The sequence below is a fragment of the Gossypium arboreum genome, chromosome 12, assembly GCF_025698485.1.
Source record: "Gossypium arboreum isolate Shixiya-1 chromosome 12, ASM2569848v2, whole genome shotgun sequence".
Lineage (NCBI taxonomy): Eukaryota > Viridiplantae > Streptophyta > Magnoliopsida > Malvales > Malvaceae > Gossypium > Gossypium arboreum.
The window spans coordinates 100,628,826-100,700,914 of NC_069081.1; the positions used below are offsets into that span (position 1 = coordinate 100,628,826).

A 72,089-nucleotide genomic window follows, 5' to 3' on the forward strand; every position below is an offset into this window, starting at 1 on the left:
AAGGTGTAAAAGTGGATGGGATGATTAAATAGCTTAAGTGTCTAATGAGAGAGGATTTAAAAGGAAATTAGACCCAAAATTTATTTGGGATGGATGGCAAGGGCATGAAATCAGCAGGAAAATTGATAAATGAAGGGCAAAATTGAAATATTACAAAATTAACTAAATAAAACTAGGACTAAATAGGAAATATCTAGATTTCTCTTCATTTCTCTTCAATTCCAGCAGCTAAAAACACCATAGGAGGGTTCTCTAAGCTGGTATTCCATAATTTTTGCACCAAGTGAGTTAATCCTTGCCTTTTTCTTGTAATTTTTGTGTTTCTAAGACTTTTACAACTAGGTCATACTATTAAATTCATTAGTTTTTGATTTCATGGATGAAATTGAAAGTCACCATGGTTGAGTGCTGTAAGTTTATGATGAAATAGAATGAAATTAAAGCTTTAATTTGTTTATGAGATGATTTTATTAGGTAAGTTCAATAGAAATTGATTTTTTTGACCTAATTGTGAAAATGTTTGGAATTAAAGTCTATTGCTGAATTTTTTATTCCTAAAGGTTGTAAACTAGTTTAAGGTGATAGAATAAAGTGTAAATTGAGAAAAATCAGGTCAATTGAGAGGCTAATTGAGTAGGGATGAAATTGTTATTTATTAAAAGTTTAAGGGAAAAATGGTAATAAACAGCTTGCACTAAAACAATATTGAACAGCAGCAGTAGACTAATTTTGAAAAATCACTATAAATTGTAGAAATCGAATTAGAAGATGAACAGAATATGAAATTAAATCTTATTAAGTCTAGTTTCTCATAGAAGAAACAGTGTAAGCAATGGATCTGTAAATCATGAGATATAATGAATTTTGTGAGACAAGGTCAGAATGAATTCAAGTTCCCCTGTTCTGACTTTGAAAAATCATAAAAAATTGAATAAAAATAGTTATGGGTTTAAATTTATATTTATAGAATATTTAATGAGTCTATTTTCAATAGAAACAAATAGAAACATCATAAAAATTCTGTATGAAGAGATAATTAATTTTTAGTGAAGAAGGTCAAAACTATCAGACAGCAGAACAGGGGTGACTTTAAAGAATAAACTGTACTTATTGGATAAACCAAAAATTCTGAAAATTTTATGATAAGCATATATATAAGTCTAGTTTTAGGGAAAATTAATAGATCTTAATTTGAAGTTCCGTAGCTCGAGTTATAAATAATTTAGTGACTATGACTCAAATAGATAGCTTTGAATAAACTATAAATAATAATAATGAAATTATAGAAATTGTTGCATATGAACACGAAATGTATTAAATTGATAATTAAATTTATTTATTTAGATCCAGAAGATTCAAATATGAAGCTAGATCGAGGAAAGGAAAAAGTTCAGGATTAGTAGATTTTTGTACACAAACAAGTAACAAGGTAAGTTCATGTAACTTGAATTATATTCTTAAATGCTTGAAATGTATGTTATTGATGTGAATATGATTTGAATGTTCATTGTATGAAAATTGATGAAACATTGATATATTTGATAAAAATGGGAAGAAATCTCTGTTGGATGGAAGGAAAATTCGATGGATCTCTGAGAAGGAATTGACGGTAAAAAGGATCTAGCCAGGACGGGTGATCCTATCCTAATATAGCCCTCCCGAAGAATATGTGTAAAATGGATTTAGCCTGGACGGGTAATCCGAAATAAGGTCTGAATTTATCCTGGACTTGTAATTTAGATCCAAGCTAATTAGAGTAATTGTCATTGGAGGGGATTTAGCCTGGACTGGTAATCCTGCTGTAAGATGAGGTTTGCGGGAGTGTGCTCTTTGTAATGGAAATGTGTGCACATGAATATGAATTGACGAACCCGAAAATGTACACTAAAAGTGTACCTCTGAAAATCCATCGAAATTTCGAGAAATTCAACGGGATAAATATGGGAAAATAACAAAGAAATGGAAATCATGTTATTGATGAGCTCAACAATCATAGTATATATTATTGGTACATGGAAATTATTGTACTAACTTGAATGTTGAGTTTGTGCATGTTAGGGTAATAATACATTGAATGGATATATGAATGTTTATTGTATTGTATTGAAAATATTAGGAAGTATAATTCTTGTTACATGAGCTTACTAAGCACAAAGTGCTTACCCTGTTTTATTTTCCCCTGTTTTGTAATGTTAAGAGCTCGGAGATCGAATTTGGTCGGAGACACATCACACTATCAACCTCAGGATTTCAGTATATAAAGAAACTTTATTTTGGAAATCAATGGCATGTATAAGCTAATAAAGTAAATGTTAACGTGAAATGAATGTAAAGTTATCCATTAGTATGGTTAACAAACTTGGTTTTGGGTATGTGATGACGTTATCTTATAAATATGCATGAATTTATCTTGAAAATATGTTGAATTGGTTTGGTTGATTTGGATTGGTCTCGATTTAATATTGCAGGGAAGGTTAGATATTTATAAAGGGACTATATTGAATATAAAAAAAAATTGTAAAATCCAGTAATACCTCGTACCCTATTCCGGCAATGAATACGGGTAGGGGGTATTACATTGTAGGTCTATATTAGGGACTTAAAGATGAAATTTGAGAAATTTTAAATTGAAATACAGATTTATAACTCAGTTTTATTTGTTTATTAGTGTGTAATTTCGGTAAACCCTGTTCCAGCGTCGGATACTGGCGTAGGGTGTTACATCCCGTGAGATGAAAATTATATGGTCGATATCTTAGCTACCTTAGCTTCCATGATTAAAGTGAACAAATAAGAGGGTGTAAAACCTATCTAGATGAGCAGTTATGAGGCTCTGACCCATTGTTACAACATTGAGGAAGAAGAAAGAGATTATCACCCTTGGTACCAGGACATATTGCGATATATAAAGAATCGTAAATACCCTAAGTAAGCAATCCAGAATGATAAAAGGACTCTAAGAAGGCTGGCCAATGAGTACGTCCTAGATGGGGAGATTCTATATAAAAGAAGAGAGGACTAAGTGTTACTAAGGTGTGTAGATACTGTTAAGACCATGAAGATCCTAGAAGAAGTCAATAAAGGTGTTTGCGGAACACATGCTAATGGTTTTACAATGACCAAACAAATCATTAGATTTGGATATTATAAGTCCACCATGGAAGGGGATTGATCAATTATGCCAAGAGATGTCATAAGTGCCAAATTTATGGAGACAAAATTCATGTGCCTCCCTCACCTCTTCACGTTATGACTTCTTCATGGCCTTTCTCTATGTGGGGCATGGATGTCATTGAGCCGATCTCGTCAAAAACCTCCAATGGGCATCGATTCATCTTTATGGTCATCGATTACTTCACCAAATAGGTAGAAGCCGCTTTTTATGCCAATGTCACAAAGTCGACAGTTAGCAAACTCTTGAAGAAAGAGATCATATGTTAATATGAAATGCCAGAAAGGATCATATCTCACAATGCATTAAATTTGAACAACAGCACGATAGCGGAGGTCTGTAGTCAATTCAAGATCAAACATCACAACTCGTCACCATATCGCCCAAAAATGATTAGTACAGTAGAGGCAGTCAATAAAAACATTAAGAAGATCATGCGGAAAATGACAGAGACTTATAAGATTGGCATAAGAAGTTACCATTTACTTTTTGTGCTTATCGAACGTCTGTCAGAACCTCCATTGTGGCAACACCTTTCATTGGTTTATGGAATAGAAGCAGTCTTTCCCATTTAAGTCAAGATTCTTTTTCTTCGAGTTTTATCATAGTTAAAGTTAGATGAAGCAGAATGGATCCAATCTCGATATGATCAGTTGAACTTGATCGAAGAGAAGAGGCTAAAAGCTATTTGTCATGGTCAGATGTACCAAAAATGAATGATGCGAGCTTATAACAAAAAAGTTCATCCTAAAGAATTTCATGAGAGGGACCTAGAGTTGAAAAAATCTTTCTCATATAAAAAGACTTCAAAGGAAAATGGATGCCGAATTGAGAAGAACCTTATGTAGTAAAGAAAGCCTTTATTGGAGGAGTATTGATTCTCATTGAGATGGATGGTAAAAACGTGCCCAATCTCGTGAATTCAGATTCAGTCAAGAGATACTTCACCTAAAAAAAGAGAAAAAAATAAAAATTGAGGAAAGACCAATACGAAAACCCGTAAAGAATGTCTTAAGACCAAAGGAGTTTTGAGTTGAAAACACAAAAAGGGCGACTCAAATTTCGACCAAAGAATGGGCATGTAATAGTTGTTTCAACTCAATGGTAACAAGGAGGAGAAACTTTACATCTTGAGGCATCGATAGAGTACTCCAAGTCTCCCAAACACATATCAGGCTTAGATTGATCCTCAGCAATTTTGCTCGGAGAAGCTCATACTATGATATCTAGGGCATTTGGCTTTATTTTTACCCACTTTATGTTTTATTAATGTTTACCACTTTGATTAATCTTTTCATTAAGGGTTTTTCTCCCAATAAATTTCAGTCTTATTCATTTTTTATGGCCTTGTTCAAGCATTTTTGCATTGAAATAACGGTTAGTGGACTAACAATGTTAAAGTATAAAAGGATTTATGTATATCGCTCTGAAATTTTCTAATAGTACAGGGATATGAAATAGGACCACTAGTTAAGACTAACCAAATTTGAAAGTTGGAAAGATCTTGGAACAAATAGTCCAGATTGTGATTACCTCTTCGAGTTTCTTGTCAAAGATACTAGACCTAAACAAGAAGACATGGTAATACGTCAATAATAGAACCTTGACAAACAATAAGCAATGTCAACCTAAGCACTGAAAAGGGGACCATTTTCAAAAATGACATTCTGCATTTATACAAATATCATTCAAATATATCTAGTTAGGAGCATTTGATTCATTCTGATTATAACATCCTAATCACTTGGCATAAAATATAGGCCTATGAAATGGATTCTGCAGATCCTGTTCCCCTAGAGAGTGGTGTAATAATCAGTGAAGCTACAATTCCTATACTTCTGAAGTTGCAGTGGGTCAGAATAAAACTACAATGGCGAATTTTATATCCCTGAAGTTGCAGTGGACTAGATTGAAGCTACAATTCTTATACCCTAAAGTTGCAGTAGGTCAGAATAAAACTACAACATTGAATCCTATATCCCTGAAGTTACAGTGGATCGGATTGAAGCTACAATTCCTATACCCCTAAAGTTCTAGTGGGTCGGAATGAAACTATAATGGCGAATCTTACCTCCCTGAAGTTGCAATAGAGCAAGATAAAGTTATGATTCCTATACCTCTGAAGTTGCAGTAGGTCGAAATAAAACACCAATAACGAATCCTATATCCCTGAAGTTGCAGTGGATCGAATTGAAGCTACAATTCCTATACCCCTGAAGTTGTATTGGGTCAGATTAAATCTACCATAGTGTATCTTATCTCTCTAAAGTTGCAGTGGAGCAGATTGAAGCTACAAATTTTATACCCTAAAGTTACAGTGGGTCGGATTGAAGTTACCATAGCAAATCTTATCTCTCTGAAGTTGTAGTAGAGTAGATGAAGCTATAAATCCTATACCCTTGAAGTTGTAATGGGTCGGATTAAAAATTTACATTAGCGAATCTTATCTCTCTGAAGTTATAATGAAGCGAAATGAAACTACAAATCATATACCCTTGAAGTTGCAGCGGGTCAGATTGAATCTACCATAATAAATCTTATCTCCCTAAATATGAAATGGAACAAGATGAAGCTATAAATCCTATACCCTTGAAGTTGCAGTGGGTCGGATTGAATCTACCATAACGAATCTTATCTCTCTGAAGTTGCAGTAGAGCAAGATGAAGCTACAAATCTTATACCCCTAAAGTTGCAGTGGGTCAGATTGAATATACCATAACGAATCTTATCTCTCTGAAGATGCAGTGGAGTAAGATGAAGCTACAAATCCTATATCCCTGAAATTACAGTGGAATGGATTGAAACTACAATAGCAAATCTTTTCTTCTTGAAGTTGCATTTGAACAAGATGAAACTGTAACACTAAAATCTTACCTTCCTAAAGTTGTAGCAAAGCGGATACAGTGAAGTAGAGTAACCAATGGACTGAAAGAGTGGGCTACTTGAAAAAGAAAAGCACCAGAGAAGTCGAGATTCAATAAGACCGGACAAAATTGGTCATCCTTTAAAGTCTTTGCTCCCTTTCTCGTTACACGATAATGAGCAAAAAGGGGAAGTCGTAGAAGCCCAATTTTACCCAGCCCAAACAAATAAAACAAAAACAAAAACAAAAACAAAAAAAACAAATAAAAGTCTATTAACAGTCCAAATTACAAGCCCAATGACCAATACCATTTGCAAACCCTAAAATCTAAAAAAACCTAAGCCCAAAGCCCACTATCCTAAACACATCAGAAACCCTAGTTTCCCCTTAGCCCTTCCAACAGTCGCCTCTGCCATGTTAGCAAACATGCCTCCTCTACCTCATTTCACCAAAATGGTAATGCGTGGCTCCTCAACGCCGTTGACCGCCCCAAGTACCTATAGAAAAGAGAAAGAAAACAAAAGAAGAAATAGAAAATCAGAGAATAGGAAAAGAAAAGCAAAAAAAAAAATGATATTTTGTAATATATTTTGATTATAAAAATCAAAACCATGTAACGTAACAAAAAAAGATGAAGAAAAAAATCGAATACAAAAAAAAACTAAGTTGTTATCTATTTTTCTTTTCACTTTTTATTTCGAAAAATATAATAAAATAAAATAATATTTTAAATCTTACCCGTTCATCGCCACTGGGAGGCCCTCTTCCGCTCTGTCAGGTCTCCGAACCCCTTAAGGTTCATCAACGGCCACATCGGAAAAGAGAGATAGAAAGGTCTTTCGGCTTCCAGTCGAATTTTGATTGAGTTTTCAAAGGATCTATCACCAGATCCACAACCTACGCAAGAAAAGCGGCTCGGGGGAATTTTTCGATTTTTCGGTCACCGAAGGCTGCGATCGCCGTTCCCGATGACAGGTGGCCATGGCGGAGACTCGCTGGCCCCGTGACTGGAAAGGAGAGATCTTGAAAGAAAAAAAAAAAAAGAGAGAGGAAGAATGTTTTTTTTTAACAGGTTTTAAAATGATTTTTTTAAATATTTTTTAACTTATATAGGATTAATGAAACTACGTCGTTTTGGCCTGGCTTCAAAAGCCCCAAAACGACGTTGTTTTAACGCTGACCAAAGATCTAACCCAAATAACCCTAGAATCCAAGTGTTTTTTGAAGGGTTGGGAAATTTTCTTCCTAGACCCTTTCGCTTTTTTTTTCTTTTTTAATTTCATCCTATACTCTTTTTTATTTATTTCATTTTTACCTTTTTATTTTATTTTCTTACATTTTGGTCCTTTGACCCACTGTTGACCTAAGGGAATGACATGGGGTTGGGAAAATTACCTATTTGGCCCTTTGTATCTTTCGCATGTTTTAATTTAACCCTTTATTTGTTTTTTTTGTTTTGTTTTTTTTTTTTAATTTATACTTTGAATTTCATTTAGGTTTCAATTTAGTCATTTGCCTACTTATTTTTTTTTTATTTTCATGTTTATTTTATTATTAAATATGATATTATGATTATATTTATTATTATTTACATTGATCAATGTTATTATTATTATCATTATAGTTATATTATTAATATTGTACTATCATTACCATTGCTACTATTATTTTATTATTTTATTATTTATTTATAATATTATCTTATTTGTACTTATGTAACAATTCCATTTTTGCTAAGTATTCTATCACGTTTGCACATAATCATACAATGCCCAAATAAATTAATTGCACATCACATTAAATATTATATTCATTTTTACCCGACGCATAGGAAATAATTAAAACCAAGACGATGTTCTTTAATTAGGGAATTCGAGAAATCGTGCCCTAACTTACAAGGTACGACTTTCTCCTTGAACCAAGATAATCGAACATCCTTTTAAAATAAAAACACATAAGAGTTAAGTAATAATTGAATAATGAGCAATCTTATTTTCAAGGATTCGAGATGTCGTGCCCTAACTTACGGGACATGACCTTTTCGTTTTGGTTACCTCGAGATAAGAAGGCCTTTTACATAAGTTTTAATTCAGTTAGCAATATATTAATTAAATAATATCATGTAAAAAGGGATTGCATTTTAAATTATCTTCAGATTCTCAATATTCAACGTCAAGACATTAAGTAATCAACTAAGTACCAATTTTGGGCATTATGAGGGTGTTAATCCTTCCTCATACGTAACCGACTCCCAAACTCATTTCCTAGATTTTGTAGATCGAAAATCATCGTTTCAGTAAGCCAACATTTTATTAAAATGGCTAAGTTTTGAGATGATCCAATCACACCTAATTAAAAAGGATTTGTGACGACTCCATTTTCATTTTAAAATAAAAAAGTCAATATCCAAAAAAAAGGGTTTTGACAAGCAATATTACATTTTTAATTCCTATTAACCAAATCATATAGAATGGATATTCAGATCAATCCACCATCATACCAAATACGCATCAAGTGTTAATCGGGCATAAATGAACCGATGGCATAAATGAACCGATCACACCAACCACACCAGAATATGCCCGTACTCCTAGGGTATTAAAGAACTATCACAATATGTAATGCACAATGCTAAATCTCCCACCTATCAAAACGGACCTTATGACATGCCAACTATACTCGTGACTCTATTCGGCAACGTTAATAGAGCAAATATCATCATTATTAATTTTATAATATCATCAAGCATATGTATATTCATTCAACCAATAGATCACAAATCACTCAATCAAGTATAAATGTACCTGTCGAACACATTCTTTTTTATAGTTAACAATTCCTGAACATATATTGGTTCAAACATATATATTTAGTTATTTTATGAACTCAAGTTATTAGAACATAAACTAGAGTATCTATCCGTTGACGACTTTGGATTTCCTTTTGTCTGAGGATGATCATGCATTGTCTTTAGCTACAAAATTAAACCCGAATAGAGAAAATTCATTAATTAGACAATCCAACATATTATAAACATGAATGCATTTTATTTGATTTAGTCCCTATACATCCTAATATCTGAAATGCTCGTTTCCCACCATTTACCCGGTCGAATTTAAATTTAACTTAATAAATATAGTACAAAGACCTCCTACAACCATTATTCATTTTTAACCCTGAATTTATATCCTTACAATTTAGTCCTTAATTACATATAGTTTAACTATATAATCTAAGTTGAATTTAACATTTTTTTACTATAATTTTAACGTAATCTATTACAGTCTTAACTAGTTGCAACATGCATGAATTAAATCTCTAAATCTTAAATTTTCTCAAGCTTTCCATCAATGGAAAAACTAAATAAAACTTATCAACACATTAATCTAATGCTTGGTTTTTCATATCTAACATTGTTTAACAAGGATTCAACAAAAATCACAATGAAAACTTAGCAATTTTCCTTTAGCAAGCCACGCCGATGGTAAAGGCTCGAGAGGAAAATTCTTTTCTTTTATTTCTCTTGTTTGGTTAACTTAAGCGGTCAAGGAAGAAGAGAATTAACTCTCTTTCATTCCGCTTCACTCACTTTTATACTTGGATTAATGGTAGGTCTAATTTTAACTAATTAGCATATAACCATAATAAAATTTAAATTATATTACTAATGATAGTTGACATAATCATATCAGTCCTCTATCTTAATTTTATTTTGATATAATTATTCTACAGCCCTAGTTTTCTTATAAATAACTATATATTAGGTATACAACAAATCATATAAATAACTAGTTTTGTTGCCCATTTGGATCTCCTTGGTTCTACTATTAGTAGCTTTATCAGTGGGATTATTGATTGTAATTGTTATTAATTCCTTTACAAAAGTTGATAGAGTTTAATTTGTTCCACAATTTTAACATTATGAGGAAACCATTCCCACTCAAGAAAATTTGCATTTTTGTCTTTAACAAATCCTTCATACGTATCTTTATGAATTGTATCATATATGCCTGAATAGTAATTTTATCAGCCTTAAAGTAGTAGAAATTATTGCAAAAGCCAATAAAATAATGATGCTAAAAATATACTTTGTTTTGCATAAATTGTTTTATTTTCAAAATTGCATATAATTTTACTCAATTTTGATAAAATAATAACTAAAACACTCAAATTAAATAATACATATCTATTGTTCTTGGTGAAACATGACAACTATAATGAAAACTATTAAATGAGGACTATGAAAACCAAAATGTTTTTAACCCTTAGATCGAGTCATAGTTTTATGATTTAATTTGAAATAAAAATCAAAGCATCCAACCTTTACTCTCTTTTTTTAATTTCACAGTGTTGTTATAGGTATTAATTCTCAACATTATTAATCAATTGGCATGCACTACAACCAAAATATGAGTAAAATATTTATCAAATCCAGAGTGTTTAATGGCAATACTAACCAACCCACATATATTTTGGTATTAATAATATTGAGAATATGAGTTGAAATTGGAGTATGCAAAATGAGTGAGTATGTGAATGTGATGCCAATCCTCAAGGACAAGATTTACATCCAACATAGCATCCAATGCGCCATCCCCTTCAATAATCAGATTTTCAGTATCTCCAATCAATCTTGAATTTTTTGAGTTTCCTAAGTTCAAGCACTTTTGACTTTTCAAATCAAATAAAATTTGAACATTTGCATTCAAAATTTTGAAACCAATACCACAAGCACTATTCTTTTTTATTTTCACAATATAAAATTCCGAATCAAAATTTGTTAGAAAAAGAAAGTGAAGGTGTCAGATATAATGCCGCAAGAAATGTGGTACAAAATACCCCCAAAATGCTGAAAATAGAGGAATAGTGAGGCAGAAGGCAGACAGCTACAAGCGAAAAATGACAGGCAAACAACTGCAAAAGTATTACCAACAGTGGCATCAGTCATGTAAAAGCCATCTGTCACCCTTTCCAACCCAACTCTTCACTTTATCCATCGGTTTTCCCTCTTCATTTCTCGTCCAAATTCAATCAAATACTAACTTATTTGTATTGGTTTGGAGCTCTTTTGGATTACTTTTTCCAAGTGTGGTTCGATCAAAATTAACAAATTCCTCAAAAGAGTCAATATTATTCTCCGGTTAAGTTAAGAGTTTTTCTTTTGACTATAAAAGGTTCGAGAGTCTAAAGATGTCGCTTGAAATGGGAGTTTATAAAGTAACTGCACCTAGTAAGAATGAACGTGCATGGGTATAATCACTTACAAAAGAAAATGAGAACAAACAGTACTATGCCTCTTCTCTATTGATCTATATCCTATAGGTTGGAGATTGAAACTCTACCATAGGTAAATGATCACCATTTCCTTTGATAGATGACTCTGTGCCACGCACTATTCTTCCTCATAAGGTATTTTCGTTATGTAAACTTGTGCTTCAAGTAATCTTTTTAAATATTTAAGTTTTTATAGAGTCGAGAGATAAAATAACAATTTTAATTGGAGACAATGTTAACTTGCTAAACAAGTATATTGTGACTCTACTAGTAATTGATGTCTCCTAAGTTGAGAGTTTAAATCCTACCATAGATAAATAACCATTATTTGAAGACCTTGAGACAATACCATCTGTTAGGATATTTTCGGATAAGAATACCTTTCCTCAACAAAGATGAAAACAAATTACATTAGAATAAAAATATTTTAGAATACCTTTCTTTATAATGCTAACTAAAATCACTAACCGAGACCAAGGCCTATAGCCATTGCTTAGAATGATAAAAAATTCGGTGCTTTTAGCCATGTATTTGGACAATTGAAATAAAGTGTAATTATTTAGTGCCCTCTTATAATTATTAAAAAAAAAATTCAACTTTAACTATAGCTCTTATACTTATTGATGTGTGTAAATTTAGTCTTTCTATTTTCATTTGTTCAAGAATATCTTTTACTGTTTGAATTGTTTATTTTCAGTACTTTCATTAAATATTTTCATCAACTCTATTAAAATTGGGTATTCAATTCGCCTTAACTCTTTTCTTAAATTATAAAACATATAAAAAAAAACAAAACTTACCCTTAATTGTTACTAGAGATTTTAATATGCAATTCTAATTCAACAACAACAAATAGGTGTGTATTTTCATCAAAAATCATAAGAAATTTAGCGTTGATGAATCTAAATGTTAGCAAATAATGTTATGAGGGGCCTCTCTTTCAAAATAAATTTGAACTAACTTCATTAATGTCTTGGATAACATTGATTTTGACAATAGGCATTCTATTTATCATAAACCTTTAAAATTCATTTATATGGTATGAAGTACTCCAAGACCCAAAGAGGCAAGTGTTTAGCTAGTTTGCTGTTTATATAATATGTATATTCAAAAAAAAGAGGTTGGTTACATCATCATTTACTAAATATACAAAGTATTTGGTGTTGAATGAGAATTGTAGGTTAAATTCTTTAGTAGTGATTAATAGGAACTTTTTATTCTTTTTCTATATTTAGTTTGTTGACACCTTTGTATATGTTTTAACATTATTAATTTTTTTATAGTTAAAGCAAAAAAAAAAAAAAAGGGGGTCAATTTGACAAAAATTGTAAAGGTTGAGGGGCTAAATTTGTGATTATACCTAATATTTTTAGCAAAGTTGACGGGAAAGAAGTTAAAGGGTGGACTGAAAATGAGCAATTTAAAAAGTGGGACGGATTTTGAGCAAATAAAAATAAAGGGACTTAATCCGCACAAAACAACAAATACAAGGATTATTCTTGGAATTTAACCTAAGATATTCTAACATCGACTAATGAAGTATAATTATTTCTTTAAAAAATTAAAAAATAAAACTAAAATGGATTATAACTAACTAGATTTTGTCAACCACAATATGGATGAAATAAAAAATAAAAAAAATAAACCATATACTTCAATTATATTATACAAAAACTAACCAAAAATTGTATTATAAGTAAAATAGTAAAGTGTTTATAAGTGAACTTTCCTTGGGTTTAAACCATAAACATTATATTATTAATTAATCATTTACTTAAAAGAGTTTTAAGTATTTTTATTAATTTTTTAATACATAATTTCATGATTAAATTAATATTGAGTTACTCGTGATATTAACTCAATAAATCACATTATAAAAATATAGATATAAATTATTCCTCAAATTTTAACCTCTTTATAGAACTTGTTGCACATATTCAACCTTTCGATTATACTTCAATCAAAGCCATTAATTATAATAATTATTCAGATATATTAAATATATATAATTATAAATAATGTTGTACTCATTTAAATGAATTCATTAAGACTCTTTAATTACAATGATTAGTTAAATATTTCAAATATATATAAATATAAATAATTACAACTAGTTCAATTATCACTTAGGGCTTCTCAAAAAAATTCAATTTCAGATTTTATAACTAAAAAATTATAAATGAAAATATAAATATTAAATAACTTATTAATAAAGAAAATAAAATAAAAACTTAACTTAAATGCCAAACAAAATCCCATAAAATATTAAAATCTATTAACTTTATAATTGAAAACTGCACAATCCTACTCGAAAGTGTTTTTGTTTTTTTTTTTTCCAAAACCAATGGTGTGACTAATTCACTTGTCACGAGTGTTCTCCAAAGTTGACCGTAAAATGTGTTTCATCACACCTTATAGTTACTCGAAATTAAAGTAAACGTCCGAAGTATAATTTTCAAAAATATTTTATTAACATATTAAATATTGATGTGATAATGAACTGAAGTTAAAGAAATTGAACCCTACAATATAATTTTCGAAAATATTTTATTAACATATTAAATGTTGGTGTAGCAATTGACGTGACAATGTAAAAAAATTACTACCATGACATTTGACATTTTATGTGAAACATACTAAATAAAAAGTTTAGGATAAATTACAATAGTAGTCTAACTCTTTTTTTTATCATTGAAAAGCTAAAAATGTCACCTAATTATTACTAATTTTTCTATTGCCCAACCATTCAGTTTTATCTTTTGGTTATTAGTTGAATAATGGTGACAATTTTTGCAATTTGAAATTAGCATAATAGTAACTATAATCCTTAATATTTATATATTATATCAATTTATTAATTTTAAAAATTTAACACTCAATATTTATGTAATTTTAATTCTATATTTTTATCATTTTTCTTTAATAAGAATTTCAATTTTAAAATATTCCATTTTTATATATTTTTAATTAAATTTAATTGATAAATTTATTTTTTAACTTTTAAATGAAAAGATTGTAAAGAAAAACTTAATTACACACTGCATATTAAAGGTTATATATTTCGATATAATGTATAAATATTAAAAATTAAAAATATTATTATATTAATTTTAAAAATATCATAGTTAATCAATTGGTGACAAAATTTATAAATAGTTGGATAATTATTATAGTAATTTACCAAAATTTTAATTAATTTTTAAAAATTATTTAGGATTTAATTGATTTTTTAAAATTATAAAAAATTGTTTATAAATGAATCAATTTTAAATTATTTTAAAGGGGAAAAAAACTGTTCACCATTTGTAATTTGATTAGACTGCATTCTGAACTAATCGAATCCAGTGATTTTAGGAGGAAATGGAGGGGCAGAGAAGAGGTGGTGGTGAGAGCAGTAAATGGATGTGATTGTGGTCGGCCCCAGCTAACCTGAAAGAGAGAGAGTGCACCTTAGGCTAGCGGTGGGTTCGGGACTTTGGGCACCTATATGAGAGGCTCGGTGATCAACATCAACACCATTGGGCATTGGTTGGTGCAGCTATTTCTAACACCAAAAACAGCTGTGAAGCGTGAATGAGGGCTGCCTTGGTTGCATCAAAAACGAATATTATATTCTATTTCATTCAAATTTTCCATGACTCTTGTCCATGCAAAGTAGTACTACTAGTAGTAAGTCACAAAAAATATATATAATTTCTGTTCAGGGTGTCACTGTTCAGGCCATAAGAGCAATGATTCTTTCTTTGATCATGAACCAACATCGCCGTCGTTTGGCCTTTGGCTGACGCTGTTACTGTGAACTTCCCCCTCCTACTGGTCAACTGGAGCACACTAGTTGAAGTGATTGATGATGGCATTATTTTCTCCACCGTACGAACTTGCACCACCTCCATCCTCAAGCGATGTATCATTATGACACTCATCGACGCTATCGCTATGTTCATCGTAATCATCTTGTTTTTCATTGGGTTTTGGCGAGGGACCACCGATGGACTTCTGCTTTTCACCAACTACAGGAAGTGGAAGTGGCTCAGTCAGTTGTTTCCCGTCTCGAGGCGGCTCAAAAACTACTGGAAGATAGTGATCCATTTCGCATGGGAACTTTGAGTTTCTAAAATGTTCTTTCAACGCCTGCAATCCCTATTTTAATCATTTCATAAACAAATTAGACCCATATAAATGATGAATGAATGAACCTAATGATTTTTGGTCCAACATGAGGCAAATATTATATTAAAAACCTGAACTCTGGCATAAGTGACTTCACAGATTTTTCTTGAGTTGAAAACTTCCCAATGTTGATGGTGGAAGGCCTTGTAAAATCTCCAAGTTGCTTGCGGGGATGTCATGTTCACAAATCCATATCCCACATTACACTTGTTGCTGGATTTTTTAAATTCAAAGAAAAATGTGCAAACAATGAATCTTACATACAATAATCTTGATTTCAATACACTATCAACGGATTTATATATAGGATCTATGTACAAACTCAAGGAAAAAAGGGGGGCAGAAAAGAAAATTACTTGAAATCAATGGGGAGGTAGACGAAATCGTAAGAAGATAAAGGCTGATCATCGCCGGCGTCGACAATTTGCTCGTTGCAGTGAATACAGTGATTGTCAAGCATGTTCAACAACAACTGCTGACTGCAAAATGCCATATTCAAAGGCACATAAAAATATGAAATAACAAAAAGAAATGCAATCGTGTTATTTTCTATTTAAGTAACAGTTGGTAAAAAAGACAAACCTATATTTATTGGGTATGTTCTTAATCATGACGGTAGTCCTTGAATCTTTACAGTTCGATTCCGCCATAGCATCTTCGCTTATTAAGAAACGAGGATCAAATTTCCTCCCTTGTTTGCCTTTCCATGGCCTTCCCCTACATTGCTGCTGCTTAACCCCGTTGCTAATCCTCTGTGGGGACTGGTTGTTTTGGTTCTTCGCAACCTTGTTTGCAGCTGCTCCACCACCAACGACCGCCGTTGCAACTGAACTCTTCTTGCTTTCCTTAATCTCATTAGGGCTTCCCTTGCGAGAATCAGACAGGTTCTCGGTAGGGGATTGGCTTCGAGAAAGAAAAGAACGAGGAGGTATGTTGGCAGAATATCTACCGGAACCGGAGAATCTACAAGTTAACGACGGTGAAGAAGAAGGGTGATTATATTTACTGGCAGTGAATGAAATATTGGGAGTGCAAGGTTTGAAAGGCTTAACATGGTTGGCAATATTAGCATTGAAGAACTTGCTGTTATACCCTCCGGGTCGACTGAATTCAATGACAACTTGCTTCCCATTGATTTCTTTTCCATTCATTTCTCGTAAGGCTTTAGCCGCATCTCTTACATCATAAAACTCCAAGAACTTTTGGTGCTTCTTCAACGGCGTTTCTCTCAGTTCCTTCACGGGACCTATCAACAAATTTATAAAACAAGGCAGCCTAAGTACCAACCAATCAAACCCTTTTTGACTGTGTTTTTCATATAGGAAAGGCGAAACACTTAACTTACCATAAGCTTGGAAAATTTCTTTGAGTTTAGAAGTGGAAACACCGGGGTCCAGATTGAAAACTACAAGAGTTCCTTGATTATTCCCGTCAGGCAAAGCATTAGTGGCCGGAATAATAAAGTGGGCCCAAACAGCTCTCCTCGATATCAGTCCAGGCTCAGGAGTATAGGCGTTGGTCTCCCCTGGTTCGGACCCGGCTGCACCACCCCTGGCTTCTTGTTGCATGTGCTGCTCTCGTATTTCATTCAACGCTCGCTCCGCATGTCTCACATCATAGAAATGAACCGTCACGATTCCTTCTCCCACCCTTTCCATCTGGACCCCGCGTATTTCCCCGAACACTTCCAGTTCTTCCCTCACTTTACACTCGCTCACATCGCATGGAACGGACGTCAACACTAAAGCCCTCGTCGCCGTCGCAGCAGGGGGCGGAAGAGAAAGCGGCGGTTCGGGTAAAACCATCGTGGAATCTGTAACGTACGCTGCTGGCAAAGGTGCAGGTACAGGTACCGCCACATGGAACTGTGCTACGCCACCACCAGAAAACGACAACGTTAAGGGTGCAGCGTAGGGGTAGTAAAGTTGGGACGGTCTGAAGAGAGGAATTTGGGGTTGGAATAGTGTGTTTTGGGCGGGCCAAAATTCTTGTGCAGACGGGTCTAGGTAATTTCCAGTGAACCGTACCGGCCCGGTTTCCGCCATGGCTGTCTCAGAGCTGAGAAACAGTACCCAAAAAAGAAAAGCTAAAAAGGACAAACCTTTGCTTTGCTTTGCTTTAAAAGAAAAAACTGAAAATTTATCTACGAGGAACTGTGTTTATTGAGTTAAAAACCCAAGTAATCAAATTTTTCGTTTGTTTGTTTGTTGTTTTCCATCTCCCAAAAGTGTTCCACAGACAGAGTTGAGAAACTTGAAAGTCGCTAGTATAAATGTAGAAGAAAAGGAGTGACTTTGGTGTTTTGGCCCTTTTCCTTGGTTTTACAATACATGCATTTATACATGGTTTCCAAGACAAAGGCTGCTACAAACGCCAATTGCCAATTACCACCTCATTGAAGACATGAATTTACCAGTAAAGCCATTTGGTTTTGGGATAATATATAATTTAACCCTTGAACTTCTCTATTTGTACCTAGTTGGTCTTTAAATTTTTTTAGACCTAATTGATCCCTAAACTTCTATTCTATCAATCAAGTTGAACCCTCCACACCAACACCGTTAGTTTGTGCTTATGTGACATTTATAACAAATGTGGCCATGACACGTGGTAGCCTCACACCAACACTGTTAGTTTGTGTTTATGTGACATTTCTAATAAATTGAGTGATGCCACATGACAGCCTTTTAGAGTGCCACGTGACAAATATAATTTATATATTTATATTATAGTTTTTAATTTATGTTTGTCATGTGTTATATGGAGAGATTGCCATGTGGCACTATTAGATTGGCTAATAATATCAAGTCAACATAACTAGCAATGTTAATGCAAAGGTACTGATTTAATTGATGGAATACAAGTTAATGGACCAACTATTCAAAAAAATTTATAAACCAATTTGTATTAAATACAAATGGACAAGTGCAGGGCCAAATTATACATTAACTCTATTGTTTTGTTTTTTATTTGGGATGATGATTGATGAAGAATCGAACGTACACGTGGCAATAGGACAAATATTTGTGGGGTTGTCATTGCCAAATTGCCAAAACCCCCACGGACATGCTACTCTTCATGTTAGTTTTCTGACGAGTAAATTTTTATAAATTTATCTACATCTTGTGTTTATCAATTCTAATAGATTTACATTGAATTATTCTAATTTTAAATATACTTAGTTGGCATCGACTCGATTAAGTAACGAAAAATAAAAATAACGTAAGAAATTAAGAAATTAAATACAAATTTAATGTAAAAAAATTTCTCCAAAGAGGATAAAAAATCACAGGCAAAGATAATTTTATTATAATAGAAAAAGAAAGAAGAGTATAAAAGACGGAAATAAAAACTAAACCCCAAACTCGAAAACAAAGAACTCTCAAAACGTAAATACAAAATTCTCCAAAAGTGTTATGAGATCTAATCTTTTAATAAGTGTATTTTCTAATGTTGTAAAAGAGTCTATTTATAGGTTAAATAAATTATGCTAATAAATGTTAAATATATTATACTAATAAATACTAAATCTTCTAGAAATAAAATATATTTTGTTTAACTTGACTTGCAAGCAATTTCTTATTTAACAGTAATTTAGGTCACAAACTCTAACAATCTCTACCTTGACACGAATTATCACAACATCATCTTTGTTGAAGCCCGCCACGGGCCTATCTTGAATTATATAAGGAATTAACTAAGTCAAATTTGTGCATTCGACTTGTGCACTACCAAATCAAAACTAACCCGAGTCTGATTTTCACGAACACAATGCCCTATCCTTTCAAAACATGCATAAAAAAGAGAACATCTTTTCAACGAAACAGTCATACTTTTTTCCCTCCTATGACCAAGTTGTCTCCATTCCAAACGAATTGACTCCGACTCCATAACGGACAAGGGATGTTCGGTTTCACCAGTCACTATAGAATCTTCCATAATATAAAGATTGCCGGTCATTTTACCTTTTAACAAAACAAGAGCTCTACGATACACCTTAATGCCGCTCGACTCGATGTTGATTCTACAACCTTTTGAGTCTAAAATACTCAAGGAGATGAGATTCTTTTGTAAATCAAATACACACCTGACATTTGAGAATGTCCTAATCGTCTCATCGTGCATTTTAATTTTAATAGTACCAATATCACTTACCTTACTGAATGAATAGTTTCTCATATGCACAACTCTACCTTCAACCGAATTGTACGTGGAGAACCATTCTCTATTGGGACACATATGGAAAAAAATCTCAGATCTAAAATCCATTCGGAGCTCACTCATTGGCACTAATAAGAAATCATCACCTCTTTCGTCGGCCAAATTAGCACCAGCTACATCTTTCTCATTACTCTAAGTAGTCCTTTTATTTCGGAGTTTATAACTATAACAATTCGTTTTCAGTGAAATCGGAACAGTAGTTTCAGGACCACAAATCCGAGGTAGAAAGAAAATTTATTTTAATATTATTTTATGGTCTACAGTATGATAGAAATATTGTATGAAGATTTCGTTAAGAAATTTTACCACTTACATGTTTAATCTGATAAAAATGACTAAATTGCATAAAGTGCAAAAATTAAATTCTAATAGCTAAAGGTATTAAATAGTTATGGAATTTTAAATTAGAGGTCCTTATATAGTAAATAGACCATTTAGAGTAGTTAGTGGATAAGAATGATTATTCATCATTGGAAATTTAATAAATTATTAAGGTTAATTTTGAAAAATAAATGATAAATGGTGATAAATAAATAAAATAATCTAATATCATCATCTTTTACCAAATAAAAGAAGAAAAAATGGAAACCTTAGTCATGGAAGCTTGAAATTAGCAAGCTTATTTTTACTCATTTAGGTATATATTTTTATCCCGTTTTTAATAATTTTTATGATTCCAAGATCTAATAGCTTAATCTAACTATCTCGAGGAATAATTTGCAAAACCGTTAAAGCATTAGGATTTTTCCATGGATGAGTATGCTTGAATTTTGAAGTTTTATGATAGAAAATGAAAGGTTGTTGTTAGATAAACAACTTTTGTAAAGAGAATTTTGATGAAATTATCAATTAGGGACTAAATTGAAAAGATGATAAATTTATAGTAAAATTTGAATTTTTGAAATATATGGGTTGTTATTAATATGTATAAAAAACGGCTAGGCTTGAATAAGAATTAAATTGTATAAATTTCATTTTCCAAGTCTAGGGACTAAATTGTAATTAACTAAAAGTATAGGGGCAAAATAGTAATTTTACAAAAAATGTGGGTTGGATTAAATTGAATATGAATTATATTAAATTGAGTTAAATTCATTCTAATAGATCTGGATAGACCTAATACAAAATTAGATCGTGGCAAAGAAAAAGTATCGAACTAGTAGCCTCTGTATTTACGAAAACTTAACGAGATAAGTTCGTGTAACTAAATTGTATATTTATATGTTTTAAAATTGAATGTTGTTGTGTGTGATTTGTACAAATTTTCATGTGTAATTATGATCACATATCCGATAATTATCGAATCTCGTTTGAACATTAGAAATTAGAAAGATACAAATGACATGTTATTAGGGTTCCCGATATGGTTGTGATCCTGCATGTGTCGCGGACACACCACAGCTCTCATGAGCTTTCCGATACTTGGGTCTCATAAGCTTCTCAATATTTGGCTCGCAAGCGCTTCCCGATATATAGCTCGTATGAGCTTCCCTTTACTTAGCTCACATGAGCTTCCCGTTATATGGCTCGAAAAAGCTTCTCGTTTACACGCTTGTATAAGCATACAAGTACATGAATTAACGGGTTACAAATTTGTGCACTTTATATGTATTACTCGTGTATCCAACGATATTTTAAATGGTTCAACAGACAAAGTTCTGATATGAAACAATATGAGTTCAAATTGAACAATTACGGGTATATACTTGAATTACATGGAAATGATATTACATGATATATTGAAATATGAGATGGATGATACATATATGTGAATCTTACCCAGTGATTATGTACATCCATGTTTATTGGTTATGGAAAGTGTTACATGGCTAACATATTGAGCATATGTGTTTAGGTTTTTTGCCAAATTATTTTGGTTATATTAGCATGCTTACCTTAAATATGATTAAATGGTAAGCTAATTTCCTTGTTATACGAGCTTACTTATCTTAAATGCTTACTCTGTGTTATTTTTCATGTTTTATAGTAATTCGGAAGCTCATTTTGGTTGGAAGCTGGTCGGAGCAATTTCACACTATCCATCAGCCTTTTCGGCATAATTAGTAAATTAATTTTGGTTATAATGGCATGTATAGGTTAATTTGGCCAATGATGGCATATAAATGTTTTGTTGGAACTAGCCATTTGAATGGCTTGTGATGGATAAATTTTGATGTGTATGTAAGTGGCCTTATCATGTTTGATGTGTGTTTGAAATGGTTGAATGATGGAAATTTTATAAGTATATTGATGGTTGGGTTAAATAGGTATATTTGGTAAATTATGCATATATGTATTTGGTCATATAGGTGAAATCGGTTATTTGATTTATATAAGTTATGTTGTCATTTAAAGAGCCTGAGGGCATATTGTTGGTATATAATAGTATTACATGTTTAAGTATTGATTCTGGCTTGATTTGAATGCCTTGTTTATGGCTTGTTGATGTCCAAAATGAAGATTTAGGTTGATGACAAACTGGCTGAGAAATATAGCTAGGAAAATGACCTATTTTTGTCCACAAGGGCGTGTGTTTTAGTCGTGTGTGACACACGACCAGGTGACACGGTTGTGTATCCCCTGCATATTTATTTGCACAAAACAAAATGCTCACACGGCTTAACACACTGGCGTGTTGCTTGGCCGTGTGACCCAAGTCAGAGAGTTCACAAGTTTGGACACGGGCTGGGACACAGTCATGTGAGCCACACGGGCGTGTGTCCCCTATACCTTTGAAAATTTTAATGTTTTCTAAAAAATTTTTACTACCCGATTTAGTCCCGGCTTATTTTTAAAATGTATTTTGGGCCTCGAAGGCTCGTATAAAGGACATTATATTTGTTTTTGATTGGTTTTCGATATGAATATTATTTTATATGAAATATCTGTTTATTTGATTTGTAAACTCCGGTAATGCTCTATAATCCTGTTCCGACAAGAGATACGGGTTAGGGGTGTTACAATAACAATCTACTTTGACGTGACCTAACTTCTTACAATAGCGACACTTTTTGTTTCACTTCTTTGATGTTACCAAATCGGAAGCTTGCTTATCTGCATTGTTATTCGAACCAAACTCATTGCCAAGTTTGTCTTTACTCAATAAATGACATTTCACATCCTCGAACTGGAGTTTGTTTCTACCATAAATCAATTTCTCCTTGAAATACTTGTATGAAGAGGGTAAAGAGCACAATAATAGCATAGTCTGATCTTCATCGTCAATCTTAACCTCAACATTCTTTAAATCATTCAAAAGAGTAATAAATAGACGTTGTTTTAACACTAAATGATTAGTAAAAAACTTAGTCGTATAAAGAGTTTCTAACCTTTTCCACAAGACGGATAAGGTTTTCTCCATTAATACCTCCTACAATACCCTATTTGTGAGGCACATTTGGATTGCAGATAGGGCCTTTTTATCAAGCTCTTTTCATTCTGTTTGATCTAAATTCTCAGGCTTTTTCTCGGTAATGACCTTTTTCAGGCCGGTCTGAACTAAAATTGTCATCATCCAAACTTGCCACAAATTAAAATTTGTGACACCATTGAACTTCTTGATGTCAAACCTTATTGCTACCATCTCTAAACGGGCTAGTCTACAAAATTGAACTTACTTCGATACCACTTGTTGAGGATCAACCTAATTAATCAATAAACAAGTAAAAATAGCAGAAAAAATTAAGAAATTAAACACAAATTTAGCTGGAAAACCCCTTCCAAATAGGATAAAAAACCACAAGCGAATATAATTTTACTATAATGGTAAAAGAACAAATAGTATAAAAGATGGAGATAAAAACTAAACCCCGAAACCCGAAAACAAAGAACCCTCAAAACGTAAACACAAAATTCTCCAAAAATGTTATAAGTTTTTATCTTTTAATGGGTGTATTTTCTAAGGTTGTAAAAGAGTCTATTTATAGGCTAAATTCTTAGGTCAAAAAAATTATGCTAATAAATGCTAAATATATTATATCAATAAATACTAAATCTTCTAGAAATAAAATATATTTTATTTAACTTAACTTGCAAGCAATTTCTTATTCAACAGGAATTTGAGTCACACAACTCTAACAATACTTTTTGTAATTTCAAATGCTTTGATATTTGTTGATACAAGTGGTCAAGAAAGAAATAAAGAGGAAGATGTGGTAGAGTAAGGAAAATCGATTTACTTAAACAAACGGAAAGTTGAAAAAAAGGAGGTAAGTAACAATGAGGACGAATGAGGTTGAATGGTGTAAGAACGTAAGGTTTTTGATAGGCTAGAGGTTCGATCCTTTCTCGTCATTCTAAAATATATTTATAGAGAATGAAGTCTTGTACTTAGTGAGGCCACATCATTGAAAAACACGAGACATAGTGATTATGTGGCCAACCAAGTGGCAAGGCTGTTGTACATGTGTTGTCGCGTAGTGCGATGTGACTCTGACATAGTACGAAGTTGTTACGCCTAGTAGTACATTGGTGGTCTCCCTACGGAGATGAATGTGTTCTTGCTAATTGCGGGTGGCATGAAGGATGAGGCATTTGGGTGGCTGAGTGGGTTTAGGGTTCAGGGTAAAAAATTACTAAAATTATGTATCAATGACATGGAAGAAATTGTTAAAATGTCATTAAATAATTGGAAATGAATTATAAATGATATGGTGGAAAAGGTCCATGAAATAATTTCTCATAATTAAATGGTTTTTATTTTTATTTTAAATAATTTAGTAGATTAAGATGTTATTAATTTAACGCAGATAATAAAAACTTAGTTTAAAAAAGTTAGCCAAATTTGGATTTGAAAATGATAGATGGTACACATGTAGCTCATAAAAAATATAAAAGTGGTTTATAAGTACTTGGCCAAATAAGACATCATATCTATAAACTTTATATAAAAGGATTTGGACTTTTCTTTTGTTGGCACATGGCCCATTTTGCCCTTTTACATTATACAAAAGTGGTTAAATTTTGATTTTGATTTTTATTTAAGATTTAATTTTATACTTTAATTTTTAACATAATTTGATGATATTTTTTATAATATTATTAATTAATTTAATATTTAATATTATTAACTTTTTATAAAAGTATTATGTAATTATATTTAATTTGAATGCATTAAAAATTTTAGAGGTTAAAATGTGGCTTCATATTTCTTTTGAGTTTGCATTACTTTTAGGGGTGTTTGGTAAACAGAATTTTGGGCCATTTAGTTGATTTGAGCAAAAATGAAAGATTAGGTAGTCAAACTCTCTAATTTGTGTTGGGTGAATGGAGGTTTGCAAGTACTTGTTAAGCTAAAACCTCCAAAATAAAAAACAGAATGATGGATAACTTTTTTCACAATCGATTGTGAATGAAATATGTGGAATATCATATCCGATCATACTTGTTTAAAATTACTCCTTTGCCACATGTATATATTTCTTGAATATTTATGTACTCTTATTTTATTCTTAATTTATTGATGTAAAATGATTTTTATACAACTTTATGTTAATTGAAATATGCTACTTGACAAATTTATTCAGAGTGTGATGTAATTATCACTAATTTACATACTAAGAACATGACATAATTATCACTAAGAAATTTGTAAATAATGAACTTAAGGATTTTGTTTATTTAAAATTTTAAAATATTCACTAATTAATTTCCATAATAGATGTTTTAATTCCTTGGTAATAGTGTTTTATTTCAATAATTTCACTTAATAAAGACTAATTATAAACAGAAAAATACTTAACAATAAAATGTGTCATGCCCTTATTTATCATTTTACACATATTAGCTTTCAACTATCAACTAAGTTTTACCAAACACTTTTAAATAAAATAATTAATAGAATCAAGTGGTCAAACCAGCCGCTGCAATCAACAATATCAACAGAGCCTTTTTCCTTTTTACATTAAGAAAATGGTCAAGCTTCAATTTTTGCCCATATATTATGTTGAAACTTGAGATTTAATCTATATGCTTTGATTTTTTTATATTATTTGTTTACTCTACATGTTTAATGTCATTAGTTAGTTTAAATAGTTAATTATTTAAATGAAAATGTTGATGCCAATTTTTCAGCTAATTTTTAGAAATATGTTGTAAAAAAAACTTATTTGAGAAAGTAGGTTTTTTTTTTTTTGAAATTTATCAATCTACGTTGTTTTTTGAGGGAGAAAGGAAAATACATCCTACAGGGTGCGCTTTCAACCACATTAGCTGAAAACGCGTCTTACAAGATGCATTTTCACTAAAAATTGATAACTTGGCTTTTTTGGTCATGTAGTTAAGTGTTAATGTTTTTAGCATTGAGTTCCGGGTTCGATTCCTCTCCTACTTACATTTGTATTTTTTGTTTCATGTTGTTGAAAGCTTTTTTTTTTTTAATTAACTTTTTCTACCCATTAGCTCTTACGGTTAGATGGCGAAATAATTATGATCTCATCCTTAAGACTTAAGTTCAATTCCTCCTATAAATATTTTAATATGTATTTTTATTTCATGTTATTTCAAGTTTTTAATTAATATTTATAATTAATAAATATATTATTTTGAATATTTTTATTTTTAATTAGTAATTTTTTATTTATAAAATCAAATAATAAATACATAATTGTTTTTTAAAAACATCAACTAATTCTTTCGATATATTTTTCTTTATATATAATATTTATATGCCAAATATTTATTTTCTCCACCTATATTGTGGAGGTATGGCGATTTCTAATATTATAAAATAAAATAATTATTTCAAATATCATTGTTTTTCATCTAAAATATATAATATGTCAATTTACTACACTCATGATATGAATTGAAAACTAAATATTACACATATAAAAATCATATTTACTAAAAAATGATATTTTTAATATTTATTTGATTTTATAAATAAAAGAGTTATTAATTAAAATATAAATTAAAAATAAATATTTATTAATTATAAACATTAATTAAAAATAAAAAACTTAAAACAACATGAAATAAAAAATACATATTAAAATGCTTATAAGAGGAATCAATCAAACTTATGACTTAAATATGAAACCATAATTATTGAACCATCTAACTAAAAGAGTTAATGTATCAAAATATTAATTAAAAACAAAAAAAGAGAATATAAAACAACATGAAATATAAATGTGAGTAGGAGAAAAATCAAACCTAGAACTTAAGGCTAAGGCACTAACCCGTGACCATCTAACTAAAAGAGTAAGTTTGTCAATTTTCAGTGAAAATGCGTATTGTAGAATGCGTTTTTAGCTAATGTGGTTGAAAGTGTATCCTATATGATATGTTTTCTTTTATTTTAAAAAAAAACAGCATAAATGGTAAACTTTTTATTTTAAAAAAACAGCCTATTTTCTCAAATAAGTTTTTTTCAACACATACATATAAATTAACCTAATTTTTCTTAAGAACACTACTTCAATGAAAAATATATTTTATTATGACGATTTTGGATGAGTGTTTTAAGAAAAAATTTCACCAATATTTTCAACATCATTTTTATTATATGACTTATAAGGAAATATATTTTTAAATTTTAAAATATTACACCGATAAATTTAATAAAATAATTTCTAACTATCTAAATTTTTAATTTAAAAATAAAAACATATTTTTAATTCTTTAGTAATTTATTTTATACAGTTTTATATTGAAATTAAATCTGTTGACTTGATTTCAAAGTGGGACAGAGGGTATGTTCCCTGATGCAGGCACAGGAGTTGATGGGCCACTCCACTCGGTATACGGGATATATAATGATAAAAAGAGTGTGAAAGGGATGTTTCTTTCATTCTTTGATGATCTTTTCCATGGCTAGAGAACCCCAACCTTTTTCCTTTCCTAAATGGAGATTGTGATATATAATATATAATCACACCAGAACAACCATTCTGTCTGCACACTAGCCTTTTTACTACTTTATTTTGTGTAGGAGAAAGGCTACTAACAAGATTTTATACGTAGAGAATGATTAAGTTAAAAGTAAAAATAATGCTGCAAATCTTATATATTATTACTGAATCAATAATCTTGTTTCCAAACCAAAAAAAAAAAAAAGTTTTCATTAAAATAACTTTTTCTAAATTTGTAGGTAGATGGCATCCTTATTTTTTACTAATAATATACTGTCAATATATCAAATTTATCTAAAGGTTTTAATATTTTCTATCAAGAGAATATCGTTTATATGCTCGATAAAAGTTCTAATCACTATTCTAATTAAATATAAGTATATTATATACATTGATAAGAATATTAAGCATTGAAATACAACTTACATTGATAAAAATTTGAATAAAAAACTAAATCTATTAAAATTGAAATAAAAGGTAAACAAATATTAGGCTATATATTTATATAGATGGTAAAAGTAAGCACATTGTTTTTTATTTGATAAAAAATAAAAATGAAAAATAAAAGAAATTAATAAATTTGAAAAAGAAAAGTTTTTTTAATTTACATATTTAATTTATAATATCACTTACCATAGTTAAATTTATGCATTATTTAGTTAATATTGATGAAAAATCTTATCATCCTTTTGGATAGATCGTCGTCCAATACATGATCTAATTACTCACATAGTTTGGAAAGCAGGGTATAAGAATAGGGTTTGCATGTATTTTTTTTTAAATTAATGCATAGATGAGGGAATTGGAATATATTAGAGGTAGGTAGGGCAGACAAAGGGGACCATTAGAGTTTAGATCATCCTTAGATGCTCCCCCTTTCTCCTTGTTACCAGGAATCTTGCCTTCCCCTTCTTCTGCTTCTTTTAATTTAAGCTGCTGGCCCCTCTTCCAACCCACCATGCTACATTCTTGTTTGCTGCTTAGAGATGATGGAGTGAGATGGGATGGGAACTATTCAAATATATATTTGTAAGTAATCTATCAGAGGATATATTTCGTTATATGTATAAAAAAAAAAAAAAGTAAATTAATAATTTTAGAAGTCGAAATGGGGATAGGACAGGAAATCATTTACCTAAATGATCCCATTGCGTCATTTTAAAATATACTCGCCATTCAAATAAATGATCTGTACATAGAGGCAGGAAAAGGTGGTAATTAATGGCATTGGCAAATGGAGAGGTGGCCTCGCAACTACAACTTTGGTAGGCGTGTGCACAATAAGGAGGTTGTTTTGTCGTGGTACTGGGTCACCGTGGCGACTCGAACAATGAGTCCTCCACTTTCCATAAATTATTTATTTATATTCTAAGCTTTTAAAAAAGTGATGAAGAATATTGTTGGATAATAAAATTATGAAAAAGGACCTCAACTTTAGATTATTAAAATGGGCTTCACTTCTCCCAAGATTTTACAGTATGGGACAGACATGGAGACAGAGGCGATTGTTAATGATCAGTGGCATAAATACATGGTTCAACCACATAACTCGTTTTTCGATTTAATGGAATCTGCCCTAACTGCTCCTCTCTCTCTCCCTCTCTCTTTTTAATTAAAATATCTTTCATCTTGAATTTACATTAACTTTTTTAAAAAAAATTCTTGATTATTTCTTTTAACTTAAATCATCATTACGTTCATTGTTACTGTATCAATCATTCACATTATTTGACTGCCCGATTTCTTTACTTTATTATTGTAACATCCAATACTTCATATTATATTTATACTAATAATAATCTTCAGACACGAACTCAAAAAAAATAAAGACATGGTCCCTATTCCTTTCTCAAATACAATCTCAACATTCCTAAATCATTATTTTTAATGCTCTCTATATCATCTATAATGTGAATCACTACTATTTTAGCAACTTTTTGCATTCTTACGGTGTGAATGACCATCATTTTACTATTCAGATATTTGATATAACTTAATTTTTATAATAATTGGCATTTTTTTTTGCAAGAAATGAATTTATTACTTAAACGGCCCAAAACATCTCTAAAGAACAAGTTAAGAAAATGAATTTTACAACTAATAGGTGACTAGTATTATCAAAACTAATATTACAACCAATATGAATACGAAAGCAACAATTATAAATATAAAAGCCACCTATATGATCAAGACGATTATTATTAGTATGGCTATGATCAGAGGCAATATTATCAACAACCTATATGATCAAGGGTATTTCAAGCAAAAAGAGTTTCCGATATCCCATTGCCTAACATTATAGTTTCCAAGGAGTTCACTTTATAAACTTCTCTTTAAATAGGGGTGAATTGTTATACCCATGCTATTAAAGAAAGAATATCATCATGACATCACCAATGACAACTATCACATTAGATCCAATTTCATTAGTGTTTCTAACTTCCAAGCTCAGGCGACAATCTAAATTTCTTTTCAATGGGCCGAAATTGAATTATGAACTTTTGAGAGGTAAAATATGATTTTGTCATATATTACTTTATGATTTCATCATTTTTAAAGGGTTACGTAGAATTTTTTATTTTTGCGGAGTAAAATATAATTTTATTGTATATTAACTTATAATTTCATCATTTATGAGGAGACAAAATTACAATTTTTCTACTTTGGGGGGCTAATACCCTTACCTGCTTCTCTTTGATTTGCCTTTAGCTAGGCTCACTAATCTCGAAGGAGATCAAATTTGATCTATATTCTAAGATGAGTCTAAATTGAATTCTACCGAAAAAATAATTATGAGATGAAAGACTCACTCATAACACCACCTTCATCTAATCCATCTTCTAAAAGAAGAATAAAAGACACATCATCTATACACTACTTAAATACGATTTCAACATTCTTAAGATTACTATTCTTAATGACTCTACACCATTTATCACATGAACCTCCTCCATTTTAACAACTCCCATCTTCTAAAAGAAGAATAAAAGACACATCATCTACACACTACTTAAATACGATTTCAACATTCTTAAGATTACTATTCTTAATGACTCTACACCATTTATCACATGAACCTCCTCCATTTTAACAACTCTACATGCTTCCTCCAATGTATTTTATAGAAGTTAATTGTTATAACACTTTTTATAAGCAGATCATATATATATATATATCTCAAAGACTTGGTTGGATTCTTTTAGAGCAATTTTAAAAGTGCATTTGTTTTAACTTTTTAGCAAATAGAAAAAAAAAACCCATCCTTTTGTGAGTTCAATACCTTCCAAGTTATTATTTGCAAAATCAAGCTTTAGTTGAGAAAATAGAACTCCTCTCATTAAATTGGACTAACATTGATAGAGCATGTTGATTATTATTAGGGAATGTAATATTGTATAAACGTGACAAGAGAGTTCGGCTTTGGATCAACGATCTATTCCAGTGTTATATGCACATATATGTATACATTTATGACTGGTATTTTGCAGGTAGGACGTTAGCTTTATGGTAATGCAGCTTTATGTCTTTTCCTATCTGAAAATTAAACACATGGGCTCCATTAGCCACTTAACTTACATTCCTAAGTATGACTGCAGTACAGCCAATGTCAATGAAAAGCCAAGTCCATTTCTTTTCCTTATAAAATAGTCTGAATAGGTAGGTTATAAATACTTAAATAGGAATCTAAGCTTATTGAATGTCATTTTACAACAAATTAGTGCGCTCGAGAGTCCCTAATGATTAAATAAATCAAAATTAAGAGTCGTCACTATAATTGGATAACCAGCACTGAAAACTAAACCATGACTAGTGAAAGCAGCAGGCATGAGATGAGTATGGAAGGCGGGTTCCTGCTTCAATTAGAGAGTGTGAAAGAAATGAAATGAAATGAAAAATAAACCCTACAAGTTTGAGGATTCCACAACATTGAAGACTGCCATTCAAACCCAAAATTTAAGATCATCATGTGCCGAGTTAATGGTATTCACCTCATTTTCTGTCAGTGTTCTGAAACTACACAGTACACATTAAACGTACACACAGATATGACTCCAGTTTGAATACCAAATTTCGCAGAAAGATTTACAAAAATTAACTCTTTATGTCAGTATGAACACCAAATAGTAGGACCCTGTTCGTTTCTCTCTTACCCTGTTTCTCGTATTCTACCTCCCCGCCAAGATTAACATGAAGCTCTTACGAATTAGAACACAAAATCAACTCTTTATTGCATAGTTCAGCATACCAAAGTATGATTTGTACCTCTGTGCTAATCCGAACATGCCCAGTGTCCCACCAGTGTGAAGTATCACCACATTGGAATCATCTTCATGTGCACGGGTAATTCTTGTGGCCATTTCCCAAGCTGCTAAAGTATATACAGGATCCAATGGAATACCAGTTTGCTGTGCAACTTGTTGGCAAGCTTCTATTTCTCCTTCCAAAACATTGCCAAATCTATTACAAAGAGCAAAAACGAAATCTAAATTGATTTAGTCTGAGAATAAGAAGCTATTTCGAGAATTAAAACTATGATACAGATGGTTATCGTTTATCGTTTGACATTTCTTTTATTAACTTCATGAGTTCTTATAGCATTAATTAGTTTCACAGATGCTCCAGCATTACCTCAGTCACTGGTGCTAATTTGACTGAACATTGCAATTTGTAGGTTTAATTTTAATTCATTGCCTCTTAAAGATGCGTGTAAAGATCTCGGTTTTCATTGCTTCTCCCTTCATTCACCCAAGTGAAATGATTCAGAAGAAAACTTATAACTACACCCTCAAATGTAAATCAAAACAATAAATTGCATCATTGAAATTTAAATCATAAAGAATGGAGTAAATGAAAACCTGCAATTCTCTCATGTTGACACATTATACTTCATAAGAAAGCCTAGTTCAAGTCTACTTTTGGTTGGTCAATATCCTTCTCAACCTTAGATTTCTTTGGGAACACATCAAGCACGCTTACCTTTCTCTGCCATATATTTAAAGGTCTCATTTCTTATATTATATAAATAAATATTCTCAGTAAAGATTGTGTCCATCATAGGTGATGCCCCTCGTGCATCAAAGAAGTTGGGAATTAGCTTATGCAGAAGTTAAACTGTAAGCAATGAAAAAGAAAACAAAAGTAGCAGTACTTTACTTTCTTGGATGGCAACGGTCTACCCAGTGCACAATTCCATCATTAGCTCCATTTAGTTTGTGACAATCAAGAAGAAAACGAAATTGCCTCTTGAATTCAGCAATTAATCGTCTCTCTTGTTGTCTGTAAGTGTCCATTGTGTCAGCCAACATTACTGCTGTAATCTTCCATGGAAGCCTGGGAAATTGCAAGTGCAACAGTATCAATGAGTATTTAGTGAAATGCACTTCAATTTAAGAAATTCATTCATAAGAAAATTATGTAATTATTTGAGAATATTAGACTTAACCAGAAAGATATATGATAAAAACAGTACACACCCTAGATACATGGCAGCAAGGCCTAAACCAACAGCAGTTGTTCCAGTACCAGAATCCACAACAAAATTGAAAGCCCTTTTTTTTCCAAGTAAATGGTCCTGAGATAAGTAGTCAACCAGCCGAAACATACCTATATGAAAGAAACCAATTAATTGAAGCTCCCTAGAAATCAAAGAATAACAACTTAAAACCTGAAATTGATAAATTAGTGGCATATAGAGGGATTAAGAATTTACAAACTCTAGAATATCAATAAAGAAAGAAATGGGGACAGATTGTAGACAAAACCCTAAGGTTTTTAAAGACTATGCTCTTTCACAGAAGCCATGATGAGAAAGCCGTGAGACCGAGGCAGTTGAAGTATTCTCTAGTGGATGGCCCTGGCCATTTGTCATGAGTTACCATTATCAACCAGATCAAAGTCTAGAATAATAAAGGCAATTATTTTCACCTGCACATCACTTTCGAGCTGAATAATCTACATAAATTATTTATGCATACAAAGCAAGCAATTTATTGTTAACGCAAGAATTATATCATAAGGTTTTCTTGGAACCTGTCATTGTGATGACAGGCAATGTTGGATGTTAACAAAGAACACGATTATATTTGTGAAAAGTATTCAAGATTTTATCCAAATAGAGAATCTACAATTTTCTTTTACCTAGTAATGCAACAGCATCTTTAGCACCTTCATTGACTATCGCAACCTTCCTTGAGTAGTTCTCGGTGCCTCTAGGAGCATCCCTTTGCACAAACTTTGAACACTCAAATGTCTGGGATGCTAGAGAAGAATCAATAATATCATTGCAATATACGACGCTACCTGTATGGCCTGCAACCATACTAGCATGTGTCTGTAGCATTTCTTCCCTGTGGGCATAAAAAGATCTTGGAACATATGTTACATTTCCGTATATTGTTGAAATCAAGTTATAGCCAGTCAGAATTTGTGGCTGCTCTCCTCGTAGAAGCAAGTGTGACTTCAGTCCTCTCTCTGCACAAGAAACAGCTGGAAAACACACAAATGACTAATATGAAGCAAGGCTTTATGTGACTGGTATATAACAAAGCTTGTTAGAATTCTGGGAAAGAAAGTTTAAGAGGAATTTACACTTGTAACTGAAACAAGAAAATACCTACCAACAGCTGCTGCATGCGCGCTTTGACAACCACCACATGTAACCTAGAAAAGTTCTCAATATGAAATTATCTAGTCTCCAGTGTTTGCAAGATTGAAAAGGCTCTCGACCGATTCACTTAAAGAAAAAGACAGAAAGCAGGGAGGACGGGTGCATCTAGGAGACAGTGCAACAATATCTGTCTATACTCTAGAGGTTGTATGTGTGGTAAGATATTTCCTGTCCTGAGAACAAAATGTTGACCATAACTGTTTATTCCATAATTTTTCTTTTCCAAAATTACAACCTATTTCTATTCAAGCCACCCATGTAAACATTGTGAATAAATGGTAACAATTAATCCTTAGTCTAGTAAGCCCTTAAATAACATTGGTCAGCATCACATATGCATATAAAGTCTTACATAAAGAATGATATCAGACCTGCCATCTGTCCTACCAGATTTGGATAGAGATATAAGGGAGTTCATAGAAGAGAATGAAGCGAAAAATTAACATGTGGAACCAGATGGATAATGCATATTCATGTAAAAGATAGGTAAATCTAATCCACTTGCCATCTTAAATGTGATGGATGCACAATCTTACCACATCAGTCACACCATGATCTTCAATGAGAGGAAGCAGTCCGTCCAGTTTTCTTGCTTTATTGCCATTGACAAAGGGGTGCAATAAATCATCCCTTACAATATAGAAAGATAAGCCTTGATTTTCATAAAGCATCATGTTGCCAAGACGAGGCTGATTATTTTTTAAGAAAGAAACATTGCTAAACAATCCCCCTCCTTTTTGCCCTTGTTTTGAAGAAAGTGTAATTTGATGAATATTGGTATCAGGACTGAGCAATGTCCACCTTCTGCAAAGCAATTTTGACATGAACTCTTCACCACTTGGTTTGGTGTTAGGGAGTGCCTGGAGTTGGGAAAACACTGCTCAACTGTTAGTATGAATCCCAAAAAACTACAATAATAAGATGGACAATAGTATCAATAAGCCATACAAGTGCATATTGATCTTTAGGTATCATAAATGGCTACTAGCAATAGCTTGGTAGCACCAATGGCTGCAGCAGCAAAAGGACAATGCAAGGAGAAAGCAAGCAAGGAATTTTACTTTCAAGGGAGAGACAAAAGGGGAATCAGAAAGAAATGGTGAAATAAAGCATTGAAATAACTTATTAACTACTTCAACCATGATTGATATGATACCAAGTTGCCACCACATGTAAAGGCCAAACTACAGAGCATATTCTTGAATCTAACACCATAAAATTGCAAAACCAGATATCACTTAATTCCTCAATTCTTATATGCTGCCTCTAACATTTACCAAACCTACATATCTACATTTCTCTTTAAATCTAATTAACAGATGACAGATTTTAACAATTCTAGAGAGCAACATTGACAATGACATTATTTACTTCCAAGAAGTTGAAGGCAACATGTTCTCCTGCCAATAGAGGTCCATGAAAACCATAATCTGAAGGAAAATTAAAACATTTCTAAATTGTTTAGACTTTAAAGTTCTCACTATTTAACTCTTTGCTTTCTTGCCAAAGTGAATGCAAACTAAGACATCAGTCACCACTCAAATCCCAACGAATTTTATATCAATCCGCTGACCCCAACACAGAAACTTAAAGCAATTAAGAAAATCATAAAATTCCAGGCAGATAATAAGAAGAGAACCTGAGCTGAAGGGAACCCATTTTTGTTGATAGCTGTTAAAGCAGTTTTAGCGGGACAACAATGAAGTTTCATTTCACTCAGCTCCCTGAATTAGCTCAGACCCGGCCGGGACGCTTGTTTTTGTTGTCTTTGTGTTCGCGTTTTTCACCCTTTGTTAGGACCCAAAAGGGTGGGAGAGAGAGAGTATTGGCATGCCAATTGTCCACTTTTTAATCAATAACTGGTATATATTTCGAGTAACTAAAGCAGTAATAAAAATATTAAAACATTTTATTTATTAAATATTTATTAATAGTTTAATAGTATAATATTTCTATCTTTATTTTATCAAAAGATAAAAATATTATCTTAAGCGTTACATGTTGAGATAGTTAAATGATATATAAAATAATTATTCATTCAAAAATAATATTAAGTATTAAAATAACTAACTAATATAAATAATAAAGTGTAAATTTTGCTTAATTATAAAATATACAATTTCAAAATAATAAAAATTAATTTTCATTAAAAAATATTAATTATAAATATAATTATGATGAATCATAAATCTTATTTTGAAACTTTTATATTTACAAAAATATATATATTGCATTAGAATAAGTACTCATTCATAAAATTTATTGTTTAGAACTCGTTTGACATAGTTCAAATCATTTTTGAATAGTTATGTTATTGATTTCCATATTTAAAAAAAAAACTAATATTTTCTTTTTTCAAGCTTAGCAATTAAAATGAATAAAGATTTTGTAGTCAAATTTTTTATTCTATTATAATTTAGATTGATTGCATTATATAATTAAACAATCTTCACTAGGATTGACACTCAACAAATTTGCCTCTCTAATTTTGCTTACAAGTTAAGTATGTGAGAAAGTAAATGAAGATAGTGGAAAACAAACTTTTCTTGATTTCTTAAAGTGATTATCATATGTGCATTCCTCCCCTCTGGTAATGGGTCAACTCTATTTGCGTTTACTTTGTGGGAAATGCCATCCTTTTCAACCATGGAAAAAGATAGGAGAGTTAGTGAGCCGAGCTATGCCAACAGCCAAAAGCTGGCTTTCTAAAAATTATTACCGACGGGTTAGTTAATCCGATATATTTGGGAGTGAGAAATTGACTCATTCCGATAGCCTTGAGTGATAAGCCTTGAGAAATGGATTCAACTGGACTCTTTCAAGTAACATGCTGAAAATTGAAGTGGAAATTGGTGCAGAATCACTTGTTACCAATGGTATGACACAAAAGGGAAGCAAGTTGTCCCTTAGAACTTGTTTCTAATATTGGTTACTTTTGCATCTCTTCCAAATTTTTTATATTAATAGGTAAAACGTTACGTGTAACAACCTTCCTCGCAATTTGAAAAGAAGTTTGATCTCAAGAGTCCAAATTGAGTCGTAACTCCCGGGATAAAATCAAAATGAAAGTGAAAATATTTCCTAGCGCTAGTAAAAATTTTACTAAGCCAAAGCTTAAGAGGAAAATAAAGAAAGGAAAGTGGTTGTTGCTTTGTCTTTTTATGATTTCATTTGATTACTAAGAAAAGTATAGATGAAGAGAGAAAAAGGAAAAGAGGGAATTTGTTGATAAAATGATGAGAAATATTTTTATGGAAGGGAAGGGAGGTTTGCAATGGGTAATGTTATTGGATTATCTTTGGATATCGCCAACCACTGCTATTCGATACCATTGAAACGTCACTGCTTTCAGTTGGGATCCAAGTTTGTTGTTGTTGATATCGAGTCAATACCATCCTCCTTGGCAACAGTGGAGTTCGCTTCTCCTTATCTGCGCTTCTTCAAGCGCACTTCATGACCATGATCCTTTGTCCTCAATTTTCTCTTGGGTCTCGCTCGCAGATCCACCGCCACCGCCACCGCCACCGCCACCGCCACTACAACCAAAACCGATTTCCTACCTTCCGTTTCTCTTCTCGATGGATCCCACTTCTCGCCCCGCTGTCGTCATCGACAACGGCACTGGGTACTGTTTATCTTCTCGTTTTTGTAACTGAATATTACTCTAAACTACGTGCTCACTATCTCATTTTTTGTTATTATTCAACTGGTTCTCTTTTTTTAATTTGTTTGCAGATATACTAAGATGGGATTTGCGGGTAATGTAGAGCCGTGTTTTATTCAACAAACAGTAGTAGCAGTTAACGAATCTCTTCTAAATCAATCTAGAGCTTCTTCCAAATCTAATTGGTTAGCTCAGTATTCAGCTGGGGTAATGGCAGATCTTGATTTCTTCATTGGAGATGAAGCACTCACGCGATCACGATCAAGTAATAACTATAACATTACCCATCCCATTAAGCATGGTCAAGTGGATAATTGGGATGCTATGGAACGATATTGGCAACAATGTATTTTTAATTATTTACGGTGTGATCCCGAGGATCATTACTTCTTGCTGACTGAGAGTCCACTTACTGCTCCTGAGAATCGAGAATATATGGGTGAAATCATGTTTGAGACGTTTAATGTTCCAGGGCTTTATATTGCTGTGAATTCTGTCCTTGCTTTAGCTGCTGGGTACACGACATCTAAGGTTTGTGACTGGTTTCCTGTAGTGTTCTGTTTTCTGGTATAATATATCTTCATGTTAGTTGTTCACTAGTAAGTTGGATGAATCAATTAGGGTCCTTGATTGTACATGATTTTCAGTATCTTTTATATTTATAAACTACACCTTTTAAGGTTGAATCTTGAGTGTGAAAGTTGGTTCTAGGATGGTTAGGTATTCATCAGACTACTAGCAATTGATTTAAATCCATTTAGTGATTGAGAAAGAATTGTCATATAGATTATATCACTGATCCTTAAGAAAGGCTGAAATTTTTGCTTAATCTATTGTCTTAAATTCTTCATTAAAAATAAAATTGTATGCTTAGAACTATAATTATTATGTTTTATAAGAAACTGTGCAAATTTGAGGAAAATTCACGACCACGATCGCATCCGAGACATCTGCAATTGCAGTAAACATGTAGCGATCGCGATAACTGTTAATCTCTGGTGCCTGCCTTATTATGTTTCCATACGTTTAAATTTGTTTATTTGTTTATTTATTTAATTATTAGAGAGAACTATGATGGAGGCATATAGCTGTTGCTAATCTTGTGGGTGTAAGCTGTGGGTAATGTTGAATACTTCATGCTTGTAGTGTTTAAAGAACCGCTCTAGCTTCTATTTAGCTTCAGACCTTTTGGGGTGTTGTTTTTCTTGCTAACCGTCATCATCCTTATATATTGATCATTTTCATTTAGTTTGACCTACAGTTTTCTGTAGTGTGAGATGACAGGGGTGGTAGTGGATGTTGGAGATGGGGCTACGCATATTGTTCCTGTTGCAGATGGTTATGTTATTGGGAGCAGCATTAAATCAATACCAATAGCAGGAAAAGATGTTACTCTCTTTATACAACAACTGATGCGGGTATTTTTGTTTTTTTCCCATGACTTATGATCTGAAATCATTGATTGCTATTTATTCAATTGTCAAGTACTTAAGGTTATTATCATGTCTTGATGAGAAAAAACATACACTCCTTGGCATTACTCAGCCTTGTCCATGGTTGGATTTATTGGTGTTCTCAAGTTCTTCACCTAGGCACACCTATGCTATGCGCCTTAGCGCTAGGCAACAAAAGCACCTCAACCCTTTCAGGCGAGGCACATTTGATCAGGCACATTTCTGGTGCTCTTAACTGCATTCTTTTTTGTAACACTATGGTTGGATTTATCGGTGTTCTCAAGTTTTGCACCTAGGCATGCCTATGCCTTGCGCCTTAGCGCTAGGCAACAAAAGCACCTCAACCCTTTCAGGCGAGGCGCATTTGATCAGGCACACTTCTGGTGCTCTTAACTGCGTTATTTTTTATAAGGTGATATGCATACAAAATGCTTGCCTGATTGAATTTGGAGTTTTCTATCTTTGTTTACTAGTAAGAAAGGGGATGATATTGAACTCTCTACTTCTCAATATTTGAGTATTCAACATTCGTGAGAGCAGAAGGAAATCATGCATATTCCACAAAAAGTTTGCTTTTTGTACAAAATATCGCCTTATTTCACTTAAGCGAGTGCTTCTCACTCTTTTTTTGCCTCTCACATGAGGCAATATAAGGATTCTAGCACCTAGAGTACGCCCTTGACAACATTGGGTTTTATATGCTTATGCACTTCCCTTTATATGCTGTGCTTTCAAACATTCTGTTCCAGTTTGTGAACATTTTGCATCCTTCCAATTGTTATTTCGGCTATGTGGTGGCTTCTCTGAGGAAACACAATTTCATTTTACATATATGCAGTTTATTGTTTTGAATTGTTTGCCTTTTAAAGCGATGCTAATCTGAATTTGAGAACAGGAACTGCTCTCTGGTGGCAAGCTAAACTAAAGTGTCTTCCTGTTTCTATTTACCTTTTCCTTTTGGCACTTCTGGAACTTTTCCTTTGTATTATCGTTGTTCTTGTGGTATTTGTTTGTAAAGGGTCGGAAACACTGGGCTTTAGTATTGAATCTTCTAATAGTTGTTATTATGTGTGTTTGTGTGTTTATCCTAGATTTGTGGATATAGAGACTGTAAAATAATGTGTTCTGTAATCATGAATTCTTGCCTTTTCACTCTGTTATTTGCAGGAAAGGGGAGAGAAAGTTCCACCCGAGGACTCATTTGAAGTAGCTCGGAAAGTGAAGGAGAGATATTGCTATACTTGTTCTGATATTGTCAAGGTTATTTTGCTTTCATTGGATTGTGATTTTGGAAATACCTTGACTCTATTGTTTGCCTCATGATTCTTACCCAACATGACTAATGATGTTCAGAGGTTCTGCATTCTTTTAACAATTTGGTCATAACCATGTTTTGCATGTATTGCAGGAGTTCAACAAGCATGATAAAGAACCTTCAAAGTACATCAAACAATGGAGAGGTATTAGACCGAAAACAGGGACACCATACTCCTGTGATATTGGTTATGAACGATTTTTGGGCCCAGAGGTTTGTCCTATTTTTCCTTGTAAGCTTATTTCTAAAATTTAAGATTACTGGCAGAATTCCCTAATATTAGCGAATATGTCAATCTCATAAGATTACTTTTAGGGGTGTTAGTTTAGGATTTATATATACATTTTGTACAAAAGGAAAATCTTGATTGCCCTGTGCTATTTACATTTCTTAATGGCATGCTTTGGCAATTTCCTACTTTGGTGATACAGCTAGGTATGTGATGATTGACTTTGTTTTCCAAGAAAAGAAACACTACCTTAACTTGGCTGCTTACAAATTGCTTCTGGAATGTTGCTTGTTACTGATTTTTATCTAATGGTTGGTTTGACAGGTTTTGTTTAATCCCGAGATCCATAACAGTAATTTTACAACTCCTTTGCCGGCTGTAATAGATAAGTGCATTCAGTCAGCTCCAATTGACACAAGAAGGGCTTTGTATAAGGTGAAATATGCATAGGCTCAAAAGAAAAAGATAAGAATATTGCAAAATTTTCATTCTTAGACAAGATAAATCTAAATGAACAAGAAGAAAATATTATATTTGAAGGTTTAGATACATGATTAAGGATTAAATTGGTAGTCATGCACTTTGCATCTTGATTGGTTCTTAGCTCAGCTTTCAGTTTTTTCACGGATGTCGTTCTTGGAAATTTAGGTTTTTTTTATTTAATCTCTTGCATCAATCTCCAGTACTCGTGAGTTGATTATAATTTCCTTTCACTAACTTGGTTTGGTATAAATCTATATATTGAAAGTGTAGCTAGTTGATTCCTATTTTTTAAGACCAAAAAAATAAAAAACCCTTAGCCTAGTTGCAAGACATTGGTACTTGGCTGTGTCGATTGCTGTTTACTTTCTTGATAATGACCAAAAGTTAAGTTCATAGATTAATGAATGAATTGAGAAGAGAAAAAGGAAATCTGCACATGTTTTCTTTATTTTAATATAAGATCTTTTTACACGTCTTTTGTCACTATTTAACTCTTTCAGAATATAGTGTTATCTGGTGGATCAACCATGTTCAAAGACTTCCACAGAAGGTTGCAGCGGGATCTGAAAAAGATTGTAGATGCCCGAGTTCTTGCTTCTGATGCTCGGTATGGTGGGGAAGTAAAAGTAAGCACTTTTGGGCCTTAATTTATGTTTTCATCCCATTAACATTTAAGAAAAGCTCAGTGCTAACCTCCTTTTGGGGCTTCACCATCCAGGCACAACCTGTGGAAGTTAATGTAGTCAGTCATCCTATCCAAGGATTTGCAGTGTGGTTTGGAGGTTCTGTACTTGCATCAACACCTGAATTTTATGCGGTATGTATCTCTCTTTCTAAGCTTATCTTTCACTTTTGTTTCTATACAGGCTGCTGAATGGCATCGAGTTTGGCTTCTATTGTCAGCTAATGTTCTTGCTTCGGTTGATATGTCAATTTTCTGATGCGCTTCCCATTACTGTTGCCTTGTGCATCAATCTTAATCTCATATGCTAAAACTTGGCTTTTGGCTGAAAGTCTGCTGACCTCTTCAATGTGCAGGCATCTCATACAAAAGCAGAATATGAGGAACACGGAGCAAGCATTTGCCGCACAAATCCTGTGTTTAAGGGGATGTATTGAGGCAAATATCCTTTTCAGGTGATTAATGAAAAAATATTCTCTGATGATGCTCAAGGTGGTGACTTGCTATTTCAATTGCCATCAAGCTCATCAGTTTATTTCAGTTATTCCTGCTTTTTGCTTGGTGCTCATGTGTATTGGTTGTAAGAGGTCGGTTGATGTAGAGCATATTAGGTAGCCAGTCTTAATAGCAATGGTAAAAAAATTAAAATTATTACATTCATTCTTTAATTAGGAGTAAAGGGTCCTAATGGCAGCACTATAGAATGCAGTCAGATTTGTTACCCGCAAGCACTGCCTACGCTTGTTGATCGGATGGATATCAAATAGTTGGAAAAAAATGTGAGCCGAATTGCAGATTTAGTTTCAGCTTACATAGGACGTGATAGGGATTTAAAAATATATATCTATGAAGCAGGGTGGTTGGTTGTGTTTTGGTGGGAGCAGCAGCAAACCCGGTCGTGTTTAGGTGGGAGCAGCAGCAAACCCGGTGGTGTTTAAGTGTCATTTCTTTCACCAGTGCATTTTCTGTTAGCAAACAAGATGGGAATACTTTTGTGTTAGAAATTCAGTTTTCTTATTATTGACATTTTGTAATTTGGTGTTGATCTTTTGTGTAATATATAAAGTTGGCTAATATTCAAATATGGTTTGCTTGTAATTAAGGTACATTTTACGACAATTATGGTGTTCTTTATATGGGATTTATTTTTCTCTTATCATTTCTCTAGGGGTGTGCTTGGACACTTGGTTGGGGAAAAGTGAAAATAAAATTAATTTTTCCAGATTGGAATGATAAGAGGAGGAAAAATGAGAGATTTGTATATTAGTTTAAAATTATATATTTTTCAATTGTTTTATTTTTTTCCTTTCATTTTGAATTCTACCAAGCAATAGATGAAAAAAAATAATATGAAAAAGAGTATTTATGTTTACCATCATTCTAGTTTTTAATCCCTCCAATTTTCTTTTCACTCTACCTAGCAAAGTTTAAGAGTGTGATTGGTTGAATTAAAGGATATGAGTGAGTGGAAAAGTGAAAAGAAAATAAATTAAATATGCTTGGTAGGGAAGCAAAATCAGAGGAAAGACAATAGAAAATATGATCATTTTTCATTTTAATACACAAAATTGGTCTTTCTAAATTGAAATAATAAGAGGAAAGAAAATGATAGAGTGATTTATATTAGTTTAGAATTATGCATTTTCAAAAGTTCTATTTTCTCTTTTAATTTTTCTAACACTACTTAACAATAGAAGTCAAGAAAATTAATTTTTCTTTCAATTTTTTTTTTCTTACAAAACATACTTACAAAAAAACCTTTTTTCACTTTATTAAGCAAAACCTACATTGAAACTTGAAAAAGTAGCATTTGAGTCCCAACATTAATTTTTCACCTTTTAAAAGCTTGATTTGTAATAAAATCAAGTAGTAGGAACTCAGCCAAGCTTGTTTATGTTTGATTTGATATTAGGGATGATAATACTGCATGTTTTCTGAGATTGATTGTAGCCTAAGCCTACGCTGCGACACAGCTGACAATTTCACTCGGTTTAGTTGTTACTTTTATGGAGGCCACAAGAGGATAAAGGTCGAAAGGTTGAAAGGGGATGACTATATGGCCGTATGAAGTTCCAATTGAGATTACATTTATGATATTTTTTTAATTATATTAATAATTATGTTATGTAAATTTTAGACAGCATTTTTCTGTGTGTCTTGTTTTGTCTTATAATTTTTTGTATGACATTGAATATTGGCCCCGACTTGATAAACCAATAGTGACATCTTTGCTTCAACATAATATATGATTAATTAGTATTTAATGCCTGTGTTTTTTCCCCTTTTGCTTCCATTACATTGATTAATTGTAAAATCTCTTTTTTCCCTCAGAACCACCATGTGCTTTGGGACTGAGAATTAATTAGAAAAAAAACTCTTATCCACATGAATAGTACTTCATTTTGAGGTTGGTCTCAATTCCAAACGAAGAAATCAAATGTTTGCTCGTCTATTTGCTTTTACAAATAAATGTGCTTGCATATGGTCAAAGTATCAACAAAGATCACAACTTGATGATTTCTTTACTATAAAAACTGTAACTTCCAATATGACAAGTTATGAAGCTAAACCTATAGTGACATTTCTCTCATAAGGAAATTAAAGAACTTGATATTAAAACCAATCATTGATTTACTAGTCATGGGAGAAGGTACCAAATTGTACCCTACTACAAGGCACAATTGTTGATGCTGTGTTTAAGAACCGGCTTTATCCAAGGGTTTAGAAATTAGGAAGTCAATGTTAGAAGTTAAATTTCTGGGGACGAGGAAAAAGACTGTTAGTTTAATGTCGTCTTTCTTATTTGTAAATACCGAAAATGATAGCAACATATGGAGTACCAAATTCAGCCCCAATCTGAATCACAATATGCCATAACCTGCAAATAACTTGTTGCATCGATATCAATCAAGTGTTGGATTTTTCTTTATAGATGGAACCACTCTCAATGCAATATCTGGCCTCGTCTGTGTCAAGTACAAGAGTTTTCCTATTAACCTCTTACAGGATTCTGCATTCATCAGCTTTTCCTTTACTGGTTACTTGATTGTGTTCTACTACGGTCAGCTTCGAATCTTCTTCCATAGGTGTATTGAAAGGTTTCGATCTTTCCATTCCAGTTTATACTTTTTGGATCTCGCCACTTTAATGCCCCAAAAAAATACTTCAAGTCACCCACATCCTTTTATCTTAAAATTCTTATGCAATGTCATTTTCAACTCTGAAATCATTCGTTCATCATTACCAGCAATCAACAGGTCATCTACATATATCGACATTACAACAATTTTCTCATCTTACCTTTTAGAAAACATGGAGTAATCGTGAATAACCAGTAGCTGTCAAGGCTTGAGTTAATTTTTGATTCCACTGTCTTGAAGCCAATTTAAACCATATAGACTCTTGAGAAATATACACACCATATTCTCCCCCTGATTGTGAAATTCAAGGTAGACTTCTTCGTAAAGATAAGGAAATGGGTCTTTAATTTAGGAATTAACCAAGTTCTGGAAGAACGTACTTTACGTAAGTGTGTAGGAAGAATCATTTTAATTCTTTATGTATCAGTTTATTTATAGAAGTTGTTTCTTTGGCAATCATGCTATCATTAAGTCAGTTAATATGCAAGTATCTGTACACCTAAAACTATGATTTTGAAGTTTGTAGTTTTAGAAAATAATAAGCTAAAATACATATTTCATATGACATAACAAATTAGTATGTAATGGGACCCTTTGTTATTCATAAACAAATTCAACCAGCCTTTTGCTCGAAAATCTCAAACTTAGAAGACAAAGTAGCCGGCAACAGCAGCAGCTCCGGTGACAGCAGCCGTTACCCCAACCATGGTTGCACCATCACTGCTAGGAGGCTGGCCAGTAGCAACACCACTGATAGCACCAGCAACCGCACTGCCAACAGGGCCTTCAACTGTACCAACACTAGAGGGTGCACCTGCAACTTTACCAATGTGTCCAATGTCACCATTACTGTCGGGTGTAGCGGCAACAACGGTGGTGGCGGCGGTCTTGATGTCAGCAGAAACCATCACGAAAAGGGAAATTAAGACGAGAGTAAGAGCAAGGATTTGGCGTGCCATTTGTTCTTCTATAAGGTTTTATGATTAACAAAAGAGATTTTCCTTTTTCGATAATGATTAACAAATAGAGAGTTCCCTTTTTATTAATAGTTAACAATAGAGATGTAGATGCATATATATAGGCCTTTGAATTTTGGGGAAGAATTGGATATGCATGAAGAGGGGAGGAGGTTCGAAGTTTTACGTTGAAACACTTTGCGAGGATTAAGCAAAACCATTGCATATTTAGACTGTTGCAACCATGGAAACGAAATACAGGTATTATACACGCTAAATTTACAATAATTAAAATATATTGGAATAATGTCACAACTGGCACCTATAGTTGCATAAAATATTTAATGTCGTGCTTGCATTTTGAAAATGTCTAACGTGGTGTTTGAATTATCAATGTGTGTTTTATTATGATACTTGTACTTTTATAAAGTGTCTAATATGGTAGTTGTACTTTAAAAATGTCTAATGTGTCGCCTAAACTATCAATATATATGTTTTATTATGGTATCTAGTGTTAACAACGTTAGTGAAACGTTAAACCAACCAATAAAAATTCGACACAAATTTTTTCAAATAATTAAATCTAGATGGATAAAATAGCATTAGGTGAAAAATTAAATAAAACTAAAAACAAATTAACAAGTAACTAAACTTATTATTTGTACTTTCATAGATAATAAAAATATTATTTAAAAATCATTAAAATATTTGTACTTAAATGGAGAAGATGACATTTTGCTTATGTAAATATAATAATTACTACATTTTTATTAACAATATGTTTAGTTATTTAGTTATTTGATTTGATTTAATTTTTGTTTTATTTATTTTTTACATAATATTATATTATCGGTGTGGACTTGATGGTTTAGAAAAGAAAAGAAAAGAAAAATTCTCTGTCTTGAATTTTAATTGACTGGTTTAACATTTCACTATATATTGATAATTAAGGTACAATACTAAACATTTTCAAAGAATATGTACCGTATTAAATATTTTATGAATGTACATATACTACAATAAAATACATATTGATAGTGCAAGAATTATATTAAACATTTTTAAATACTAAGTACTACACTAGATATTTTATAAAAATATAGATACCAAATGTGATATTATTTATGCATATTTAGGTACCATGAAGGACGGAACACACTAAATTAATTATCAAATTACGTTAGTTAATTTTAAATCTGTGAGATGTATGCTAAATAATTATAACCTTGAAGTAATTAGGAAATTTTGCTAAAAATCTATTTTATTTTATAAATTTTCGAATATAAAGTAAATAATTAAAGATGTACCACATTTAGCAATTTAAACAAATATCAAAATCTTATTATAATAAAGCCAAAGCCTCTAACAATAAAAATTATCTTGTATCAACGGTTATATCATGTTATATGTGTAACACTTTAATTTTTTCAATGATAAAAATATTAAATTTTATTAATTTTATTATTGGAGTGCATTTTCAACTATTTTAGAGTTTTGAGTTTAATCGGATAAAATATAAATTGAGAAGTAAAATAATAATTTTTACTCTCGAGGTTTTTTTTTTTTTTTCATTTGGGACCTAAATATGACTAATATTAAAGTGATGTGCGGTTAAACTTTATGTCTTCTAGTTCTATGTCTAATCTCATTTTATCTCCCTTAATTGATGAGTACAAGATGCTCTTTCATATTAAGGGTTTTAGTTCTACGAAGCATGTCTTTCGAGAGAGGAACAAATGAATTAAGGAACAATTTTCAATTCTGTCTCCCTCAAATGTTGTTAATTTTTTATACTTATTTTATATTTGCTCTATTTTTCTTAGTTATGTAATCCCTAAAGTATTTGAGTAAAGGTTTTCAAATATATTCAATTATGAATAAAGTGATTACCTCCATTTATAGTTGAACTCCCTCAGAATCAACTATACAAATTAAGTTACATCGATTGTCAAGATTAGTTCCCATCTATAATAAGAGAGTTTTAAAGAATTTAAATTCTATATATGTTTATCCCTTAAGATTTTACAATAATTATCTTGGTAAAATACAATTTATTGAAGTGTTTCAACTTAATCAAGATTCAAGTAGATTAGCTTCTGCTTCTATTTCACGAATCAAATCAATTACAGTGTGCTAGATAAGCTCCATTTCATCTGTTCACCTTTATGGGACATTTTCTATGCATTGGTCACGAGCTTTGATCCGTGACCATGATACTGATAAAATATATTTAGGAATTAATTATGTACTAAATTTTACTTTATGATATATCATCTATTCATTAAGGGTAATTAAGAGAGGAATGATAAATCGAGAGCAAATTATAACTTTTGGGTGGCAAAGGGGAAAATAATTAAACACGATTTAATAACCAAATGTATAATTTACTGTATAAAAACCGAATGAATGATACACATAGATGGAATGCAGAGTGATTGAATTTAAGCGGGGAAAAACGTCAGTTGGGTGGGATCTTAATGGGCCAAGCAGTGACGAATGGATTTACCGAAACAGTCAGGGGTGTTAGGGCTTTGGAAACACTGTGAAAAACGAAAACATTTACCTCACAATCTTCCAAATTCTTCCTCTCTGTCTCACTTAACTCTAGAAAGCCCAGGACACTGAAACACTAAACAACAAGCAAGCAAGCAAGAAGCGTAGGAAACAGTAAAGGCCTGAGAAAATGGCGTTGGCATTCGACGAGTATGGGAGGCCGTTCATTGTACTAAAGGAACAAGAGCAGAAAACCAGGCTGAGAGGGATCAAAGCTCAAAAAGCCAACATTTCCGCCGAAAAAGTTATCGCCCGGGTTCTCCGCACCTCCCTCGGACCTAAAGGCATGGATAAGATGCTCCAAAGTCCCGACGGCAATGTCACCATCAGTTAGCTCCCTTCCCGCCTTTCTAAAAAAAATAAAAATTCCTTGATTTCCAAGTATCTGATTACTTGAGTATGATTTTGGAAAATAAATTTTCTTTAATGGATTTGTTTGGCACGAATTCCTAAATGATAAGTAGACTTTAGGACTAAGTTATTTGTTAAGAGAAATATAGGTTTAAATTTTAAGTTTAAGAATTCTTTTAGTTAGTTTATTAAACTCACTAGTTATTGGACTGAAAACTTTGGTTTTGGTAAAGTTTGCTAATTTGAAGTTATAAGTTTAACGTTTCAGGACTGTGCTTCTTGAAGTTAATATTTGTGGTGTAAATGTTAAAATTATTTGTGTTGGGTGTTTTTTAGTGAACTTACACATTGAGGCCGTTTTCAAAAAGTTTCCTGATTTCTTTTCTTTTTGGAGGTCAGCAAATGATGGGGCAACGATATTGGAGCATATGGATGTTGACAATCAAATTACTAAGTTGATGGTTGAACTATCCCGAAGTCAAGATTATGAAATAGGTGATGGAACGACTGGTGTTGTTGTCATGGCTGGAGCACTTCTTGAGCAGGCAGAGCGGCTATTAGAACGTGGGATACATCCCATTCGGATTGCTGAGGGTTATGAAATGGCTTCTAGAATAGCTGTTGAGCATTTGGAGCATATAGCTCAGAAGTTTGATTTTGGACCAACAAATATAGAACTTCTGGTTCAAACTTGTATGACCACTCTATCCTCCAAAATGCAAGTTTCCTAGCTCTTTTCCTGGTCAATTACTTAGTAGAATTTCTTGACCCTAGCAATGTTCTACAGCATCTAAATGTTAGTTGAATGCCTTAACTTGCAGGGATATTGGTTAATCCTGATTTCTTGTCCTTTTAACTGAATCTTCTGTTATAAATTTTACCTGAATGGAACTTGTTTTAATGTTTGCAAAACAGATATAGCCAGGGTTGTTTTGGCTGTGACTGGGGTTTTTATGGTGGAGTGTTGCAAAATCTGAATTTGATGGCACTTAGCTCAATTAAAATAGCTCTTGCTGTCAGATAGCAATTCATATGCTTGTTAGTACTGAGAAGTGAGACTCCTAATATTGGGATTCATTGCAAAAAATTGAGAATGCAATGCTAGACTGGTGTATATTGTATATGTTCTGTAATCTGAAATTGTAACCATTTTTTCTTCAGTGTGAACCGATGCAAGCGCCCTTTGGCTGAGATTTCTGTTAAAGCAGTTCTCTCTGTTGCTGATCTAGAGAGGAAGGATGTCAATCTAGATCTGATTAAGGTAGAGGGGAAAGTTGGGGGGAAATTGGAAGATACTGAGCTTGTATATGGAATCACTGTCGACAAGGACATGAGTCATCCACAGATGCCGAAGAAAATTGAAGATGCAAAAATTGCCATACTAACTTGCCCATTTGAGCCACCTAAGCTGAAGACTAAACATAAGGTAGACATTGATACAGTGGAAAAGTTTCAGACTTTGCGTCAGCAAGAGCAAAAGGATTTTGACAACATGGTTCAGAAGTGCAATGTATGACTGCTGATTGGAGTTCTAATGAAATTTCCTTCTTTTTTTTTTGGTTTGATCTTTTACATTCTTCCATGCTTTAAATTATTCTATTTGGAGAGACAGAAAAGGGGTATTGGTTTGGCTACCTTTGCAATTTTGGGGTAGACAACTTTTGATAGTAATGTTGTTGCAGGATGTTGGTGCCACCTTGGTTATTTGTCAATGGGGGTTTGATGACGAGGCTAATCATTTATTAATGCCCCGTAACTTGCCTGCTGTCAGATGGGTTGGTGGTGTGGAGTTGGATCTCATAGCAACAGCTACAGGCTTGTTCCTTTTTATTGTATTCATTTTAAAGACATGCTAGCCAATTTCATGATAGATAGATGTTTTGCTGCTAATAATGCATGCAACCTTGTCAACGGTCTTATTAGATTTATGTTCATAGGTGGAAGGATTGTGCCAAGGTTCCAAGAGTTGACCCCAGAAAAGCTGGGAAGGGTATGTTTTGCTCCATTCCTTGTCTATGTTATGTTGCTTAGAAATGTATGCTAGAACTAGATAAAGTCATCTGTTGGAAATTTTCCATGCATCATGTAGAGGACAACCAGTAATGCTCTAGTGGGATGATACAACATTTAATGAATTTTAGTTAGGGCAACCACTAGAGCACTGCTCATTTGGCCTAGCAATTTATGTTTGATGAAGTTTACACTTCTTAAAATCCCATGTTAATTGACTGGTATCGAACCATTTACCAAGACACTTACTTGCTATTTTACTTTTAGGCTGGTTTGGTCAGAGAGAAGTCTTTTGGCACCACAAAAGATAAAATGTTGTACATTGAACACTGTGCAAATTCAAGGGCTGTAACTATATTTATTCGCGGAGGTAGATTATTTCTCCTTGTTTTATCTTGATTTTATTTATGGCTTGTTGGATTATGTTGGGTTGATAATAAGTCATTTTTATTTGTTTATTTGATTTTGTGTCTTGAATTGGCTTGTATTTAATTTCCTGTTGCTAAATTGCTGGTTATGCTCATTGGCATTTTATTGGACCAGTTTTGGAGCAAGACTGTTCTCATCATATAACTTTTTGAAACAAATAAAAAAAAAAAAAGAAAGAAGGAAGGAAAATGACTTGGTTAAAGGAGTAGTGTAAAGGAAAAAGGGAACTACGTGACACTATTGAAGCAAGCCAAGAGACTTCTTGCATTCTTGTTTTGAGGTGTATGAAAATCTTTATTCTTGGCCAACACAAAACTGATTGGCCGTTTACAGAAGGCAAGGGTTTGTTTTTACACTGTACAATGTTGTAGAGAGCCAACAGTAACAACGGGCAGAATATTCCATGGTGAACTGCCCTAAGTTGAACCTAGATAGATTATGGATGTGTATATATGCATCTCATAGATGGCGTCCTTTGTGTTCGATGATGCATTAGGGAACAAGATGATGATAGAGGAGACAAAGCGGAGTATTCATGATGCACTGTGTGTGGCCAGGAATCTCATTCGCAACAATTCTATTGTCTATGGTGGTGGATCAGCCGAGATTTCTTGCTCAATTGCTGTAGAGGCCGCTGCAGATAAATATCCCGGCATTGAGTAGGTTTGAAGAAGCGCATTTAATCATCCAAATTTTGGAGTATTCCTTTTTTGTTGTACTAATCATGTTATATCAATTTTCTTTTATATGCAGTATGCAATCCTGGCATTTGCTGATGCTTTAGATTCTGTCTCCATTGCCTTGGCCGAGAATAGCGGCCTTTAACCTATTGAGACACTGTCAGCAGTGAAATCTCAGCAAATTAAGGTAAATTACCAGTAGTTACAGTATGATGATGCCTTCGATTTGTATAATCTCATTGGCATAGGATATTGTAGATAATTTATTTTCACATGCAAATTACAGGAGAATAACCCTCACTTCGGAATAGATTGCAACGATGTCGGAACTAATGATATGCGCGAGCAAAATGTGTTCGAGACGCTGATCGGGAAGCAGCAGCAGATCTTACTGGCAACACAGGTTGTTAAGATGATTTTGAAAATTGATGATGTTATTTCCCCATCAGACTATTGAGGTTTAATATAAACTGGTTCATCAAGAGGTTAACCCATTTTCATGGTTTTGATATGGTTCAATCTGGAGAGGGAAAAAAAAGAGAATGTTTTTGCTTATAAATTTTTGAACTGCCACTCCCTTTGATTTGTAGAATGATCACCTCTTTTTGTTGTGGATTTTTTTATCATTATTGTGAGGATAGACCCGGTTAAGCAACAAGTAAAAAAAAGATAGCGGAATAAGTTGAGAAGTTGAACACACAAATTTAACGTGGAAAAATCCCTTCAAAGAGGATAAAAAGTCACGATAAAAACTAAGCTCCAAAAATTCGAAAACAAATAACCTTCAAAATGTAAATACAAAATTTTAAAATTTAATTGGTATATTTTCTAAGGATGTAAAAGAGCTTATTTATAGGTTAAATTTATAGGTCAAATAATAAAAAAAATAATTTAAACTAATCAGTATTTGATTGAAACAAATAAATAGAGTTTAACTGAAAGATTATTTCTCAAATTTGACTGAAAATAGGAGTTATATGTAACAAATCTCCACCTTAACTCATATTTTCACGTCATCTTTGCCAATGCCCGACACGAGTCTATTTTGAACTATGCAGGGAATTAACTGAGTCGAATTTGTGCTTAGAAACTGGAAGACTTCTAGCCTTTGACTTGTACACTACCAAATCAAAACTAACTCGAGTCTGATTTTCACGAACATAGTGCCCTGACTTTTCAAAACTTGCATCCAAAAGAGAACCTTTCTTCAATGAAACAGTCATACTTCTTTTCCACCTATGACCAAGTTGCCTCTGCTCTAAACGAGTTGACTTCGACTCCATAACGGACAAGGGACGTTCGATTTCATCGGTCACTGTAGAACCTTCAAGAATATAAAGACTGTCAGGTTCTTTTACCTTTTAACAAAATGAGAGCTCCACGAGATACTTTAATGCCGCTTGACTTGATGTTGATTCTGCATCCTTTCAAGTCTAAAAATACTCAATGAGATGAGATTCTTTCGTAAATCAAGTACATACCTGACATCTGAGAGTGTCATAATCGTCCCATCGTGTATCCTAATTTTAACAGTACCAATACCAATTACCTTACTAGATGAATCTTTTTCCATGCGCACAACTCCACCTTCAACCGAACTGTATGTGGAGAACCGTTTTCTATTGGGACATATGTGGAAAGAACATCCCGAATCTAGAATTCACTCGAACATGAGCTTGGAGTTATCACTCGTTGACACTAACATGAAATCGTCACTATTTTCATCGGCCAAATTAGCACCAGCTACATCTTCCTTGTTACTCTCAGCAGCTCTTTTATTTCGCAATTTATAACAATCTACTTTGACGTGACTTAACTTTTTACAATAGCGACACCTTTTGTCTCGTTTCTTTGATGCTACCAAAATAGAAGCTTACATATTTGTCTTACTATCCAAATGAAACTCCTTGTCGAGTTTGTCTCTACTCAACAAATGACCATTTACATCTTCGAACGAGAGTTTGTCTCTGCCATAAATCAGAGTCTCTCTGAAAGACTTGTATGAAGGGGTTAAAGAGCACAATAATATCATAGCCTGATCTTCATCGTCAATATGAACCTCAGCATTCTTTAAATCATTTAAAAGAGTAATGAATTGACTGATGTGATTTCTAAAAAGCTCACCTTTGTGCATGCTAAACGTAAATAGACGTTTCAACACTAAACAGTTAGCCAAAGATTTAGTCGCATAAAGAATTTCTAACCTTTTCCACAAGGTGGATGAGGTTTTCTCCATCAATACCTCCTGCAATACCGTATTCGCGAGGCATAACTGGATTGCAGACAAAGCCTTTTCATCAAGCTCTTCCCATTCTATTTTATTTAAATTCTCAAGTTTTTTTCCCGGTAACAACCTTTTTTAAGCCGGATTGAACTAGAATTTTCATCATCCGAACTTGCCACAGATTGGAATTTGTCTCATTATTGAACTTCTCAATTTCAAACCTTATTGTTGCCATCTCTGAATGAGCTGATTTATAAAAATTGAACTAGCTCTGATACCACTTGTGAGAATCGACCCGATTAAGCAACAAGTAAAAAAATAGTGGAATAAATTGAGAAATTGAACACACAAATTTAATGTGGAAAAACCCCTCCAAAGAGGATAAAAAACCACGGGTAAAGATAATTTTACTATAATGGCAAAAGAACGAAGAGTACAAAAGATGGAGATAAAAACTAAACCCCGAAAACCCGAAAATAAAGAACCCTCAAAACGTAAACACAAAATTCTTTAAATGTGTTATGAGTTCTAATATCTAATGGGTGTATTTTCTAAAGTTGTAAAAGAGCCTATTTATAGGCTAAATTTATAGGTCAAATAATAATAAAATAATCTAAACTAATCAGTGTTTGATTAAAACAAATAAACAGAGTTTAACTGAAAGATTATTTCTCAAATTTGACTGAAAATAAGAGTCATATTTAACAATTATATTATTTTAAGTTCTCGAAAAACATACCTTTTTTTAATGTTACAATTTTAGTTAAATTCTTATACTTTTAATTAGCATTTATATTAATTGACTTTTAATTTGTATCTAAATAAATTTATCGTCCTTAAATAAATGTTAATATAAATAATTATTTGGCTCAAAATCATTAAATAATTAGTAAATTTACGTTTTGGTCATTTAACATTAAAAATTATAAAATAGTTTATTAAACTATTTGAAAGTTTCATCTAAGTCGTTGAACTGTTAAAATTACTATTGAATGATCTTTTTCTTTTTCATTTGTATCATTGGTATTAATTAAAAGTTTTTTTTCTTTTTACAGTGTAATTTTTTTCTTTATCATAAAATAATTTTAAATATTATGAATTTACTGAATCAAAATATATACAGCTTTCGTTTTGATCTCCGATGTTGATCGATAGATCGATTTGAATTTAAAATATATTCTTCTACTCATCAATGAGTACTTAAATGAGTATTTTCAAATAAATTGGTGAATTATTTGAAGTAAAAATTTTATTTGGATATAAACAGAAGATAAAAGATATTATTTATGTATGATTGAAGTGATATGGTTTAAAAGTTGCATTTAGTATTTTAACAGCATTTGAGAAAAATATATAGTTTTTTCTTCAATATTTTACCTGCAGCAATTTTTATTAGTGTCAATTAGTATGTTGGTACTGCAACTGATACACAATTTCTCGATTGTACTCTCTAGTGATTTCTGAATTTTTAACCGTCTTTAAAAATGATTGAAAATTGTAAACTAATAAACTTAATATTACGTCTTGTTTAATATTTTCAATGATGTAATTTATATGCATGTTTGATATTTTAAAATAAAAATAATTTGAAATAATTTTTTAAAAAAGTGTGAAAAACAATAAATAAATAAAAAATATATGGAGAATATTTTAATTAATTCTATTTATTTTAATTTTATATCATCTTATAAAAATTTAAGTTTAATTTAGTTTTTATTTAGAATAAAGTAAAATATTTAAAATTAAGGATAAAATATAAAATTTTATTTTTATAATTTAAAAATATATTACAATCTAATTATATTTCATAGTTAATTTTAATTAGTATATCAAATCATTTTATAATTTAAATTCAGTGGATTGATGTCAAAGAATAAATGAGAGATTTTTTTTTGTTTTATTATATGGGGAAAGAAGCATGGTTAAAAGCTCATTAACTTAAAAATCATGTGCCTGCTTCTATAAAACTTACATCACATATGCGGTAATAGATAGAGAAGAGAGAGAGCATAAATACCTGTGTATCACATATATTTGAAATTGAAGGGGTTTGTAAGAGGAAACTAAGAAATAAACACAATACCATCCTTTTTTTTTTTTATGGTCAAATATATAAATAATTACTAACATTTTTAATACTTTTATATATAATTGTATGTATTAATTATTTTTATGAATCTATTTAATTTCTATAATATTTCATTGATAATTTAATTACGAAATTAAATAATGTTGGTATATCAGCATGTAGTAAGTGAAAATGTCTTAAAATCAGTTAATGAAGGCCACGTTTGATTTACTTGATGTAAAAGAGAGTGTTGTGTTAAATAACACCAAGTTTCAAAATGATGTATGAAAGATAGAAATTATTGTTTGGTTGATGAAAATTGTGATATGTATTACTCCTCTTATCTCATGTCTGCTATGGGTTAAAAGATAACTGTTATTTATTAATATGCTAATTTACCCTTATAACCTTTTTCTTTTTTTCTTTTTACAAATATTTCATAGGTGTAGGCTTAGTTTGATTAAAAATCCATATATATATATATATATATATATATATGTATATGAATTTTATTTTATAATTTTATTTATGAAATTTAACTTTAAACTATATTCTTTGTAATTATATTTTTGAATTTTAAAAATTTTGGGATAATTTGACAAAAATTGCAAGTTTAAGGGCTAAAAAGATAAAAAATTAAATGGAGGGCTAAAATAACATTTTTTTTGTAAAGTTAGAGATCCAAATAAATCATTATGCCTAAATTCTATATCTAGTAACTATATATAAATTAAGAGTTTAAATTCTATTAGATTACCCTAAAATAATAATTTAGTCGTACATTAGATAATCTTAGTTATCTATCGACTTAGTCTTGTCTCGAGTTGACATCAATATTGTTATTAATGCAAGAAAATAGAGTTCAAGCATGTTGAAACGTGTTTATTCTTCTATTTAAAAATTGAAAAGGGATTATGACCTTATGAGTTATTCTAGACCTTATATAAAAAATCTTAATAATCTTAATTTTTGTGTTATTTAATTATCTTTATTTTTGTTTATTCCTCCTACATTAATTTGTTTATTCCATAATTTGGTGTTTTTGATAATAAATCTATTCTTTCTTTTAAATAACAAATATTATTTTAAAGATATTTTATCATTTTATATTTTATATAAAATTTAAAAATATATATTAAATGAGATTTGAACCTAAAATATTATCATAATTTTTAATATCTTTAAATTTTCATTTCACTCAAAATTTCATTTATTTTTATATTAAAATTTTATAAATACATTTATTACATAATTTTTTCCACTAAATGTGTCACTTACAAAAGTGCAATAAGATATTTTTATTTAGTTTTTTATAAGATAATTTTGAGGATATCCTCTTAAATTAAAACGATAAATTTGATGACAACTTACTCCAATATTTATTTTGGCATTTATGATAAATTAAAATAAATATATAATCCGATAAACTGCATTTCCACTTTTAACTTTTAACAATAATATAAAAAGTGGAAATTATGAACAAGAATATTTGAGTGATGGGCAGTCATGATTATGCTTAATAAAGTGAATGAGGCTGCACTTTTCACCATTATTACTTAGATTCTGCATATCATTAAAGTAATAAAAGAGTATTCTGTAACACTATTACTATTCATCTAAATACTAAATAATAGATCCACTCATTCACGTTAACACTCCTAATTTCTACTTTAAAAATAATTAATTGTAATTTAACTGATATATATATTATTGTCAATTTAAAAGGATATAAATGTGAGTTGTTGAAATCCATTATTCTCTTATTTACAGATTGAATAAAGATTATGTGTAATTTTAAATATTATATCAAAAAAATAAATATATAAATTTATTAAAAAATAACCAACTATACTTTTCTATAAAAAGTATAGATTATTTTCATGTTTTTTTTAAATTTTATAAAATTAAATTTATTAAAATATTTAATACTTTCACCATATTTTATAGAGAAATGTTCACACTTTTAAAACATTTACAAAATATATATGTGATAGCTTTAAAAAAAAAAGTAAATAATGGTTCATATAAAATCAAATTATAATTTTAACTATATATATGTTATATCCAGTTTTATCCATTTGAATTGGTTTTGATAAATTTTTTAAATTAAATATTATGGTGTTTTAATTTTTATTAAATTTAAAATAAAATATTAATATTATATTATAAAATAAAAATCATTAAAATGAAATTTGATTCAATTGAATAATTAAAATTTTCTGACTTTTTTTCCATATGATTAAAACAAACATACTATATTTATTATCTATGTCGAAAACAATTTAAATTCAATAAAAAATGGGATCAAGCTTATTCAAATTAAATCATATTTCTATAAAAAAAATTAGCTACTTTCTTATTATATGAACAATAAAAGAAACCACCGAACCATGTTAGATTCGATTTAGACGTGGGAATCAAACATTTAGGAAAGAGATGGGGACCTGCCTAGCCTATGGACAAACAACATTAACCAAAGGATGTGATTTATGTCCACATATAACTACAACATCAAACAAAGATTTCATCCCTATTATCATTTTCATTTTCATTTTAAATTCGGTATTAATTAGATTTTTCTATTATTAAAATCGTTAATTTATTTATTAAATTACAAGTTAAACATTACGTGATTTAATTTAAAATGAAAAAAATAAGTAAAATTTAAAAATAAAACAAAACTAAAAAAAAAAAAAGAGAGTAAACGTTGGAAGTTTCAAAAATCTCAAAACTAATATTACACTATCAATTTTTACAATATATATTAAAACTTCATTTTAAATTATGTCATATAAGATCAGATGTGTAATTTAATGGTTAAATTAACGATTTTAATAATGGAATGACTTAATTGATATAAGTTGAAAATTTTAAAGATATAATTAAATATTTTAAAGTCTAAAAACTAATTTAAGTTTGAGAATGTTTGATGCAATTAAAACAAAATGTATAGTTATAGTGGATTACTTTACAATTGAAAGGTTTTCATGAAAAGAGATTCGTCATGCCCTTTCCTCATTTTGAATTTACTTTGTTTTCGGAAGAAACTCAAGTTGAAATTATTAAAGAATTTTCTGTTAGATAGGTTTAATATTTGTTTACTTATTTGAATTTTATAGTAGTTTTATTTAATTGATTTTTTATAAATTTTATATAATTTATGATAAATGGTAAATTATATTCGTGGTCACTTAATTATGATAATTTTTTTTTAATCACTCAACTATGAAAATCTTATATTTGTGAGGTTTAGATGGAATAAACGCATCAACAATTATTTTACTTAATTTTGAAGATAAAGAAAAGTCGGAAAATGTTATGAAAATTCATTAGACAATTTTAGATTGTTGATTTTCATAAAAGGTGACACGGTCAAACAGTCTCAGGATGTAAATTTCTTACTATAGTATTTTGATTCATGCTTGGTGCTTGGGAATGTTCCAAAACATTGCAAGAAAATGGGGTGAGTTTATTAGCATTGATGAAGATACAAATGCTCCAAAATCGTTCATGAAAGCTAATATCCAAATTGTGACTTCTAGCTTGCATTGGATTGAAAAGATCATCGAGTTAAAGTTGGGGAGAGTTCTTCATCATCAGGATCTTTGAAAATGACCCTATTATTCTTCCTAATTTAAGGTGTAATTGTCAACTTGAGCAGAGTACTCCTAATGAGAGCTCAGATATAAATGGCAAAGATGATTGTTCTGGCCATAGTAGGAATTTGTTATGCAAAGATAAAGATAGGTTTGAAGGGGTTATGGAGGAAACAAGGTCATGGTGCGATGAATCGATGCAGAAGAAAGACTCCAATGAAGGCCTTGAGAAAATAGATGCAATCAATAAGGGACAACATACTACGAGTATGGGAGAGTGTGTAAGGGCGGCAGTGATGGAAAATGTGCAACATGATGATGTAGGAGTTTCGGGTAATCAGATGGATTCAGTTCTTGGATCGGATCAAGAACTCAATGGAACTAAGGTGATGGTGGATATAAAGGACGATAACGATATGGGCCCCTCTTCTAGTAACAGTCTTAATCAACTCGGTGAGAATGATAGACAACCTACTATTAATTTTGATATGAATCCAGTTTTGGATTGCCCAAATACTGAAGACATTAATCTTTCAACTGATAAGGATGATGGGCTGGGCTTGTCTAACAATTCAAGGACTTCTACCCAGTCTCAGGATGGATCTCATAGGAAGGGCTCTAAGAATGATATGTATTTTGGGCTAGTCCTAAATTTTTCTAAGGTATTGTTTAATGTTCATAATGTGTGGGCCAAAATTGCTAAGGGCCTTTCTATAACAACTCGTTTTTCAGTGGTACCGAAAATAATGGCTTCGAAACTCCAATTATGGTGATTTAGTTTGTAATATTTATGAGGTTAGTATAAAGTTTAATTAAATTTGGACTCTTAATTTTTCAATTGACTAGTTAATTAAGGTATAAGGACTAAATTGTAAAAGTTAATCGCTATGGATTTTTAATTAATTGGAAGACTAATTAAGCAATTAGACCACTATTATTTAGTGTAATGGTGGTGGATGAAAACAAATATCCGCTAAATCTTGTTAATTAGGCTTAAGTTAGTTTAATAAGGTTTAGTTAAATTAATTATAATTAATTATATGTTAAACCAAGTATATAAGTTAAAATTAAAAGAAAAACATAAGCTATTTTGCATGTTCATATTCTTCCCATCGAAACTAAAAGAAAGAAACAAGGGTTTCAAGTGTTCAACATTTGACCAACAATTTGATAGGTAAATCAAGTCCTTTTCTTGTAATTTTTATGTTTTCGAGATCTCGAGAGCTTAATTAGTCCTTGATGTTTCGTTTTTGCTATTTTTTCCAAGTAAGTTCATATGAAACTTACTATGTTATCTTTGTTATGTTTGAATTATATTAGAATGTCTATTAGTTTAGGTTAATTGTAATTATTAGTTTAGGTTAATTGTAATTTAATAATGTTTGCATCTAAAGGACTAAATCGTAAAGTATAAAAATGTAGTTATTTTGAATAGATACAATGTATTGAATGAATGTGAAATTATATTATTTAATGATATTTATATGATGATATTATAAGATTTGAAATGGTACGAAAATGGTAACAGTGCCGGTGTGAACTTAGTAAACGATTAGGATACGAATGACATTTTATTGGGTCTAAATGGAAAAAGGAAATGGTTCAATCGAGAATAATGAAAAAGGGTGTTTGATCAGGGATTAATATGATGGCTTGAGATCCAACATATGTTGCAGATTCTCTGAAGCTAGTGTTAGTAGCATCGAACTAAGCTCGTGTGAGCAACCCTGGTGTGAAACTCGTGTGAACAGCCCGAATATGTCAGCTCGTGTGAGCAAATTAGTCTCGTGTATCCGAGTTCAATTTGATATAGTTCTCTGAGCGAAAACAAAAGTTAAAATGGAAGATAGATTGAATGAATGAATTATGTTTGAATGAAATTATATGTGTATGCAAATAATTCATGATAGGTTAATACATGTTATATGATGAATGTTAAACAAGTATGGAATCATGTTATAAGTTTTTATCATGTAAATGATGCAACCTTGAATGTAATTGTTGATGTGTATATGAAAGTGTCAAGGGGCTAGAACATTAGTCTCATAATTCGTGCGGCCTTAGGCGATTCTATTGTTCCAAATACACCTAAGTCAGTTTAACTCCCACAAAGTGAGGATTCTCACAGAATTCCTCCAAGACACCTCTTTATATAGCGAAAGCAACTTAAGCTAAAAGAAAATTCAAAAGAATAGAATAGCTACAGAAAAACAATATACGAGAGATATTTGAGTAAATGCTCTCAATTTAGTATGCACTTTAAAAAAAATAGATAAGCAAAGATCAAAGAAGATAATAATTGTGGTATAAAGTGGCCTTATCCATATAATAATTGTTTATATGACCACTGCATCCTTCTAAAAACTAATTAGGAAAGAAAAGTAACAATTTAAGTTTCAATCATGATATTAAGTAAACTTACTATTTGAACCTTAATATGTATAATATTTATTTTATATTGTGAAAAATAAAATAGAATAAAATAAATAAAATAAAGAACACATAAATTTTACGTGAAACCCTTTCGAAAAAAAACCACGGCAGAGGAGAAGAAAATTCACTATGTCGAAAATTTTTACTCAAATACAAGAGGAATAGACTATGTCTATTTATAGGCTTGCAAAGCCATATTCTAGTAGGATTGAAACACCTTATCCTAATCAATATAAAATAGATGGAGTTTAATAAGGTTTAAAACCTTATTCTAAAATAAAATAAAAGAAGTCTAGTTTTATATGGATTTTACTTTTATTTTATTTTCCATCGTATTTTATTTAAATAAGAATTTGGGTCACTTAATTCTAACAATCTCCACCTTGACACAAATTCTCAATGAACAAGTTCTTCATCTCGAACTTTCAATAAACAAGTTCTTCACCTCTTCCAAAAAACCCTTAAGGGTTTAACTTCAACAATGAACACCAACCAAGTCTAAGCAATGCTCAAACTTGGTTATAGGAAGTGACTTAGTCATCATATCTGCAGGATTTTCATGAGTGCTAATTTTGCTCACAACAATATCACCACGAGCAATAATATCACGAACAAAATGATACCGAATATCAATGTGTTTTGTTCTCTCATGAAACATTTGATCTTTTGTAAGAAAGATGGCACTGATCGTCACAAAATCATCGTGGCTGATTTGAAGGTCTTCATTGAGTTCACTAAATAGTCCTTCAACCAAATAGCTTCTTTACAAGCCTCAAGAATCGCCATGTACTCAAACTTTGGTAGACAAAGCGATGTAGTTTGCAAAGTGGCTTTCCAACTAATTGCACAACCTCCGATTGTAAAGACGTAACTCGTGAGAGATCTTCTTCTATCAAGGTCTCCAAAGAAAATCAGCATCAACATACCCTATAACTCCATCTTTAGTTCTTCCAAACTGTAAGCAAACATTAGTAGTGCCTCGTAAGTATCTTAAAATCCATCGAATCGCTTTCCAGTTGTTCTTTACCAGATTCGCCATGTATCTCGCTAACTGCACCGATGCATATGATAAATCCGACGTGAACAAACCATAGCATACATGAGAGATCCTCTCGCACTAGAGTATGGAACATGTGACATGTACTCAATCTCATTATCGATTGAGGAGATAAGGCCGATGAAAGTCCGAAATGGGTCGCTAAAGGAGTACTAACAGCTTAGCACTCTGCATATTGAACTCCAAAGAACTTTCTCAATGTACCCTTCCGACTTAGGTACAATTTACTTGCTTTTCTATCTCGAGAATCTCCATACCAAGTATCTTCTTTGCTGGTCCTAAATCTTTCATCTCAAATTCTTCACTTAGTTGGGCTTTAACCTTTCTTATCTCTCTTTATCTTTTCTCGCTATCAACATGTCATCAACATAAAGAAGTAGATACACAAAAGAACCATCACTGCTTTTTCTTAAAGTAGACACAACTGTCAAAACTACTTCTTTTGAAATCATGAGAAGTCATAAAGGAATCAAACCTCTTGTACCAATTGTCTTGGTGATCTGTTTCAAACCGTAAAGGGACTTTTTCAAAGAAGCAAACATAGTCCTCTTTTTCGAGACTATAAAACCCTCTGGTTGTTGCATGTAAATATCTTCCTCAAGTTCTCCATGCAAAATGCGCTTTTACATCTAACCGCTCAAGCTCCAAATCATGCATGGCAACAATACCAAGCAAAGCTCGAATCGAACTATGCTTAACAACCGGAGAGAACACATCTGTGAAGTCCACTCGAATTTGATCAGTAACCCTTTGCAACAAGCCTTGCTTTATATCTGGGTTCTTCAACTCCTGGAGTCCCTTCTTTCTTTTTAAACACCCATTTACAACGAATAGCCTTTTTACCTTTAGGAAGTTTTACAAGATCCCATGTTCTGTTTTTGTGGAGTGATTCCATCTCCTCTTGCATAGCAAACATCCACTTTTCTGAGTCTTCACACTAATCGCCTCGAATAATTAAATGGCTCTTGATTCGCATCTATATCTTCAGCCACATTTAAAGCATAAGCAACTAGATCAACCTCGGCATACTTCTTTGGAGGTTTAATTTCTCTTCTTGTCCTGTTTTTGGCGATAGAGTATTGCGGTGAAGAAGCAACTCTATTCTCAATTTTTGTACTGGCTTGAGGAGTTGATTCTGTATTAATCTGATGCTCCACCTGCTTTTGGTTTTCTTTATTGGAAGAGTCTTTAAGAGATAAGTTAGGTAGCATAGCAGTTTCATCAAAAACAACATCTCTGCTAATCACAACTTTTCTATTTTCAGGACACCATAACTTATAGCCTTTTACACCAGCTTTATAACCAAGAAAAACGCATTTAATGGATCTCGGTTCCAATTTTCCATTATCAACATGAGCATACTGAAGGACACCCAAAAATCTTTAAATCGTAATAATTAGCGTGATTACGGACCATACCTCTTGTGGAGTCTTTTTCTCAATGGCAACGGATGGAGATCGGTTGATCAAAAACATGCAAGAGAGGTCGTCGCCCAAAATGACTTGTAAGTTGGCATTTGACAACATACATCGAACCTTCTCCATGATCGCTTCTGTTCATTCGCTTCGCAACGCCGCTTTTGTTTGTGGAGTATGACGAATCGTCAAGTGTCTCATGATCCTTCCGACTTGCAAAATCTATTAAACTCATCGTAATGTAACTCTAAGCCATTGTCTGCATGACGAGGTATTTTATCTGCTTTTCCGTCTGCTTTTTCAATCATAATTTTCCAAGACTTAAATGTGGAAAACACATCGCTTCTCGCTTGTGAAGAACGCCCAAACTTTTCTGGAAAAATCATCAATAAAGGTTAGCATATAATTAGCTCCACCTCTCGAAGGCACTCGGACGGCCCCACAGATCGAATGGATATACTCCAACGCTTTCCTTCGTGTTATGGATTCCTCTAGTGAATCGAACTCTCTTTGCTTCCCAAAACACAAGGTGCTCACAGAAATTCGGTTTGCAAATTCCTTGCCCATTAAGAAGTCCTCTTTGCTTAATTCGCCATGCCATTCTCACTCATATGCCCTAGGCGATATGCCAAAGTTTAGTAATATCATCATCGATAAGGAAGAGGAAGCGACAATTGCATCACCATAATAAGAGAACCCCTCAGAAACATATAACTTGGCAATCTTTCTTTGCCCTTTCATCACAACAAGGGACCCTTTGAAATTTTTAAAACCCCACTTTCACTGTGTATCTGCATCTTTTGAATCAAGAGTACTCAACGAAATTAAATTTCTTTTCAATTCGAACATGCCGCACGTCACTAAGTGTTCGACAACTCCATCAAACATCTTAACTTTAATTGTTCCAACACCGCGATTTTACATGAAGCATTATTTCCCATCAAAACAACACCTTCAGACATCGTTTCATAAGTTGTAAACCAATCCCGATTGGGACTCATGTGGAAGGTGCAGCTGAATCAAGTATCCACTCCTCGCTTACTTTAGAATCATTGATGAAGTAACTAGAAGTTCACCATCGTTGTAGTCTTCTACAACATCGCCTTCACCGAATTTTCTCGTCAGTTTTCCTTTTGATTCGCACCTCCTTTTAATCTTATTTTGTAGCTTATAGCACTCAGATTTAATGTGCCCTTTCTTCTTGCGAAGTTGCAAGTTTTACCTCTGCTTGAAGATTTCGATCTACCCTTAGATTTACCACGAGGATTCCGCTCTCGTGTTCTACCACGATCATCATCAACATTCCTGGTCTTGTCTCCCACGAACAATGAGACCTCTCCCGAGAGTTGGGTTTAACCACAAGATGCTTCATCTTATCATACGAGGTTAAAGAATCATAAACCTCATCAATTGTGAGAGACTCGCGGCTATATAAAATCGTGTCTCTAAAGGTTGAATAAGACGGGCAACGAACAAAGTAGAATCAACCCTAGATCTTCCTTATCATATCGAACCTCCATGGCCTCCAAGTTTGAGAGAATTTCTTTAAACACCGTTAAGTGTTCGTGTCTGACGCACCTTCCTCCAAACGATGAGCATAAAGACGCCGCTTCATATGCAACTTGCTTGTTAGAGTTTTCGACATACATATTTGTTCTAGCCTCTTCCATAATGCAATGGCGCTTTCTCTTTCATCACATCCTGCAAAATTTCGTTGGACAAATGCGATGTAATTGTGTTAATGCCTTTCGATCCTTACGCTTCTTCTCTTTATCTCGTTAATGTCGAAGGCATCTTATCTATCCTAGCAGGGCATCCTCTAGATCCATCTGTAAGAACCGCTTGCATCTTAATTTGCCACAACGCAAATCTGGTGTTGCGATCCAACAATGAATTTCATACTTCAAAGACGCCATTACCGTGATCGAGATGAATAACCCTAAGCTCGATACCAATTTGTGAAAAATAAAATAGAATAAAATAAATAAAAATAAAGAACACATAAATTTTACGTGAAACCCTTTCGGAAAAAAAACCACAGGCGGAGAGAAGAAAATTCACTATGTCGAAAAATTTTTACTCAAATACAAGAGGAATAGACTATGTCTATTTATAGGCTTGCAAAGCCATATTCTAGTAGGATTGAAACACCTTATCCTAATCAATATAAAATAGATGGAGTTTAATAAGGTTTAAAACCTTATTCTAAAATAAAATAAAAGAAGTCTAGTTTTATATGGATTTTACTTTTATTTTATTTTCCATCGTATTTTATTTAAATAAGAATTTGGGTCACTTAATTCTAACATATATCAAGTTGCAGCTGCTTTTATATATAAAATAATAAAACTAGGGGTGATTAGCTATGCTTATATGTCTCACGAGAATATAAAGGCTGATGAGAATGAGGTAGCAGGTGGTAATATAAATGGATTAGGGTTGATTCGTATTTGAATTTATATTTTGTACCTTCACACTAATATTGTTAGTTTGTATTAATGTGGTAGTATCTTAATATACTTTGTGACAAACATAAATAAAAATAAAAATTTATTTAAAATATATATATAAACTAATAAAATACTATAATTTTTCACACGTTAATAAACCAAGACAAATTTTATAAAGATACATTTGAATCTAGGCACCTATTGTTCAAATTCATTCTAGATCTATTTTTAGCAACTTTATATATATTTTTATTTTATAAAATATCATGTAATTTATATTATTAATTTAAAATTAAAATATATAAACCTTTAAAATATATATAAATTAATAAAAATATATATAAAATTTTACACCAAGAATGAACCTAGACAAACATTTGTCTAAATCCAAATGCATGTGGACAATAATTTCTCCAAATTCATTCTAGACATGCTTTTTAGTTTTTTTATATTTACATATTTTTCATAAATTTATATATTATATATTATAAATTTTTATATTTTAAAATATTACTTTTTATATATTTTTTATAAATTTATATATTTTCAAAATAATAATATAAATATGATATTTATTAAAAATAAAAACATAAAAGTACTAAAAATACATCTAGAATGAATCTGGACAAACGATACTTAATATTTTTTGGACCTAAATTTGTTTTTCGTCACCCAGGATGATACCTCTGCACTAACACCAATAGTTGTTGCTAATGTGGCAACCTCTCTATAACGTCCTTAACCCGACCTAGACGTTAGACCTAAATTTAAAAGATTACATTGGCCACCGAAATGGCCCGGTAAGCTGCCGGAGTTTTTAAAATAGTCATTTTAAAACATTTGTTTATCTTAGAAGAAAACTTAGCCCATTTTCAAAAAAAAAAAACTCACGAGTTAACAAAAACTTGATTAAGTAAAAAAAATTCCTCAAAACAGCGACTGCTTTTGAAAACTTAGTTAGTAATTCCTCAAATTTTAATTGAAAAACTAGCAACGAAACAGTAATATTCAATTTAGTTTTAATCAAGTAAAATCAAAATAGTTTTATGCAAAATTAATTTTAAACTCATGTTTCATCATCTTAAATTAATATTAAATATCATGCCTGCTAAATAAACCTAAAATCAAGATCTCCTGCTACAATTCAAATAAAGCGATACATTTCCCAAGGTAACGTAAATTTTAAATAGTAAATCTAAAGTACTTCTTAACAGAAATTAATTCAAGCCGAACCCTATATATGCCGAGTCTGCGTCCTCATCCTAATCTGGTAGGTTATTTGTAAAAATGGAAATAATGGGGAAGTGAGCTTAAGAAGCTCAGTGCAATTCCTATCATAAGTAAATCAGTGCAAATAGTAGATGACTCATACAACATAGCAATTCTGAGAACAATCACACACTTATATAGTGATTCAGAGTATAGATTCTTTAGATCAACACATCAATATCATAATTTTCAGATTTCACAATTTATGTATGCACATGCTAATGAATGGTGATGCAGTTTCAATTTATCAGAATAAATCCTACCCAACTCCGCTACACACTGTAGTGGGAGTTCCCCAAAACTCATCTACCTTTACACCATGTTGTGGATGAACCATTGATCATTGCAAATGAACTGTTAACGTTAAACTATTGATGAATGAGCCATCTATTAGTGCAGATAAAAGTTGCTAATACGTTGCGAATGAACCACTAGTCGTGCAGATAAACTGCCGACTAAATACGTTATGGATAAACCACTTGTCGTGCATATAAATTGCTGACTAAAATATGTTGTGGATGAACCATTTGTCATGTAGATAAAAGCTATTAATATGTTATGGATAAACCACTTGTCGTGCAAATAAAAGCTGCTAATAAGTTATGGATGAACCACTGGTCGTGCAGATAAACTGCTGACTAAAAGATGTTATGACTGAACCACTGGTCATGCAGTTAAACTGCCAACTAAAATACGTTGTGGATGAATCACTAGTCGTGCAGACAAACTGCTGACTACTTCCTCCGTTCACATCATCCGACCCCATACAATGTAACATGACATGTTTATAACAAATCAATACGATAGCAATAACATGCTTATAGTAAGTCGATACAGCATCAATTATCATGCTTATAATAGACCAATATGGTAGCAGCAAACATGCTTATAACAAGTTGATACAGTAGCAATTAACATGCTTATAACTGATCAATACGGTAGCAATTATCATGCTTATCATAAATCAATACAGTAGCAATAAACATGCTTGTGACAAGTCAATACAATAGCAATTAGCATGCTTATAACATATCAATACAGTGGTAGGGGTGAGCAAAATTCGATTCGACTCAAAAAAATTGAAAAAAAAAACTCAAATTTCGAGTTAATTGTAACACCCCGTACCCGAGACCGTTGTCGGAAGCGGCCACGAGGTGCTAACAGACACATTTCATGTATGTTCACAGTCCATTTTAAAAATTTCCAGACAGCTGGCTAACTGCGTCACTGTCACCTTAAAAATCATATCTTGAGTTCCAAAACTCAAAAATCAGTTTTGTAATTTTTCCCTGAAACTAGACTCATATATCCATCCACAAATTTTTTTCTAAAATTTTTGGTCAAGCCAATTAGTACAGTTTATTATTTAAAGTCTCCCCTGTTACAGGGTTCGACTACACTGACCTTCCTGAATTGCGACTTAGATAACTCCTTATACAGGGCTTCAATACTTATGCCGTTTATTTCTAATGAAACTAGACTCAAAAAGGAATCTATAAATATATGGCATGACTTCTAATTATCTCTGTTTAATTTATAATGAATTTCCAAAGTCAGATCAGGGGGTTCAGAAATTGCTCTGGCCCTGTCCCACGAAAACTTGAATATCTCTTAAAATACAACTCATACGACCGTTTCGTTTCTTCCTTATGGAAGTAGATTCATCAAGGTTCGATTACATAATTTATTCACTATTTAATTCCATTCCTAATATTTTTAGTGATTTTTCAATTTCACACCACTGCTGCTGTCAGCATCTGCCTTTAAGGTAGACTTTACCTATTACATAGTTTCCATGATTCAACTAACCCTTTAGCATATATAGCACAAAGTATGATCGTGATTAACCATTCCAATGGCCAATCATTGCCAAGCATATCCACACCTCTCAATAACCATATACATACAAAATGATTATAACATTATGCTCAAATATATATATAAGCCATTTTCGCATGGCTATCCAAATCAGACAATACCGAAAGGTACATGACCAACATCAAAAGGGTAGCCCTATACATGCCATTTCAAAGTTCAACCAAAAGTGTACCAAAAGGGCTTTGATAGTGTGGGAGAATTCGACTTCAATAATCCCGAGTCCGATAGTGACGAACCAAAATCTATAAAAGAGATTCAAAGAACAGAGTAAGCATTTAATGCTTGGTAAGTTTTGAGCAATGGAATTAGGCTCAATCAAGTATAGCATTCATATAACTAAACGGATAATTTCATATACACATATATTCTCAAAAATCAGTCCTACTTACATTTCCAACCCTTATATTCATACATAAGGGATCAACTTAACCAAAACCGAAGCTCCTTAATCGATCGAGCGAATACTATTTAAGAGGAATCAATTAATCCAATGCATGTACAACACATACCTCGTTGTTGAGTTTTTACGAGCGTATTAATTGAAATTATTACAGCAGATCGCTCATTCCCAAATCACGTACCTTCGAATTTAACCGGATATAGCTACTCGCTCAAATGCCTTCGGACATAGCCCGATTAGAGTAACTCGCACAATTGCCTTCGGACTTAGCCCGGATTTAGTAACTCGCACAAATGCCTTCGGACTTAGCCCGATTAGAGTAACTCGCACAATTGCCTTCGGACTTAGCCGGATTTAGTAACTCGCACAAATGCCTTCGGACATAGCCCGCTTAGAGTAACTCGCACAATTGCCTTCGGACTTAGCCCGATTTAGTAACTCGCACAAATGCCTTCGGACATAGCCCGCTTAGAGTAACTCGCACAATTGCCTTCGGGACTTAGCCCGGATTTAGTAACTCGCACAAATGCCTTCGGGACTTAGCCCGGATTTAGTAACTCACACAAATGCCTTCGGGACTTGCCCGGAACTAGTCACTAGCGCAGATGCCTTCGAGACTTAGCCCGGTTATCATCCAAATATTCATACACATATCAATAAATCATGACATATCTATATTTCATTTTCATAATTAGAGTTCAAACACACGTCACGTATTAAACGATCCCATTTTCGGCTCACTAGCCACATACAAACAGTATGGTTTAATTTGCTTTATGACACTATCTCTATGCACATACGGCTACCCGTCATACGTATAGACTAATTAACTCAACATATGATTCAAGTAGAATCATCATATCACCGCATATTTGTTATGCTCATACATCATGACTTAATCAAATCGGTAACTAAGTCTCGTTACTCGAAAACTTAATCAAATCGGTAACTAAGTCTCGTTACTCGAAAACTTACCTCGGATGTTGTCGAACGATTTCAATGGCTATTCGACCACTTTTTCCTTCCCTTTATCGGATTTAGTTCCCCTTTGCTCTTGAGCTTAACCTAGATACAAGTATGGCCGAACCTCTTCCTAATCCTCTTCCAAGCCGAACATGAAGCAAGAGCTCCTT

General features: G+C 32.1%; 4 protein-coding genes across 10 annotated transcripts; 2 read left to right on the plus strand and 2 right to left on the minus strand.

Moving 5' to 3' along the window:
• Window positions 1-14,898: 14,898 nt before the first annotated feature.
• Window positions 14,899-17,801, minus strand: LOC108477427 (protein terminal ear1 homolog). Of its 2 annotated transcripts, XM_017779968.2 has the most exons (6): window positions 16,825-17,801; window positions 16,572-16,725; window positions 16,062-16,442; window positions 15,836-15,958; window positions 15,551-15,692; window positions 14,899-15,449 (listed from the first exon to the last, which is right to left on the minus strand). In XM_017779968.2, the coding sequence occupies exons 1-6, from the start codon at window positions 17,522-17,524 to the stop codon at window positions 15,141-15,143; spliced, it is 1,809 nt and encodes a 602-aa protein (XP_017635457.1). In that variant the 5' UTR covers window positions 17,525-17,801; the 3' UTR covers window positions 14,899-15,140. The 2 variants fall into 2 exon arrangements, with proteins under 2 accessions (XP_017635457.1, XP_017635456.1); XM_017779967.2 differs by having other exon boundaries at window positions 16,062-16,725.
• Window positions 17,802-32,703: 14,902 nt separating this feature from the next.
• Window positions 32,704-36,078, minus strand: LOC108477258 (D-cysteine desulfhydrase 2, mitochondrial). The gene is made up of 6 exons (XM_017779752.2): window positions 35,860-36,078; window positions 34,757-35,080; window positions 34,171-34,213; window positions 33,692-34,039; window positions 33,028-33,157; window positions 32,704-32,884 (listed from the first exon to the last, which is right to left on the minus strand). The coding sequence occupies exons 1-6, from the start codon at window positions 35,929-35,931 to the stop codon at window positions 32,704-32,706; spliced, it is 1,098 nt and encodes a 365-aa protein (XP_017635241.2). The 5' UTR covers window positions 35,932-36,078.
• A 1,128-nt stretch (window positions 36,079-37,206) lies between these two features.
• On the plus strand, window positions 37,207-43,295 carry LOC108479874 (actin-related protein 3). Of its 4 annotated transcripts, none has more exons than XR_001870522.2 (11): window positions 37,207-37,845; window positions 37,956-38,415; window positions 39,156-39,302; window positions 40,506-40,598; window positions 40,747-40,866; window positions 41,207-41,317; window positions 41,866-41,991; window positions 42,084-42,182; window positions 42,404-42,502; window positions 42,720-42,826; window positions 42,903-43,295. XR_001870522.2 is itself a non-coding variant. In XM_017782708.2 (10 exons), exons 1-9 carry the CDS (start codon window positions 37,799-37,801, stop codon window positions 42,482-42,484), a joined length of 1,284 nt encoding a protein of 427 aa, XP_017638197.1. In that variant the 5' UTR covers window positions 37,207-37,798; the 3' UTR covers window positions 42,485-42,502; window positions 42,720-43,295. The 4 variants fall into 4 exon arrangements, 2 of the variants coding, with proteins under 2 accessions (XP_017638197.1, XP_017638198.1); XR_008276038.1 differs by having other exon boundaries at window positions 42,084-42,147; window positions 42,232-42,502; XM_017782708.2 differs by having other exon boundaries at window positions 42,720-43,295.
• A 5,240-nt stretch (window positions 43,296-48,535) lies between these two features.
• On the plus strand, window positions 48,536-52,725 carry LOC108476889 (T-complex protein 1 subunit epsilon-like). 3 transcript variants are annotated; one of them, XM_017779253.2, is made up of 9 exons: window positions 48,536-49,025; window positions 49,447-49,765; window positions 50,209-50,557; window positions 50,730-50,862; window positions 50,985-51,037; window positions 51,325-51,427; window positions 51,983-52,149; window positions 52,240-52,353; window positions 52,453-52,725. In XM_017779253.2, exons 1-7 carry the CDS (start codon window positions 48,827-48,829, stop codon window positions 52,147-52,149), a joined length of 1,323 nt encoding a protein of 440 aa, XP_017634742.1. In that variant the 5' UTR covers window positions 48,536-48,826; the 3' UTR covers window positions 52,240-52,353; window positions 52,453-52,725. The 3 variants fall into 3 exon arrangements, with proteins under 3 accessions (XP_017634742.1, XP_017634741.1, XP_017634743.1); XM_017779252.2 differs by having other exon boundaries at window positions 51,983-52,145; XM_017779254.2 differs by lacking the exons at window positions 51,983-52,149; window positions 52,240-52,353; window positions 52,453-52,725 and adding an exon at window positions 51,601-51,899.
• Window positions 52,726-72,089: the final 19,364 nt, after the last annotated feature.

Bases quoted from the DNA above. Each gene is read 5' to 3' on its own strand.
- LOC108477427 (XM_017779967.2), bottom strand. From the start codon at position 17,524: ATGGCGGAAACCGGGCCGGTACGGTTCACTGGAAATTACCTAGACCCG. The intron at 15,959-16,061 runs GTTTGTCTTTTT...GGCATTTTGCAG, and splicing joins AACATACCCAATAAATATAG to TCAGCAGTTGTTGTTGAACA. The intron at 15,693-15,835 runs GTAATTTTCTTT...TAAAAAATCCAG, and splicing joins TACCTCCCCATTGATTTCAA to CAACAAGTGTAATGTGGGAT.
- LOC108477258 (XM_017779752.2), bottom strand. From the start codon at position 35,931: ATGAAACTTCATTGTTGTCCCGCTAAAACTGCTTTAACAGCTATCAAC. The intron at 35,081-35,859 runs GTTCTCTTCTTA...TCCCAACTCCAG, and splicing joins ATGGGTTCCCTTCAGCTCAG to GCACTCCCTAACACCAAACC. The intron at 32,885-33,027 runs GTGTGTACTGTT...GCAATTTCCCAG, and splicing joins CTTGCTGCCATGTATCTAGG to GCTTCCATGGAAGATTACAG.
- LOC108479874 (XM_017782708.2), top strand. From the start codon at position 37,799: ATGGATCCCACTTCTCGCCCCGCTGTCGTCATCGACAACGGCACTGG. The intron at 37,846-37,955 runs GTACTGTTTATC...ATTTGTTTGCAG, and splicing joins GTCATCGACAACGGCACTGG to ATATACTAAGATGGGATTTG. The intron at 41,992-42,083 runs GTAAGCACTTTT...TTCACCATCCAG, and splicing joins GGTATGGTGGGGAAGTAAAA to GCACAACCTGTGGAAGTTAA.
- LOC108476889 (XM_017779252.2), top strand. From the start codon at position 48,827: ATGGCGTTGGCATTCGACGAGTATGGGAGGCCGTTCATTGTACTAAAG. The intron at 50,558-50,729 runs GTATGACTGCTG...ATGTTGTTGCAG, and splicing joins ACATGGTTCAGAAGTGCAAT to GATGTTGGTGCCACCTTGGT. The intron at 51,428-51,982 runs GTAGATTATTTC...ATGATGCATTAG, and splicing joins AACTATATTTATTCGCGGAG to GGAACAAGATGATGATAGAG.